This window comes from Struthio camelus, unplaced genomic scaffold (assembly GCF_040807025.1).
Source record: "Struthio camelus isolate bStrCam1 unplaced genomic scaffold, bStrCam1.hap1 HAP1_SCAFFOLD_187, whole genome shotgun sequence".
Classification (NCBI taxonomy): Eukaryota; Metazoa; Chordata; class Aves; order Struthioniformes; family Struthionidae; genus Struthio; species Struthio camelus.
In genome coordinates, this window is record NW_027182706.1 from 1 (window position 1) to 51,164 (window position 51,164).

Consider the following 51,164-nt stretch of genomic DNA (forward strand, 5'->3'; position numbering starts at 1 on the left):
AGGTGGGGCTGGGGGCTCCTGGGGGCGTTTGGGGGGACTTGGGGGGTCCTGAGGGTGGTTTGAGGGTCAATATGGGGCTCCTGGGGTGATTTTGGGGCTCCTGGGGTGGTTTGGGGGGATTTGGGGGGTTCTGAGCATGGTTTTGGGGTCAATATGAGGCTCCTGAGGGTGGTTTAGGGGTCCTGGAGGTGCTTTGGGGGATTTTGGGGTTCCTGGAGGTGCTTTGGGGGGCTCTTGCAGTGGCTGGGGGGGGCTGAGGGGTCTTGGAGATGATTGTGGGGGTCCTTGGGTGATTTTGGGGAGATTTGGGGGGGTCTTGCATTGGTTTGGAGCGTTTTGGGGCCCCTGGGGGTGGTTTTAGGGTCCTTGAGGGGGTGGGAGAGTCCTGGGGATGGTTTGGGGGCTCCTGGGGGTGGTTTTGGGGTCCCTGAGGGGGTTGGAGGGTCCTGGGGGTGGTTTTGAGGGTCATGGGGATGGTTTGGGGGTTCCTGGGGGTGGTTTGGGGGTCCTTGAAGGGGTGGAGGGCTCCTGGGGGCAGTTTGGGGGCTCCTGGGGGTGGTTTTGGGGTCCTTGAGAGGGTTGGGGGCTGCTGGGGGCAGTTAGGGGGTTCCTGGGGGTGGTTTGGGGGAGGTTTGAGTGGTCTGGGGGGGTCTTTGGGGGGAGCCGGCGGTGGTTTGGGGTCAATCCGGGGGATTTGGGGCGGCTGGGAGGCTCGTCGGGGGGGTGCGGGAGCCGTGCGGGGGGGGCAGGGGGTTTTGGGGAGCCCCGCGCCACCCCGCGCCCCCCCCCAGCCGCCCTTCGACGGCGAGGACGAGGACGAGCTCTTCCAGTCCATCATGGAGCAGACGGTCACCTACCCCAAGGCCCTGTCCCGCGAGGCCGTGGCCGTCTGCAAGGGGGTGAGCGGGGCCCCCCCAGCCCCCTGGGGTCCCCCCATCCCTCCCGGGGCCCCCCAAACCCCTGGGGTCCCCCCAGCCCCCTGGGGTCCTCCCATCCCTCCCGGGGCCCCCCAAACCCCTGGGGTCCCCCCCAGCCCCCTGGGGTCCCCCCATCCCTCCCAGGGCCCCCCCCAAACCCCTGGGGTCCCCCCAGCCCCCTGGGGTCCCCCCATCCTTCCCAGGGCCCCCCCAAACCCCTGGGGTCCCCCCCAGCCCCCAGGGCCCCCCAAACCCCTTGGGGTCCCCTGAACCCCCTAGGAGCCCCCATCCCTCCCAAGGCCCCCCCCAAATCCCTTGGAGTCCCCCCAGACCCCCTGGGACCCCCTCCCGGGACCCCCCCAAAGCCCTTGGGGTCCCCCCAAACCCTTTGGGGTCCCCCCAGCCCCCTGGGGTCCCCCCATCCCTCCCGGGGCCCCCCCCAAACCCCTGGGGTCCCCCCATCCCTCCCAGGACCCCCCCAAATCCCTTGGGGTCCCCCTGAACCCCCTGGCAGCCCCCATCCCTCCTGGGGCCCCCCCAGACCCCCAGCACCCCCCAACCCCTGGTGTCCCCCTGCCCTCCCGGGACCCCCAAGACCCCTGGGAGCCCCCCCAGACCCCTGAGACCCCTGGTGTCGCCCCCCGAGACCCCCGGCCCCCCCCGGCCCCCCCCGACCCCCGGGACCCCCGGGACGCCCCGCACCCTGGGACCCCCAGGACCCCCGGGCCCCCCCAGGACCCCCCAGGACCCCCCCCGCCCCCCGGGACCCCCCGACCCCCAGGACCCCCCAGGCCCCCCCACCCCCCGGGACCCCCCGCGCCCCGGGGCCGGCCCCGGGCGGGGGTCTGAGCGGCCCCCCCAGTTCCTGACCAAGCACCCGGGGAAGCGGCTGGGCGCGGGGCCGGCGGGCGAGCAGGAGGTCCGGCAGCACCCCTTCTTCCGGCGGGCCGACTGGGAGCGCCTCGAGCGCCTTGAGGTGCCGCCCCCCTTCACCCCCCGCCCGGTGAGTGCCCCCAACCCCCCAAACCCCTCCTGCACCCCCCAAAGCCCTCCTGCACACCCCAAACCCTCCACACACTCCTAAACCCCTCCTGCACCCCAACCCCCAAACCCCTCTGCACCCCCAACCCCTCCACACACCCCCAAACCCCTCCTGCACCCCCCAAAACCCTCCTGCACCCCCCAAACCCCTCCTGCACCCCCCAACCCCTCCACACACCCCCAAACCCCTCCTGCACCCCCCAAACCCCTCCTGCACCCCCAAAACCCTCCTGCACCCCCCAAAACCCTCCTGCACTCCCAAACCCTCCACACAGCCCCAAACCCTCCTGCACCCCCCAACCCCCCCAAACCCCTCCTGCACCCCCCAAACCCTCCACACACTCCTAAACCCCTCCTGCACCCCAACCCCCCAAAACCCTCCTGCACCCCCAAACCCTCCACACAGCCCCAAACCCTCCTGCACCCCCAAACCCCCCCACACCCCTCCTGCACCCCCAAACCCCTCCTGCACACCCCAAACCCCTCCTGCACCCCCCAACCCCTTCTGCACCCCCCAAACCCTCCACACACTCCTAAACCCCTCCTGCACCCCAACCCCCCAAACCCCTCTGCACCCCCCAAACCCTCCACACAGCCCCAAACCCTCCTGCACCCCCCAACCCCCCAAACCCCTCCTGCATCCCCAAAACCCTCCTGCACCCCCCAACCCCTCCTGCACCCCAAACCCCTCCACACAGCCCCAAACCCTCCTGCACCCCCAACCCCCCAACCCCTCCTGCACCCCCCAAACCCTCCACACACTCCTAAACCCCTTCTGTACCCCCAACCCTCCCAAACCGCTCCTGCACCCCCCAAACCCCTCCTGCACCTCAAACCCCTCCACACACTCCTAAACCCCTCCTGCACCCCCCAACCCCTTCTGCACCCCCCCAAAACCCTCCTGCACCCCTCCTGCACCCCCCAATCCCCTCCTGCACCCCGAACCCCTCCTGCACCCCCCCAAAACCCTCCTGTACCCCTCTGCACCCCCAAACCCTCCTGCACCCCCAAACCCCTCTGCACCCCCCTAAACCCTCCTGCACCCCCAAAACCCCCCAACCCCCCAAACCCCTCTGCAACCCCAAACCCCCTCTGCACCCCCAACCCCTCCTGCTCCCCCAACCCTCCAGCCCCCTCCTGCACCCCCAAACCCCTCTGCACCCCCCTAAACCCTCCTGCACCCCCAAAACCCCCCAACCCCCCAAACCCCTCTGCAACCCCAAACCCCCTCTGCACCCCCAACCCCTCCTGCTCCCCCAACCCTCCAGCCCTCTCCTGCACCCCCCAACCCCTCCTGCACCCCCCAAACCCCTCTGCACCCCCCTAAACCCTCCTGCACCCCCAAAACCCCCCAACCCCCCAAACCCCTCTGCAACCCCAAACCCCCTCTGCACCCCCCAAGCCCCTCTGCACCCCCAAACCCCTCCTGCACCCCCCAAACCCACCAGCCCCCCAAACCCTTCCTGCACCCCCCAAGTCCCTCTGCACCCCCAACCCCCCCGCACACCCTCAACCCCCCGAAGCCCCCCCAAACCGCCCCACGCACCCCCAAACTGCTCTGAGGCCCCTGAACGGCCCCTGTGTCCCCAGAAACCCCCAAAACACCCCCAAAACGGCCCCCGCGCCCCCCATCGCCCCCCCGTTGGGGCCCCCCGGATTTGGGGGGCCGGCACTAACCCCCGTCTTCTCTCTCTCTGTGTCTGTCCGTCCGTCCCTGCCCCCCCCCGGATTTGGGGGACCCCCCGAAAACGGCCTGGCTGCGTCTGGGGGGGGCTGCCGCTTCCGGGGGTCCCGGTTTGGGGGGTCTTTTGGGGGGGTCCTTGTTTGTGGGGGGTCTTTTGGGGGATGTTCGTTTTGGGGGGTCTTTTGGGGGTCCCTGTTTTGGGGGGTGTCCTTTGGGGGGGTCTTTTGGGGGGTCTCTGGGTTGGTTTTGGGGGTGTCTCCTGTTTTGGGGTGTCTGTTTTGGGGGGCTTTATGGGGGCTCTTGTTTTGGGGGGGTGTCTCTGTCATGGGGGTGGGCTGGTTTTGGGGGGGTCTCTTTTGGGGGGCTGTTTGGGGGCGGCCCTTATTTTTGGGGGGGTGTTTTGGGGTCACTATTTTGGGGGTATTTTGGGGGGTCCTTTTTTGGGGGGGTGTTTTGGGGGGTCCCTGTGTGTGCGGGGGGTCCCTTATGGGGGTATCTGTTTTGGGGGTCCCCATCCGGGTGTCTGTCCTGGGGGGGTTGTTTGTTTTTGGGGTGTTCATTTGGGGTCCTTCGGGGGGGTGGATTCGGGGTCTATTGGGGTGTCTGTTCTGGGGGTCTCTGTGTGGGGTCCTTGTTGGGGGGGTCTGTTTTTGGGGTGTCCCTGTTGGCGGTGCCCTTTCGGGTGTCCCCGTCGGGGGGTGTCTGTCTGGGGGTGTCCCTGGTGGGGTGTCCCCATGTCGGGGTGTCCCGATGTCCCCCGTTCGGGGCTGTCCCGCGGCGGGGTGTCCTGTTTGGGGCTGTTCTTGGTGTTGGGGTGTCCGCGGTGTCGTGGTGACCCCGTTTGGGGGATGTCCTGCGTCACGCTGTTCCCTGTTGGGGTGTCCCTGTTCCCGTGGTGTCACGGTCTACCCGTTTCATGGTGTCCCTGTTTCTGGGGTGTTGCGGTGTCCCCATTTGGGGGTGTCCCTGTTCCCCGGGTGTCGCGGTGTCACGGTGTACCTGTTCCATGGTGTCCCCGGTGTCGGGGTGTCCCTGTTACCGGGGTGTCGTGGTGTACCTGTTCCATGGTGTCCCTGGTGTCGGGGTGTGCCTGTTCCCCGGGTGTCATGGTGTCACGCTGTACCCGTTCCATGGTGTCCCCGCTGTCGGGGTGTCCCTGTTCCTGGGGTATCGTGGTGTCCCCATTCGGCGGGGTCCCTGTTCCCGGGGTATCACGGTGTCACGCTGTACCCGTTCCCCGGTGTCCCCGGTGTCGGGGTGTGCCTGTTGCCGGGGTGTCGCGGTGTCACGCTGTACCCGTTCCCCGGTGTCCCCGGTGTCGGGGTGTGCCTGTTGCCGGGGTGTCGCGGTGTCACACTGTACCCGTTCCCCGGTGTCCCCGGTGTCGGGGTGTGCCTGTTGCCGCATGTCCCGTGTCCCCGTTTCGGGGGTATTGTGACGTCCCCGTTGGGGGGGTTGCGGCGGCGCGCCCCTTTCCGGGGGTGTCACGGTGTTGCGATGTCGCCGGGGCGTCGCGGTGTCGGGGCGTCGCGGTGTCGGGGCGTCGCGGTGTCGGGGCGCAGTGCGGCCGGGGGGGGAGAACTTCGACGGCTTCTTCACGCGGGCCCCCCCCGCGCTGACCCCCCCGACCAGCTGGTGCTGGCCGGCCTGGACCAGGGCGACTTCGCGGGGTTCAGCTACGTGAACCCCGACTTCGCCCCCGCCCGCCGCCCCCCGCCCGCCCCCGCCTCCCTCGTCTGAGCCGCGACCCCCCCGATGCACCCCCGAATCGGGACCCCCCCCGACCTGCACCTGCCCGATGCACCCCCGAATCGGGACCCCTCCCCACCTGCACCCCACCCGATGCACCGCCGAATCGGGACCCCCCCCCCCGACCTGCACCTGCCCGATGCACCCCCGAATCGGGACCCCCCCGATCCGCACCCCCGAATCGGGACCCCCCACTCTGCACCCACAAAACAGAGACCCCTCCATGCACCCCCCGATCTGCACCCCCAAATCGGGACTCCCCCGATGCACCCCCGAATCGGGACCCCTCCCCACCTGCACCTGCCCGATGCACCCCCAAATCGGGAACCCCCCGACCTGCACCCCCAAAATGGGGACCCCTCAATGCACCCCCCAATCTGCACCCCCAAATCGGGACCCCCCCCGATCTGCACCCCCAAATCGGGACCCCCCACTCTGCACCCCCAAAACGGAGACCCCTCCATGCACCCCCAATCTGCACCCCCAAATCGGGACCCCCCACTCTGCACCCCCAGTGCACCCCCAAAAACGGAGACTCCCTCCATGCACCTCCAAGCTGGGACCCCCCCACTCTGCACCCCGCCAATGCACCCCCAAACTGGGCCCCCCCCGAAAATGCACCACCCCAAAGCACCCCCAAATCGGGGACCCCCCCGATCTGCACCCCCCAATGCACCCCAAGGACGGGACCCCCCAAAATGCATCCCCCAATGCACCCCCAAAACGAGCCCCCCCACTCTGCACCCCTCAATGCACTCCCAGAACGGGACCCCCCCCCACTATGCACCTCCAATGCACCCCCAAAATGGGGACCCCCTCCATGCACCCCCCCAAAAGGGGGTCCCCCTTAAAACGCACCCTCCCATGCCCCCCCAAAAGGCCTCGCTGCACCTGGCCCCCCCCCAGTCCTGGCGCCCCCCAGTTTTGGGGGAAAAACACCCACTTTTGGGGAGCTGCCCCCAGCTTTGCCCCCTCCCCTCTTGACCCCCCGTTTTGACCCCCCCAAATGCCCCCAATTTTGAGACCCCTCCCAATTTGCCCCCCCCCGGCTGTGACTCCCCGGATGAGCAGGGGGGTGGGGGGGGCCCGGACGCCTGGGTCCCCTCGTGGGTCTGGGGGGGGGACACCCCCCCGGGAGGGGCCCTGGCGTCCTGCCCCCCAACCGCTCCCCCCCCCGGGGAACCCCCCCATCTAGAGCCACGACCCCCTCCCGGCCCCCCAAATCCCTGATTCCTCCCAAAATTGCCCAAATCTGCTGCTTTTCAGTAAAAAAGTGCGTGACCCCCCCGCCAGCCGGCGTGTGCCTGTCTGTGCGGCGCCCGGACGCCTGGGCCCATGGGGGGGGAGGGGGATGCGGCCGGACGCCTGGGCCCCCCCGAAGCCGGGGAGGAGGATGGGAGGAGAGGGAGGGAGGGATGGAGGGAGGAGGGATGGCGGGAGGGAGGGATGGAGGTTGGAGGGATGGAGGAAGGAGAGATGGAGGGAGGAGGTTGGAGGGATGGAGGGATGGAGAGAGGGATGGAGGTTGGAGGGATGGAGGGATGGAGAAAGGAGGGATGGAGGTTGGAGGGATGGGGCTGGAGGGATGGAGGAAGGAGGTTGGAGGGAGGAGGGATGGAGGAGAGGGATGGAGGAAGGAGGGCTGGAGGGATGGAGGTTGGAGGGATGGAGGGAGGGAGGGATGGAGGAAGGAGAGATGGAGGAAGGAGGGATGGAGGGATGGAGGGAGGAGGGATGGAGGGATGGAGGTTGGAGGGATGGAGGGAGGGAGGGATGGAGGTTGGAGGGATGGAGGAAGGAGAGATGGAGGGATGGAGAAAGGAGGGATGGAGGTTGGAGGGCTGGGGGGGATGGGGGCTGGAGGGATGGAGGGAGGAGGTTGGAGGGAGGAGGGATGGGAAGAGGGATGGAGGGAGGAGAGATGGAGGGGAGGAGGGATGGAGGTTGGAGGGCTGGAGGGAGGAGGGATGGGGGCTGGAGAGATGGAGGAAGGAGGTTGGAGGGAGGAGGGATGGAGGGATGGAGGGATGGAGGGACAGAGGATGGAGGGATGGAGGAAGGAGAGATGGAGGTTGGAGGGATGGAGGGATGGAGGATGGAGGTTGGAGGGATGGAGGGATGGAGAGAGGGAGGAGGGATGGAGGGATGGAGGGATGGAGGGAGGGGATGGGGGCTGGAGAGATGGAGGAAGGAGGTTGGAGGGAGGAGGGATGGGGAGAGGGATGGAAGGAGGAGGATGGGGAGAGGGATGGAGGATGGAGGGATGGAGGGGAGGAGGGATGGGGAGAGGGATGGAGGAAGGAGGGATGGAGGGAGGGGATGGGGGCTGGAGAGATGGAGGTTGGAGGGCTGGAGGGAGGGGCTGGAAGAAGCCGGGATGGACGGGTGGAGGAAGGAGGGCTGGAGGGAGGGAGGGGAGGATGGAGGGAAGAGAGGGAGGGCTGGAGGGAAGGAGGGCTGGAGGGAGGAGAGATGGATGAAGGGAGGATGGATGGAGGGCTGGAGGTTGGAGGGCTGGAGGGGGAGGGATGGATGAAGGGAGGATGGATGGAGGGCTGGAGGTTGGAGGGCTGGAGGGGGAGGGATGGAGGGAGGGAGGGATGGAGGAAGGATGGATGGAGGGCTGGAGGTTGGAGGGCTGGAGGAGGGAGGGAGGGAGGAGAGATGGAGGGAAGGAGGGATGGGGGCTGGAGAGATGGAGGACAGAGGGCTGGAGGGCTGGAGGGAGGGAGGGGGAGGGATGGAGGGAGGGGGAGGGCTGGAGGGAGGGAGGGAGGGAGGGGGGCGGACGGAGGGGGAGGCGGGGGCGGACGTCCGGTCCCTTTAAGCGCGGTCGCTCCGTGACATCACGGGGCCGGGGAGGGGGCTGCGCTCCTCCATCCCCCCGGCTGCCTCCTCCGGCCCCCCGGCTCCTCCATCCCCCCGGCTGCCTCCTCCATCCCCCCGGCTCCTCCATCCCCCCCGGCTGCCTCCTCCGGCCCCCCGGCTCCTCCATCCCCCCGGCTGCCTCCTCCGGCCCCCCGGCTCCTCCATCCCCCCGGCTGCCTCCTCCGGCCCCCCGGCTCCTCCATCCCCCCGGCTGCCTCCTCCGGCCCCCCCGGCTCCTCCATCTCCCCAGTCCCCCCGGCTGCCTCCGGCCCTCCATCTCCCCGGCCCCCTCAGCTCCTCCATCTCCCCAGTCCCCCCGGCTCCTCCATCCCCCCGGCTGCCTCCATCCCTCCATCTCTCCGCCGCCGCCTCCCTCCTGGTGCGGCGCTCGTCCGCCCCGCGGCCCCCTCCGGCCTCCATCCCTCCCTCCATCCCTCCGGCCTCCCTCCATCCTCCCTCCATCTCCATCCCTCCATCCCTCCCTCCATCCTCCCTCCATCCTCCCTCCATCTCCATCCCTCCCTCCATCCCTCCGGCCTCCCTCCATCCTCCCTCCGTCCGTCCGTCCGTCCGTCCGTCCCCGTTTCCATCCCCCATCCCGGCCCCGCCGCCCCCCCCCCATGGCGAGTCGGGTCCCGGGCGCCCCGGGGACACCGCAGCGGGGACACGCGTGACGGTGAGCGGTGGGACACGCGTGTGCGGGGGGGACGCGCGTGTGCGGGGGGAGGGGACGCGTGTGCGAGGGGAGGGGACACGCGTGTGCGGGGGGAGGGGACGCGTGTGCGAGGGGAGGGGACACGCGTGTGCGGGGGGAGGGGACACGCGTGTGCGAGGGGAGGGGACGCGCGTGTGCGGGGGGAGGGGACACTCGTGTGCGGGGGGAGGGGACGCGTGTGCGAGGGGAGGGGACACGCGTGTGCGAGGGGAGGGGACACGTGTGTGCGGGGGGAGGGGACACTCGTGTGCGGGGGGAGGGGACGCGCGTGTGCAGGGGGAGGGGACACTCGTGTGCGAGGGGAGGGGACACGCGTGTGCGGGGGGAGGGGACGCGCGTGTGCGAGGGGAGGGGACACGCGTGTGCGTGGGGAGGGGACACGCGTGTGCAGGGGGAGGGGACACTCGTGTGCGGGGGGAGGGGACGCGCGTGTGCAGGGGGAGGGGACACTCGTGTGCGGGGGGAGGGGACGCGCGTGTGCGAGGGGAGGGGACGCGCGTGTGCGAGGGGAGGGGACGCGTGTGCAGGGGGAGGGGACGCGCGTGTGCGAGGGGAGGGGACGCGTGTGCAGGGGGAGGGGACGCGCGTGTGCGGGGGGAGGGGACGCGCGTGATGGTGAACGGTGGTACACGCGTGTGCAGGGAGGACACGTGGGAGGGAGGGAACACACGTGTGCGGGGAGGACACGCGTGTGGGGGGAGGAGTCACGCGTGACAGTGGGCAGCAGCACATGCATGTGCGAGGGCAGCGACCCCCCCCCCAGGCAGGGCACACGCGTGTGCAGGGTGAGAACCCCCTCATCCACGTGTGCAAGGGCCACGCGTGTGCGGGACGGGCAGAGCGTGTGCACGAGGGCCAGGACACGCGTGTGCGTGTGCAGCACCGGCTGCAGAGCCGCGAGAGCACACGCGTGTCCCCGGGCGAGGAGCCGTGTCCAGGCGTGCAGACGCCTCCGGGCGTGGAGCCGTGCGGGCGCGTGCACACGTGCCGACACGCGTGTGCGGGCGCAGGCAGGAGGAGCGGCTGCAGCAGCCGGGCGCTGACGCTGCTCAGCAGCGCGTTGGGGGCGTGCGGGCGCGTGCACACGTGCCGACACGCGTGTGCGGGCGCAGGCAGGAGGAGCGGCTGCAGCAGCCGGGCGCTGACGCTGCTCAGCAGCGTGTTCGGGGCGTGCGGGCGCGTGCACACGTGCCGACACGCGTGTGCGGGCGCAGGCCGGAGGAGCGGCTGCAGCAGCCGGGCGCTGACGCTGCTCAGCAGCGCGTTGGGGGCGTGCGGGCGCGTGCACACGTGCCGACACGCGTGTGCGGGCGCAGGCCGGAGGAGCGGCTGCAGCAGCCGGGCGCTGACGCTGCTCAGCAGCGCGTTGGGGGCGTGCGGGCACGTGCACACGTGCCGACACGCGTGTGCGGGCGCAGGCAGGAGGAGCGGCTGCAGCAGCCGGGCGCTGACGCTGCTCAGCAGCGCGTTGGGGCGTGCGGGCACGTGCACACGTGCCGACACGCGTGTGCGGGCGCAGGCAGGAGGAGCGGCTGCAGCAGCCGGGCGCTGACGCTGCTCAGCAGCGCGTTGGGGGCGTGCGGGCACGTGCACACGTGCCGACACGCGTGTGCGGGCGCAGGCAGGATGAGCGGCTGCAGCAGCCGGGCGCTGACGCTGCTCAGCAGCGTGTTCGGGGCGTGCGGGCGCGTGCACACGTGCCGACACGCGTGTGCGGGCGCAGGCAGGAGGAGCGGCTGCAGCAGCCGGGCGCTGACGCTGCTCAGCAGCGCGTTGGGGGCGTGCGGGCGCGTGCACACGTGCCGACACGCGTGTGCGGGCGCAGGCCGGAGGAGCGGCTGCAGCAGCCGGGCGCTGACGCTGCTCAGCAGCGTGTTCGGGGCGTGCGGGCGCGTGCACACGTGCCGACACGCGTGTGCGGGCGCAGGCAGGAGGAGCGGCTGCAGCAGCCGGGCGCTGACGCTGCTCAGCAGCGCGTTGGGGGCGTGCGGGCGCGTGCACACGTGCCGACACGCGTGTGCGGGCGCAGGCAGGAGGAGCGGCTGCAGCAGCCGGGCGCTGACGCTGCTCAGCAGCGTGTTCGGGGCGTGCGGGCGCGTGCACACGTGCCGACACGCGTGTGCGGGCGCAGGCAGGATGAGCGGCTGCAGCAGCCGGGCGCTGACGCTGCTCAGCAGCGCGTTGGGGGCGTGCGGGCGCGTGCACACGTGCCGACACGCGTGTGCGGGCGCAGGCCGGAGGAGCGGCTGCAGCAGCTGGGCGCTGACGCTGCTCAGCAGCGTGTTCGGGGCGTGCGGGCGCGTGCACACGTGCCGACACGCGTGTGCGGGCGCAGGCAGGATGAGCGGCTGCAGCAGCCGGGCGCTGACGCTGCTCAGCAGCGTGTTCGGGGCGTGCGGGCGCGTGCACACGTGCCGACACGCGTGTGCGGGCGCAGGCAGGATGAGCGGCTGCAGCAGCCGGGCGCTGACGCTGCTCAGCAGCGCGTTGGGGCGTGCGGGCGCGTGCACACGTGCCGACACGCGTGTGCGGGCGCAGGCAGGAGGAGCGGCTGCAGCAGCCGGGCGCTGACGCTGCTCAGCAGCGCGTTGGGGGCGTGCGGGCGCGTGCACACGTGCCGACACGCGTGTGCGGGCGCAGGCAGGATGAGCGGCTGCAGCAGCCGGGCGCTGACGCTGCTCAGCAGCGTGTTCGGGGCGTGCGGGCGCGTGCACACGTGCCGACACGCGTGTGCGGGCGCAGGCAGGATGAGCGGCTGCAGCAGCCGGGCGCTGACGCTGCTCAGCAGCGCGTTGGGGGCGTGCGGGCGCGTGCACACGTGCCGACACGTGTGTGCGGGCGCAGGCAGGAGGAGCGGCTGCAGCAGCCGGGCGCTGACGCTGCTCAGCAGCGTGTTGGGGGCGTGCGGGCGCGTGCACACGTGCCGACACGCGTGTGCGGGCGCAGGCAGGATGAGCGGCTGCAGCAGCCGGGCGCTGACGCTGCTCAGCAGCGTGTTGGGGGCCGTGCGGGCGCGTGCACACGTGCCGACACGCGTGTGCGGGCGCAGGCAGGATGAGCGGCTGCAGCAGCCGGGCGCTGACGCTGCTCAGCAGTGTGTTCGGGGCGTGTGGGCGCGTGCACACGTGCCGACACGCGTGTGCGGGCGCAGGCAGGATGAGCGGCTGCAGCAGCCGGGCGCTGACGCTGCTCAGCAGCGTGTTGGGGGCGTGCGGGCGCGTGCACACGTGCCGACACGCGTGTGCGGGCGCAGGCAGGATGAGCGGCTGCAGCAGCCGGGCGCTGACGCTGCTCAGCAGCGCGTTGGGGGCGTGCGGGCGCGTGCACACGTGCCGACACGCGTGTGCGGGCGCAGGCAGGAGGAGCGGCTGCAGCAGCCGGGCGCTGACGCTGCTCAGCAGCGCGTTGGGGGCGTGCGGGCGCGTGCACACGTGCCGACACGCGTGTGCGGGCGCAGGCAGGATGAGCGGCTGCAGCAGCCGGGCGCTGACGCTGCTCAGCAGCGTGTTCGGGGCGTGCGGGCGCGTGCACACGTGCCGACACGCGTGTGCGGGCGCAGGCAGGATGAGCGGCTGCAGCAGCCGGGCGCTGACGCTGCTCAGCAGCGCGTTGGGGGCGTGCGGGCGCGTGCACACGTGCCGACACGCGTGTGCGGGCGCAGGCAGGAGGAGCGGCTGCAGCAGCCGGGCGCTGACGCTGCTCAGCAGCGCGTTGGGGGCGTGCGGGCGCGTGCACACGTGCCGACACGCGTGTGCGGGCGCAGGCAGGATGAGCGGCTGCAGCAGCCGGGCGCTGACGCTGCTCAGCAGCGTGTTCGGGGCGTGCGGGCGCGTGCACACGTGCCGACACGCGTGTGCGGGCGCAGGCAGGATGAGCGGCTGCAGCAGCCGGGCGCTGACGCTGCTCAGCAGCGTGTTGGGGGCGTGTGGGCGCGTGCACACGTGCCGACACGCGTGTGCGGGCGCAGGCAGGATGAGCGGCTGCAGCAGCCGGGCGCTGACGCTGCTCAGCAGCGTGTTCGGGGCGTGTGGGCTGCTCCTGGTCGGCGTCGCCGTCAGCACCGACCACTGGCTCTACCTGGAGGAAGGCGTCGTGCTGCCCCACAACCAGAGCACGCAGCTGCGCATGGGCCTCCACGCCGGCCTCTGGCGCGTCTGCTTCTTCGCCGGTACCGGCTCCCGCCGCCGCGCACACGCCAACGCGCTCCTCTGCACGCTCCCTGCATGCTTGTTGCGCGCTCGCTGCCTGCTTCCCTGCACGCCGTGCAAGCCCCGTGCACACGCCACGCACGTGCCGTGCACACGCCGTGCACCTTCCTATGCGTGCGCCATGCCCACGCCATGCCCACGCCATGCACACGCCATGCACGTGCCGTGCACACGCCGTGCACACCTTATGCATGCACCGTGCACACGCCATGCACATGCTATGCACATCCTCTGCCCATACCGTGCACACACCATGCACACACCATGCACACGCCGTGCACATCCTATGCATGCATGCACCATGCACACGCCATGCACATACCATGCCCACACCGTGCACATCCTATGCATGCATGCACCATGCACACGCCATGCACATACCATGCACACGCCGTGCACATCCTATGCATGCACGCACCATGCCCACGCCATGCACATACCATGCACACGCCGTGCACACGCCGTGCACATCCTATGCATGCATGCACCATGCACACGCCATGCACACACCATGCCCACACAGTGCACACGCCATGCACACGCCATGCACACACCATGCCCACGCCGTGCACATCCTATGCATGCACGCACCATGCACACGCCATGCACACACCATGCCCACACAGTGCACACGCCATGCACACGCCATGCACACACCATGCCCACGCCGTGCACATCCTATGCATGCACGCACCATGCACACGCCATGCACATACCATGCACACACCATGCACACGCCGTGCACATCCTATGCATGCACGCACCATGCACACGCCATGCACACACCATGCCCACACCGTGCACACGCCACGCACATGCCATGCCCACGCCGTGCACATCCTATGCATGCATGCACCATGCACACGCCATGCACATGCTATGCACATCCTCTGCCCACACCGTGCACACGCCATGCACATGCCATGCACACACCATGCCCACGCCGTGCACATCCTATGTGTGCATGCACCATGCACACGCCATGCACATACCATGTACATGCCATGTACATCCTATGCCCATGCCATGCAAGCACCATGCACACGCCATGCACATGCCACGCACACACCATGCACATCCTATGCCCACGCCATGCAAGCACCATGCACACGCCATGCACACAGCATACACATACCATGCACATGCCATACACACGCCATGCATATACCATGCACACGCCATGCACATGCCACGCACACACCATGCACATCCTATGCCCACGCCATGCAAGCACCATGCACATGCCATGCACACAGCATACACATACCATGCACATGCCATACACACGCCATGCATATACCATGCACACGCCATGCACATGCACGCACACGCCCTGCTTCTGCTCCCACGTGTTTCCCAATGCTTTTCTACATGCTTTTTGCATGTTCACTGCATGGTCTGCACACACCAAGCACACACCACACGCATGGCACACACACGCCATGCACACGCCATGCACACGCCATACACATGCCATGCACACGCCACACATGCTTCCCGCATGCTTCCCACACACGTCACACGCGTGCGCGCCCCGACGGTGCCACGGGGGGATGGGGTGACACGGGACGGGGGTTACGGGTGCTGGGGCACGGGGTGACCCGGGCTGTGCGGCTGCAGGGGTGACGGGGTGCACGGGTGACGCTTGTCCTGGGTGTGTGGGTGACCCCGGGAAACGGTGTGCGGGTGACGGGTGCGCTGGGTGTTGGGCACACAGGTGACCCGGGGCGTGGGAGTGATGGGTGACAGGGCACACGGGTGACGCAGGTGACGGGTGACACAGACTGCGGGTGACATGGGCTGCCAGGTCCTGGGTGACACGGGTGACATGGGGTGTGCAGGTGATGGGTGTTGGGGCACATGGGTGATACAGGTGCCGGGTGACATGGGGTGCCGGGTGACATGTGTGATGGGGTGCTGGGTGACACAGGTGCTGGGTGACACAGGGGACATGGATACCAGGTGACATGGGTACTGGGTGACATGAGCGCTGGGTGACACAGTTGCGGGTGACATGGGGTGCCAGGGTGACACGAGTGAGCCGGGGGTGGTTGACAGGGGTGTTGGGGTAACACAGGTGCTGGGTGACGTGGGTGCTGGGTGACCTGGGTGCCGGGGTGACACGCATGACCCAGGTGTGGGTGCTGGGGTAATATGGGTGGTGGGTGACACAGGTGTCAGGTGACACGGGTGCCGGGTGTTGCGTGTGCTGGGTGTCATGGGTATGGGTCACTCAGGTGCCGTGGGTACCGGGTGACGTGGGTGATGTGGGTGCCACGAGTGCAGGTGATACGGGTGTGGATGTCACGGGTGATGTGGGTGTGTGTGCCGCGGGTGTCACGGGTGTGGGTGCCGTGGGTGCCGCGGGTGACATGGGTGTGGGTGCTGTGGGTGTGGGTACCCTGGGTGACACGGGGTGAGTGCATGCGATGCGGGTGCGGGTGACACGGGTGTGGGTGGCACAGGTGACACGGGTGCCGGTGATGTGGGTGTGGGTGAAGTGGGTGACGGGGGGGTGCGGGTGACATGGGGTGGGTGCAGGTGATGCGGATGTGGATGATGCGGGTGTGGGTGCCGCGGGTGACATGGGTGCGGGTGCTGCCGGTGACAGGAGTGCGGGTAATGTGGGTGACAGGGCTGCAGGTGACATGGGTGAGGGTGACAGGGGTGCGGGGTGACATGGGTGTGGGTGCTGCAGGTGACGGGGTGCAGGTGACATGGGTGTGGGTGATGCGGGTGACGGGTGTGGGTGACACGGGGTGGGTGCAGGTGACGTGGGTGAGGGTGCCACGGGTGCCATGGGTGACAGGGGTGCAGGTGACATGGGTGACATGGATGTGGGTGACATGGGTGTGGGTGCCGTGGGTGACATGGGTGCAGGTGACAGGGGTGCGGGTGACACGGGGTGGGTGCAGGTGCCGCGGGTGCGGGTGCCGTGGGTGCTGCGAGTGACAGGGGTGTGGGTGACATGGGTGCAGGTGACGCGGGTGACACGGGTGTGGGTGACACGGGTGCAGGTGACATGGCTGTGGGGGAAACGGGTGTGAGTGATGTGGGTGACAGGGGTGTGGGTGACATGGGTGTGGGTGACGCGGGGTGACAGGGGTGCGGGTGCCGTGGGTGCCGCGGGTGCGGGTGAAAAGGGTGTGGGTGCTGCAGGTGTGGGTGACACAGGGGTGGGTGCCACGGGGTGCGGGTGCCATGGGTGCGGGTGCCGCGGGGTGGGTGCGGGTGACATAGGTGTGGGTGACACGGGTTGGGTGCGGGTGACACAGGGGCGGGTGCCACGGGGTGCCATGGGTGCGGGTGCCGCGGGTGCGGGTGCCGCGGGGTGGGTGCGGGTGACATAGGTGCGGGTGACATAGGTGCGGGTGACGCAGGTGCGGGTGCCGCGGGTGCAGGTGCCGCGGGTGCGGGTGCCGCGGGGTGGGTGCGGGTGCCGCGGGTGCGGGTGCCGCGGGTGCGGGTGCCGCGGGGTGGGTGCGGGTGCCGCGGGGTGGGTGCGGGTGCCACGGGTGCGGGTGCCGCGGGTGCGGGTGACGCGGGTGCCGCGGCGCAGGGCGGGAGAAGGGCCGCTGCGTCGCCTCCGAGTATTTCCTGGAGCCCGAAATCAACCTGGTGACGGAGAACACCGAGAACATCCTCAGTGCGTGCGGCTGTAGGGCCGGCGGCTGTAGCGCCGGCGGCTGTAGGGCCGGGGAGGTTGTGCGGTCTCGAGTGGGGGGGGGCTATAGGGGCCAGGGGGGTCCATAGGGGCTGCGGGGTGGTAGGGTCTTGGGGGGGGTCTATAGGGGTTGTGGGGGCTATGGGGGCCATGGGGGGCTCTCTGGGGGGGTCTATAGGGGCTGGGGGTCTTTGGGGGGTCCATGGGGGTCTATGGGGGGGTGCATGGGGGGTCTATGGGGGGATGTCTGGGGGGGTCCTTGGGGGGCGCATAGGGGGAATCCGTGGGTGGGGTGCAGGGAGGGGGGGCATGGAGGGGGTCTTGGGGGGGCCGGGGGGGGTCCATGAGGATGTCTATGGGGGTGGGGTCTATGGGGGGGTCCCGGGGGGGGGTCCATGAGGATATCTATGGGGGGGTCTATGGGGGGGTCCCGGGGGGGGTCCATGAGGATGTCTATGGGGGGGGTCTATGGGGTGGGGGTCTGGGGGGGTCCATGAGGATGTCTATGGGGGTGGGGGGGGTCTATGGGGGGGGTCCCGGGGGGGGTCCATGAGGATGTCTATGGGGGTGGGGGGTCTATGGGGTGGGGGTCTGGGGGGGGTCCATGAGGATGTCTATTGGGGGGGGTCTATGGGGGGTCCCGGGGGGGTCCATGAGGATGTCTATGGGGTGGGGGGGTCTATGGGGGGGTCCCGGGGGGGTCCATGAGGATGTCTATGGGGGTGGGGGGGGTCTATGGGGGGTCCCGGGGGGGTCCATGAGGATGTCTATGGGGGTGGGGTCTATGGAGGGGTCCCGGGGGGGTCCATGAGGATGTCTATGGGGGTGGGGGGGGTCTATGGGGGGTCCCGGGGGGGGTCCATGAGGATGTCTATGGGGGGGGTCTATGGGGGGGGTCCCGGGGGGGGTCCATGAGGATGTCTATGGGGGGGGTCTATGGGGGGGTCCTGGGGGGGTCCATGAGGATGTCTATGGGGTGGGGGGGTCTATGGGGGGGTCCCGGGGGGGTCCATGAGGATGTCTATGGGGGGGGTCTATGGGGGGTCCCGGGGGGGTCCATGAGGATGTCTATGGGGGTGGGGGGGGTCTATGGGGGGTCCCGGGGGGGTCCATGAGGATGTCTATGGGGGTGGGGGGGGTCTATGGGGGGTCCTGGGGGGGTCCATGAGGATATCTATGGGGGGTCTATGGGGGGGGTCCCGGGGGGGGTCCATGAGGATGTCTATGGGGGGGTCTATGGGGGGGGTCCTGGGGGTTGTCCATGAGGATGTCTATGGGGGGGTCTGTGGGGGGGTCCTGGGGGGGGTCGGCCGGGGCTGAGCCCCCCCTGCCCCCCCCAGAGACGGTGCGCACGGCGACCCCCTTCCCCATGGTCAGCCTCTTCCTCGTCTTCACGGCCTTCGTCATCAGCAACGTGGGCCACATCCGGCCCCAGCGCACCCTCCTGGCCTTCGTCGCCGGCATCTTCTTCATCCTCTCGGGTGAGGGACCCCCCAGACCCCCCGGGACCCCCCCGGGACCCCCCGGGACCCCCAACCCCCCCCGCACCCACATCCGGCCCCAGCGCACCCTCCTGGCCTTCGTCGCCGGCATCTTCTTCATCCTCTCGGGTGAGGGACCCCCCAGACCCCCCCAGACCCCCCCGGGACCCCCCGGACCCCCAACCCCCCCCGCACCCACATCCGGCCCCAGCGCACCCTCCTGGCCTTCGTCGCCGGCATCTTCTTCATCCTCTCGGGTGAGGGACCCCCCAGACCCCCCGGGACCCCCCCGGGACCCCCGGGACCCCCAACCCCCCCCGCACCCACATCCGGCCCCAGCGCACCCGCCTGGCCTTCGTCGCCGGCATCTTCTTCATCCTCTCGGGTGAGGGACCCCCCAGACCCCCCGGGACCCCCCCGGGACCCCCCCGGGACCCCCAACCCCCCCCGCACCCACATCCGGCCCCAGCGCACCCTCCTGGCCTTCGTCGCCGGCATCTTCTTCATCCTCTCGGGTGAGGGACCCCCCAGACCCCCCGGGACCCCCGGGACCCCCCGGGACCCCCAACCCCCCCCGCACCCACATCCGGCCCCAGCGCACCCTCCTGGCCTTCGTCGCCGGCATCTTCTTCATCCTCTCGGGTGAGGGACCCCCAGACCCCCCCAGACCCCCCCAGACCCCCCCGGGACCCCCAAGCCCCCCGCACCCACATCCGGCCCCAGCGCACCCTCCTGGCCTTCGTCGCCGGCATCTTCTTCATCCTCTCGGGTGAGGGACCCCACAGACCCCCCGGGACCCCCCCGGGACCCCCCCGGGACCCCCAACCCCCCCCGCACCCACATCCGGCCCCAGCGCACCCTCCTGGCCTTCGTCGCCGGCATCTTCTTCATCCTCTCGGGTGAGGGACCCCACAGACCCCCCGGGACCCCCCGGGACCCCCCGGGACCCCCAACCCCCCCCGCACCCACATCCGGCCCCAGCGCACCCTCCTGGCCTTCGTCGCCGGCATCTTCTTCATCCTCTCGGGTGAGGGACCCCCCAGACCCCCCAGACCCCCCCAGACCCCCCGGGACCCCCACCCCCCCCGCACCCACATCCGGCCCCAGCGCACCCTCCTGGCCTTCGTCGCCGGCATCTTCTTCATCCTCTCGGGTGAGGGACCCCCCAGACCCCCCAGACCCCCCCAGACCCCCCGGGACCCCCAACCCCCCCCGCACCCACATCCGGCCCCAGCGCACCCTCCTGGCCTTCGTCGCCGGCATCTTCTTCATCCTCTCGGGTGAGGGACCCCACAGACCCCCCGGGACCCCCCCGGGACCCCCCGGGACCCCCAACCCCCCCCGCACCCACATCCGGCCCCAGCGCACCCTCCTGGCCTTCGTCGCCGGCATCTTCTTCATCCTCTCGGGTGAGGGACCCCCCAGACCCCCCCTAGACCCTCCCCAGACCCCCCCAGGTCCCCTGACACCCCCCAGGACCCCCCCAGGACACCCCCCCAGCCCCCCAGCCCCCCCGGAACCCCCCCAGGACCCCCCTAGACCCCCCCTAGACCCCCCCAGGTCCCCTGACACCCCTCAGGACCCCCCCAAGAACACCCCCCAGCCCCCCCAGCCCCCCAGGACCCCCCCAGGACACCCCCCAGCCCCCCGCAGGCCCTCCCAGGACCCCCCAGAACACCCCCCAGCCCCCCCAGCCCCCCCAGGACCCCCCCAGGACACCCCCCAGCCCCCCGCAGGCCCTCCCAGGACCCCCCCAGAACACCCCCCAGCCCCCCCAGCCCCCCCAGGACCCCCCCAGGACACCCCCCAGCCCCCCCCAGGCCCTCCCAGGACCCCCCAGAACACCCCCCAGCCCCCCCAGCCCCCCCAGGACCCCCCCAGGACACCCCCCAGCCCCCCCAGGCCCTCCCAGGCCCCCCCCAGACCCTCCCCAGACCCCCCAGGTCCCCCCCCCTCCCCTGACACCCCCCAGAACCCCCCCAAGAACACCCCCCAGCCCCCCCAGCCCCCCAGGACCCCCCCAGGCCCCCCCTAGACCCCCCCCAGACCCTCCCGGGTCCCCTGACACCCCCCAGGACACCCCGAGACCCCCCCAGGACGCCCCCAGGATCCCCCTAGATCCCCCCAGGTCCCCCCAGGTCCCCTGACACCCCTCAGGACCCCCCAAGAACAACCCCCAGCCCCCCCAGCCCCCCCAGGACCCCCTCAGGACACCCCCCAGCCCCCCCAGGCCCTCCCAGGCCCTCCCCTAGACCCTCCCCAGACCCCCCCAGGTCCCCTGACACCCCCCAGGACCCCCCCAAGGACACCCCCCAGCCCCCCCAGCCCCCCCAGGCCCCCCCTAGACCCCCCCCCCCCAGACCCTCCCGGGTCCCCTGACACCCCCCAGGACACCCCAAGACCCCCCCAGGATGCCCCCAGGATCCCCCTAGACCCCCCCAGGTCCCCCCAGGTTCCCTGACACCCCTCAGGACCCCCCCAGGCCACCCCCACCCCCCCAGCCCCCCCAGGACCCCCCCAGGACACCCCCCAGCCCCCCCAGGCCCTCCCCTAGACCCTCCCCAGACCCCCCCAGGTCCCCCGACACCCCCTCAGGACCCCCCCAGGCCACCCCCCAGCCCCCCCAGCCCCCCCAGGCCCCCTCTAGACCCCCCCCAGACCCTCCCGGGTCCCCTGACAACCCCCAGGACCCCCCTAGACCCCCCCAGGCCCTCCCAGGCCCTCCCCGGCCCTCCCCTAGACCCTCCCCAGACCCCCCCCAGGTTCCCTGACACCCCCCAGGACCCCCCCAAGGCCACCCCCCAGCCCCCCCAGCCCCCCAGGACCCCCCCAGGACACCCCCCAGCCCCCCCAGGCCCTCCCCTAGACCCTCCCCAGACCCCCCCAGGTCCCCCGACACCCGCCCAGGCCACCCCCCAGCCCCCCCAGCCCCCCCCCAGCCCCCCGGCGGGTGCTGACGGGGGGCCGCAGGGCTGTCGCTGGTGGTGGGGCTGGTGCTCTACATCTCCAGCATCAACGACGAGGTGATGAACCGGCCCGGCGGCTCCGAGCAGTACTTCCAGTACCGCTACGGCTGGTCCTTCGCCTTCGCCGCCTCCTCCTTCCTGCTCAAAGAGGTGCCGCCCCCCCGGAACCCCCCGCGCGCCCCCTCGCACGGCCGCGCACGCTGCTCGCACGGGCAGCGGGCCGCCGCTGCTGCACCGGGAGCCGGCGGGCATCGCACGGGCGTTGCACGGGCATCGCGTGGGGGTTGCACGGGGGTTACACAGGGATTGCACGGGCGTTGCGCGGGGCTTGCACGGGGATCACGTGGGGATTGCGTGGGGTTACACGGGGATTGCACGGGCGTTGCACGGGGATCGCGTGGGGATTGCACAGGGGTTACACGGGGATTGCACGGGCGTTGCGCGGGGCTTGCACGGGCATCGCGTGGGGATTGCGTGGGGTTACACGGGGATTGCACGGGCGTTGCACGGGGATCGCGTGGGGATTGCACAGGGGTTACACGGGGATTGCACGGGCGTTGCGCGGGGCTTGCATGGGCATCGCGTGGGGATTGCGTGGGGTTACACGGGGATTGCACGGGCGTTGCACGGGGGGTTACACGGGGATCACGTGGGGATTGCGTGGGGTTACACGGGGATTGCACGGGCATTGCGCGGGGGTTACACGGGGATCACGTGGGGATTGCGTGGGGTTACACGGGGATTGCACGGGTGTTGCACGGGGATCGCGTGGGGATTGCACAGGGGTTACACGGGGATTGCACGGGCGTTGCACGGTGGTTACACGGGGATCACGTGGGGATTGTGTGGGGTTACACGGGGATTGCACGGGCGTTGCACGGGGGGTTACACGGGGATCACGTGGGGATTGTGTGGGGTTACACGGGGATTGCACGGGCGTTGCACGGGGGGTTACACGGGGATCACGTGGGGATTGTGTGGGGTTACACGGGGATTGCACGGGCGTTGCACGGGGGGTTACACGGGGATCACGTGGGGATTGTGTGGGGTTACACGGGGATTGCACGGGCGTTGCACGGGGGGTTACACGGGGATCACATGGGGATTGCACAGGGGTTACACGGGGATTGCACGGGCGTTGCACAGGGGGTTACACTGGGATCACGTGGGGATTGCACAGGGGTTACACGGGGATTGCACGGGCGTTGCACAGGGGGTTACACGGGGATCACGTGGGGATTGCACAGGGGTTACACGGGGATTGCACGGGCGTTGCACGGGGGTTACACGGGGATCACGTGGGGATTGCACAGGGGTTACACGGGGATTGCACGGGCGTTGCACGGTGGTTACACGGGGATCACGTGGGGATTGCACAGGGATTACACGGGGATTGCACGGGCGTTGCACGGGGGTTACACGGGGATCACGTGGGGATTGCACAGGGGTTGCACGGGGATTGCACGGGTGTTGCACGGGGGGTTACACGGGGATCGTGTTGGGATTGCGTGGGGATTGCACGGGGGTTACATGGAGGTTACACGGGGATTGCGTGGGGATCATGTGGGGATTGCACGGGGATTGCACGGGGATCACGTGAGGATTGTGTGGGGATTGCGCAGGGATTGCGCAGGGGTTGCACAGGGATCGCGTGGGGATTGCACAGGGGTTACACGGGGATCACGTGGAGATTGCACGGGGTTCGCGTGGGGATTGCACGGGGATTGCACAGGGGTTACATGGGGGTTGCAGGGGGATCGCGTGGGGATTGCACAGGGATTGCAAAGGGATCGCGTGGGCATTGCACAGGGATTGCATGGGGATTGCACGGGGATTGCACAGGTATTGCACAGGGATCATGCAGGGATTGCACGGGGATTGCACGAGGATTGCACAGGGATTGCACGAGGATTGCACGGGGATTGTGAGGGGATTGCATGGGGTTTGCCGCTGTGGTGCACCCTGGTGCACGGCCCCGCACCGTGCTGCACCGTGCTGTGCTGTGCCCTGGTGCACTGTGCTGCAGCATGCGGCGGTGCAGCGTGCCGCGGTGCACTGTGCTGTGTTGCACCACGTTGCACCACGCTGCGTTGCGCTGCGTTGCGCTGTGCCGCACTGTGCTGTTGCGCTGCCTTGCACCGCGTTGCACCGTGCTGGGTTGCACCATGTTGCACCGCGCCGCGCCGCGCTGCACTGTGCCACGTTGCACAGTGCCGTGCTGCACCGTGCTGCTCCGTGCCATGCTGCACCGCGCCGTGCTGCACCGCTCCGCACCGTGCCATGTTGCACCATGATGCACCATGTTTCACCGTGCCGCACCATGCCGCGTCGTGCCGTGCCGTGTTGCACCGTGTTGCACTGCGCCGCACCGTGCCATGTTGCACCACGCCGCACCGTGCCGTGCTGTGTTGCACCGTGCTGCGCCATGTTGCACCATGTTGCACTGCGCCGCATCATGCCACATTGCACCGTGCCGCACCGTGCCATGCCGTGTTGCACCGTGTTGCACTGTGCCATGCTGCGTTGCACCGTGTTGCACCGTGCTGTGCCGTGTTGCACCGTGTTGCACCGTGCCGTGCCGTATTGCAGTGTTGAACCGTGCTGCACTGTATTGCACCATGCTGCACCATGTTGCACCGCGCCATGCCGTGCTGTGTTGCACCGCGCCGTGCCATGTTGCACTGCACCGCGCCGGTGTTGCACCGCACCGTGCTGCGCCGTGTTGCACCGCACCACGCCGTGCCATGTTGCACCGCGCCGTGCCGTGTTGCACTGCACCACACCGCGCCGTGTTGCACCGTGCTGTGCCATGTTGCACCGCGCCGTACCGTGCCGCGCCATGTTGCACCGTGTTGCACTGCACCGCACCATGCTGTATTGCACCGTGTTGCACCGCGCTGTGTTACACCGTGTTGCACCGCACTGCACCGTGCTGTATTGCACCGTGTTGCACCGTGCCGTGTTGCACCGTGCCGTGTTGCACCGTGTTGCACTGCACCGCACCATGCTGTATTGCACCGTGTTGCACCGCGCTGTGTTACACCGTGTTGCACCGCACCGCACCATGCTGTATTGCACCGTGTTGCACTGCACCGCGCCGTGTTGCACCACGCCGGTGTTGCGCCGTGTTGCACTGCACTGCCTTGTGCGCGCGCCGTGTTGCGCCGCGCCGTGTTGCGCCGCGCCGTGTTGCGCCGCGCCGTGTTAAAGCACTGCACCGCGCCGTGTTGCACCGTGCCGTGTTGCACCGTGTTGCACTGCACCACGCCGTGTTGCACCGTGCCGTGTTGCGCCGTGTTGCACCGCGCCGTGTTGCGCCGCGCTGTGTTGCACCGTGTTGCACTGCACCGCGCCGTGTTGCACCGCGCCGTGTTGCGCTGTGTTGCACCGCGCCGTGTTGCGCCGCGCCGTGTTGCACCGCACCGTGTTGCGCCGCGCCGTGTTGCACCGCGCTGTGTTTGCACCGTGCCGTGTTGCACTGCACCGCGCCGTGTTGCACCGCACCGTGTTGCACCACGCCGTGTTGCACCACACCGTGTTGCGCCGCGCCGTGTTGCACCGCGCCGGGGCGGGCGGCGCGCCGGGGCGCTGTCACCCCATGGGCGCCGTGGCGCTGTCGTCCCGCAGGGCGCGGGGGTGATGTCCGTGTACCTGTTCACGCAGCGCTACGCCCAGGAGGAGGGCTGCCGGGCGCCGGCGGCCCTGCTGCGCCCCCGGCTCAGCGCCTGCTCCGGCCTCTCGGGCCGCCTGCTGCCGCCCGCCCGCCCGGCCCCGCAGCCCCTCCGAGGCCTCGTCGCAGGGCTCCGCCGGCGGTGGCCTCGGCGGTGGCCTCGGCGGTGGCCCCGGCGGTGGCCCCGGCCGGCCCCGCCGCCCCCCGCTCCTCTACCTGCCCCGCGGCCACCTCTCCACCTCGCCCTGCTAGCCGGGCACGCCGGGGGGACAGCGGGCGCCTTGGGGACAGCGGGCACCTTGGGGACAGCGGGCACCTTGGGGACACCCGGGGCCTTGGGGACACCTGGGAGCTTGGGGACACCTGGGGCTTTGGGGACACCCGGGACCTTGGGGACACCTGGGAGCTTGGGGACACCCGGGACCTTGGGGACACTGGGGGCTTTGGGGACACCAGGGGCTCTGGGGACACCTGGGACCTTGGGGACACTTGGGGCTGCAGGGACACTTGGGGCTCTGGGGACACTTGGGACCTTGGGGACACCACCAGCTCTGGGGACACCAGGAGCTCTGGGGACACCAGGGGCTCTGGGGACACTGGCAGCTCTGGGGACACCTGGGACCTTGGGGACACTTGGGGCTGCAGGGACACTTGGGGCTCTGGGGACACCTGGGACCTTGGGGACAGCAGGGGCTCTGGGGACACCCAGGACCTTGGGGACACCAGGGGCTCCTGGGACACCTGGGGCTTTGGGGACATCTGGGACCTTGGGGACACTGACAGCTCTGGGGCCATCAGGGGTTCTGGAGACACTGGGAGCTTGGGGACACCGGGGGCTCTGGGGACACCAGGGGCTGTGGGGACACCACGGACATCAGGGGCTGCAGGGGCCATGGGGACACCTGGGACATTGGGGACCCCAGCGGTGGCAGGGGCCATGGGGACCCCAGGGGTGGCCGGGACCCCAGGGGCTCTGGGGATATCGGTGACACCAGGGGGTGGCGGGAGCCATGGCAACACCAAGGACACCAGGGGCTGTGGGGACACCTGGGACCTTGGGGACAACCAGGGGTGGCAGGGGCCCCCAGGGGCTCTGGGGACACCAGGGGCTGCAGGGACCTTGGGGACACAAAGGACATTGGGAGCTGTGGGGACACCTTGGGGACCCCGGGGAGCGCAGGGACGCTGTGGGTGGCAGCACCCATGGGGACATCGGGGGCTGTGGGGACATGAAGGACCTTGGGGGCGCTGGGGGCCGTGGGGACGGTGGAGGCCACCGGGGACGGCAGAGATGGGGCCGGGACGCCGGGGGGGACACATGGGGACACTGGGGACACCACGGCCCCATCCCCGTCCCCTTCACGGTGCCATCTCGGTCACTACGGAAATGGCTCTGGACAGGAAGTGGCTCGGCGGCCATCTTGTCCCACCAACCATGGCCAGTGAAGCTCCACGGCCATCTTGTCCCACCAGCCGTGGTCAACAGTGGGCCGGAAGTGGCTCGGCGGCCATCTTGTCCCACCAACCATGGCCAGTGAAGCTCCACGGCCATCTTGTCCCACCAACCGTGGCCAACAGTGGGCCGGAAGTGGCTCGGCGGCCATCTTGTCCTGCCACCATGGCCGGTGAGGCTTCATGGGCGTCTTCTCCTGTCAGCCGCAGCCAAGAGGGGACAAGGCTTAGCTTGGCAGCCGTCTTGTTCCTCCAACCATGGCCGATGATGGACAAGACATAACTCAGCGGCCATCTTCTGCCAGCCACAGCGAAAAATGGACAGGCCTGAGCTCAGCGGCCATCTTGTCCTGCCAACCATGGCCAATAATAGATAGGGCTTAGCTTGGCAGCCATCTTATCCCGCCAACCATGGCCAACAGTAGACAAGACATGCTTTCTTCTACCAACCACGGCCAAGAATGGACAAGACTGTGCTTGGTGGCCATCTTGTCCCACCAACCTCGGCCAGTGATGGACAAGGTGTGGCTTGGTGGCCATCTTCTCCTGCCAGCCATGGCCGCCGATGGCCAAGACGTGGCTCGGCAGCCGTCTTCTGCCAACCACGGTGAACAATGGACAGGACTGAGCTCGGCGGCCATCTTGTGCCACCAACCATGGCCAATAATAGACCAGATGTGCCTTGGTGGCCATCTTCTCCTACCAACTGTGGCCAATGATGGACAAGACATGGCTCGCTGGGCATCTTCTCCCGCCAACCACAGCCAATGATGGACAGGATGTGGCTCGGCGGCCATTTTGTTCCCCAACCATGACCAACGATGGACAAGATGTGGCTCGGCGGCCATTTTGTCCCCCAACTATGACCAATGATGGACAAGATGTGGCATGGCGGCCATCTTCAGCCAACCACAGCCAGCGATGGACAAGACACAGCTCGGCGGCCATCTTGGTCGTGTCCCCAGTTGCCCTTCCTCCTTCTCCTCCACGTTCCTCCTCCGTCTCCCCGGGATGGACCCCCCCCACCGGGGTCTCCGCTGCCTGAGAGCCCCTTCGGCTTTAGTGACACCCCCCCCAATCCTCAAATTTGGGATGGGGTGGGGGTCTCCCCTGACCTTTGACCCCTGCCCCCTGCCCCCGCGTGGCTGGTCCACGGTGGGGTCGGACCCTCCCACCGCCACCAGCTCCCGTTAGCACAAGTCTTGGGCGGGGGGAGGGAGGGGGGTCCCGGACGCCTGGGTCCTCATGGGGGGGGGAGGTGGGGAGCCTAGAGATTAGAGGGGGCTTGGGGGGGCACCCCAGCTCTTAAAGGGCCAGCAGGGCACCAAAGCCCACCCCCCCCAAAGCCTCTCGGGGCCAGGTGGGGCAGTGGGGGGGGGCCCACCCCCCCGGTTGGGGGGATTTCTATGGCAATAAACGGCTTCAATATGTAGCTTCCCCCCCCCAAAATATAAGGGGGGGGCCGGGGGGGGTTAGACACTCCCATCCTGGGGGGCAGCATGGGGGTCCCCAGCAATGGTGCCCCCCCCCGCTGGGATAACCCCAGATTTGGGGTCCACTCCCCAGATTTGGGCCCCCCCAAGTTTGGGTCCCCCCCCGCTGTACGATATGTAAATAGGGGATCGGCGCGACCTCAATAAAGATTTCAAATTACCCCCCCTCGTGTGAACCCTCCTGAGACCCCCCCCCAAAATATTCCCTCCCCCCTCCGGGGTCCCCCCCCCTCACTGTGACCCCCCCCAGGACCTCCTGGGGTCAGTGGGGGGCCGTGGAGGGGCTCTAGGGGGCAATAAGGGGGTGATGGGGGCAATAGGGGACTGGGGGGGCAATAGGGGGCCGTGGGGGGGTGACGGGGGCAATAGGGGACTGGGGGGGCAATAGGGGGCCGTGGGGGGGGTGACGGGGGCAATAGGGGACTGGGGGGGCAATAGGGGGCCGTGGGGGGGTGATGGGGGCAATAGGGGACTGGGGGGGCAATGGGGGCCGTGGGGGGGGTGACGGGGGCAATAGGGGACTGGGGGGGCAATAGGGGGCCGTGGGGAGGTGGAGGGGGCGGGACTCCAGAGCAGCCCCGCCCACCCCCAATTCCAGCCCTGCCCAGGGGGCGGGGCCAGCTGGTTGCCGCAATACCGGCCCCGCATCCCTGTCGCCACGGCAACCCTGGGGTACACGCGTGCCCGCGCACACGTCTTCGCCCCGTGCAAACGCATACTTGTGCGCACGCCTCCCCGTGCACACATCTCCCCATGCACATGCCTTCCTTGTGCACATGCGTGCTCGTGCACACGCCTCCCCGTGCACACGCGGGCTCGTGTACATGCCATCCTTGTGCACACGCGTGCTCGTGCACACGCCTCCCCGCGCACACATCTCCCCATGCACACGCGTGCTCGTGCACATGCTTTCCTCTTGCACGCGTGTGCTCATGCACACAGCTCCCTGTGCACACGCGGGACCCGTGCAGACCCCCTGCCCGTGCACACGTGTGCTCGTGCACACCCCCTCCCCGTGCGCACCCCCTCCCCATGCACACCCCTCCTCGTGCACACCCCTCCTCGTGCACACGTGTACTCGTGCACACCCCCTCCCTGTGCACACCCCTCCTCGTGCACACGCGTGCTCGTGCACACCCCCTCCCCATGCACACCCCCTCCCCGTGCACACCCCTCCTCGTGCACACCCCTCCCCGTGCACACGCGTGCTCGTGCACACCCCCTCCCCGTGCACACCCCCTCCCCGTGCACATGCGTGCTCGTGCACACCCCCTCCCCGTGCACACCCCTCCCCGTGCACACCCCTCCTCGTGCACACCCCTCCCCGTGCACACGCGTGCTCGTGCACACCCCCTCCCCGTGCACACCCCTCCCCGTGCACACCCCTCCTCGTGCACACCCCTCCCCGTGCACACCCCCTCCCCGTGCACACGCGTGCTCGTGCACACCCCCTCCCCGTGCACACCCCTCCCCGTGCACACCCCCTCCTCGTGCACACCCCCTCCCCGTGCACACCCCTCCCCGTGCACACCCCCTCCCCGTGCACACCCCTCCTCGTGCACACCCCTCCTCGTGCACACGCGTGCTCGTGCACACCCCCTCCCCATGCACACCCCTCCCCGTGCACACCCCTCCTCGTGCACACCCCCTCCCCGTGCACACCCCCTCCCCGTGCACACGCGTGCTCGTGCACACCCCCTCCCCGTGCACACCCCTCCCCGTGCACACCCCTCCTCGTGCACACCCCTCCTCGTGCACACCCCCTCCCCGTGCACACGTGTGCTCGTGCACACCCCCTCCCCGTGCACACCCCCTCCCCGTGCACACCCCTCCTCGTGCACACCCCTCCTCGTGCACACCCCCTCCCCGTGCACACGCGTGCTCGTGCACACCCCCTCCCCGTGCACACCCCTCCCCGTGCACACGCGTGCTCGTGCACACCCCCTCCCCGTGCACACCCCCTCCCCGTGCACACCCCCTCCTCGTGCACACCCCCTCCTCGTGCACACCCCCTCCCCGTGCACACCCCTCCCCGTGCACACCCCCTCCTCGTGCACACCCCCTCCTCGTGCACACCCCCTCCCCGTGCACACCCCTCCCCGCGCACACCCCTCCCCGTGCACACCCCCTCCTCGTGCACACCCCCTCCCCGTGCACACCCCCTCCTCGTGCACACCCCCTCCCCGTGCACACCCCTCCCCGCGCACACCCCTCCCCGTGCACACCCCCTCCTCGTGCACACCCCCTCCCCGTGCACACCCCTCCCCGCGCACACCCCTCCCCGTGCACACCCCCTCCTCGTGCACACCCCCTCCCCGTGCACACCCCCTCCTCGTGCACACCCCCTCCTCGTGCACACCCCCTCCCCGTGCACACGCGTGCCCCGTGCACACGCCCCCCCCCGGCTCCTTAGCCCCGCCCCCGCTGACGTCACACCCCCCCGCGAATCTTCCAGGCGCTCCCGCTCCGCCCGCCGGTCCCCCCCACCCCCCCCCCCCGCTCCCGGTAGCCCCGCCCCCTCGATAGCTCCGCCCCCTCTGTAGCACCGCCCCCCGCACCGCCCCCGCCCGCTGCAGCCGCACCGGCACCGGCACCCCCGGGCCCCCCCCCCCGGTACTGACCCCCCCAATAGTGGGACCCCCCCCTCCGATACCGACCCCCCCCATAGCGGGACCAGCCCCCCGGGACCGACCCCCCCCCATACCGGCCCCCCCCCCCCCCCCCGGTACAACCGGCCCCTGCGGACCCGGCTCCGTCCCCCCCCCGGCACCGGCCCCCCCCCCGGCGTGTGGTGAGGTAAAAGGGGGGGGTCGGGGCGGTTGGGGGGGGTTGAGGGGGTCCTGGGGGGTGAGGGGCGGTTGGGGGGGCCCTGGGGGGGGTGAAGGGGGGTTTGGGGGGCCGGTGGGGGGCCCTGAGGGTGTTTGGGGGGCTTTTGGGGGGCCCTGGGGGGGTTTGGAGGGGTGTTGGGGGGCGGTGAGGGTCCCTGGGGGGCCCTGGGGGGGTGAAGGGGGGGTTGGGGGGCTTTTGGGGGGCCCTGGGGGGGTTTGGAGGGGTGTTGGGGGGCGGTGAGGGTCCCTGGGGGGCCCTGGCGGGGTGAAGGGGGAGTTGGGGGGCTTTTGGGGGGCCCTGGGGGGGTTTGGAGGGGTGTTGGGGGGCGGTGAGGGTCCCTGGGGGGCCCTGAGGGGGGTGGGGGGTGTTGGGGGTGTTTTGGGGGGCGGTGAGGGGCCCTGGGGGAGGTTGGGGGGGCCCTGGGGGGGTTGGGGGGGGTTGAGGGGGCAGTGAGGGGCCCTGGGGGGGTTTTGGGGGACCCGGGGGGGGTTGGGGGGACGGTGAGGAGCCCTGGGGGGGTTGGGGGGCAGTGAGGGGCCCTTGGGGGGTGTTGGGGGGATTTGGGGGTCAGTGAGGTGTCCTGGGGGGGTGTTGGGGGGATTTGGGGGGCAGTGAGGTGTCCTGGGGGGGGTGTGGGGCAGTGAGGGGGTTGTGGGGGTGTTGGGGGGCAGTGAGGGGCCCTTGGGGGGTGTTGGGGGGATTTGGGGGTCAGTGAGGTGTCCTGGGGGGGTGTTGGGGGGATTTGGGGGGCAGTGAGGTGTCCTGGGGGGGGTGTGGGGCAGTGAGGGGGTTGTGGGGGTGTTGGGGGGCAGTGAGGGGCCCTTGGGGGGGTTTGGCGGGGATTTGGGGGGCAATGAGGTGTCCTGGGGGGGTGTTGGGGGGATTTGGGGGGCAGTGAGGTGTCCTGGGGGGGGTGTGGGGCAGTGAGGGGGTTGTGGGGGTGTTGGGGGGCAGTGAGGGGCCCTTGGGGGGGTTTGGAGGGGATTTGGGGGGCAGTGAGGTGTCCTGGGGGGGTTGTGGGGGTTGTGGGGGTGTTGGGGGGCAGTGACAGGCCCTGGGGGGGTGTTGGGGGGATTTGGGGGGCAATGAGGTGTCCTGGGGGGGGGTTGAGGGGATTTGGGGGGCAATGAGGTGTCCTGGGGGGGGGTTGAGGGGCAATGAGGGGCCCTAAGGGGGTTTGGGGGGATATTAGGGGGGCTGAGGGGGGGATTGGGGGGCAGTGAGGGGTCTTTGGGGGGTATTGGGGGTATTGGAGGAGTTGGGGGGCAGTGAGGGGCCCCGGGGGGGGTTTAAGGGCGATGAGGGCCCCTAAGGGGGTTTGGGGGGATATTAGGGGTCTGGGGGGGGATTGGGGGGAATGGGGGGCAATGAGGGGTCCTGGGGGGGTATTGGGGGTATTGGAGGAGTTGGGGGGCAGTGAGGGGTCCCGGGGGGGGTTGAGTGTATATTGGGGGTGGTGGGGGGCCCTGGGGGGGTTGAGGGGCAGTGAGGGGCCCCGGGGGGGTTTAGGAGGGTATTGAGGGGGTTGGGGGGGGCTTTGGGGGGTATTGGGGGGGAGTAAAGGTCCCCGATGGGGTTTGGGGGCCTTTGGGGCCCTGGGGGTGTTGAGGAGCTCTGGGGGGGGTTGGGGGGCTTCTGAGAGGATTTTGGGGGTCTCGGGGGCCCGGCATGCATTTGGGGGGGGCTTTGAGGGGGTGTCAGGGGCCTTTCGGTGCGGTTGGGGGGCACTGGGGTGTTTTGGGTCCCTTGGGGAGGATTTGGGGGACCTCTGAGGGGGTGTTGAGGGGTCCTGGGGGGGTTGAGAGACTCGGGGGGCTTTGGGGGGGTGTTGGGGGCCTTTTGGGGGTCTGGAGGACTCAAGGGGGCTTGATGGGGGAGGTTGGGGGGCTGGAGGGTTTTGGGGGGCTCCTAGGGGGGTGTTAGAGGCTGGGGGGGCTTTAGGGGGACTTGAAGGTGTTTGGGGTGCAGGGGGGGCTTTGGGGGGCCCCTGGGGTATTTGGGGGACTTGGGGGGGCTCAGGGGTGCAATTGGGGGGCCGTGGGGAGGCGTTAGAGAACTGGGGGGGCAAATGGGGCCCGTGAGGGTTTGGGAGGGTTTTGGGGGAACTTAGAGGTCTCTGAGGACTTCTGGGGGGGCTTTGGGGGGCACAGAGGGGCCAGGGGGCATTTGGGGGGCCCCTGGGGGAAGTTGGGGGGCAGTGAGGGGTGATGGGGGCTTCTGGGGGGCACTGGATGGTATGGGGGGGCGATGAGAGAACAGGGGGGTCCCTGGGGGCTTTGGGGGCACCCTGGTATATTTTGGGGGGCCCTGGGAGAGTTTTGAGGGGACTCTGGGGGGCATTGGGGGGCACCAAGGGGGGTTATGGGGCATTTGGGGGTCCTAGGGGGGATGCTGGGGAGGGTCCGGGAGGTGATGAGGGGTGATGGGGACTGGGGGGGGGCCTGAGGGGTGGGTCGGGGGGGGCTGCTGTGGGGGCGTCAAGGGGATTTGGGGGGCCTGGGGGGGGGTTGGGTGCTGTGGGGGAGGTTGAGGGGGGGCTTTCCTGGCTGGGGGAGGGGCGGGATTCCCCCCACCCCCCAACCAAAGGGGGAAGGGCCCAGGCGTCCGGGTGGGAGAGGCCTCCCCCAGCGCGGTGCGAGGGTGGAGGGGGGGCGCACCCTCGTGCGAGGCTCAGCACCCTCGTGCGATGCCCTGGCTGCCCTCGTGCGAGGCTCAGCACCCTCGTGCAATGCCCTGGCTGCCCTCGTGCGAGGCCCTGCATCCTCGTGCGAGGCCCTGGCTGCCCTCGTGCAAGGCTCAGCACCCTCGTGCAATGCCCTGGCCGCCCTCGTGCGAGGCCCTGCACCCTCGTGCGAGGCCCTGGCCACCCTCGTGCGCAGCCGGCCGCCCTCGTGCGAGGCCCAGCACCCTCGTGCAAGGCCCTGCACCCTCGTGCGAGCCGGCCGCCCTCGTGCTCTCCCCGCAGCCCCGCGCCGTCACGGAGGAGCCGCCCGCCCGTGCGCGCGTGCCCGGGCCCCGGCCGCGGCCCCCTCCATGGACTCGGCCCCCGGCCCGGCCGCCCGCCGCCCCCCGGGGTCCTGAGCCGCGGGCGGGGGCGGGGCAGCCCCGGACGCCTGGGCCCCTCGCCCGGCCTCGACAGGGCCCCGGGGCGCAGCGGTGAGAACAGAGGGGGCCCGGACGCCTGGGTCCCTTCCTTCCTGACATCGGGAGGGCAGTGGGGCTCGGATGCCTGGGTCCCCTCCCTGCGACCTTGTAGGTGCCCGGACGCCTGGGCCCCCTCCCCGTGACCCCATAGGTGCCCGGACGCCTGGGTCCCCTCCCCGTGACCCCATAGGTGCCCGGACACCTGGGCCCCCTCCCCTGACCCTGTAGGTGCCCGGTCGCCTGGGCCCCCTCCCCTGACCCCATAGGTACCCGGACGCCTGGGCCCCCTCCCCGTGACCTTGTGGGTGCCCGGACGCCTGGGCCCCCTCCCCGTGACCTTGTGGGTGCCCGGACGCCTGGGCCCCCTCCCTGCGACCTTGTAGGTGCCCGGACGCCTGGGCCCCCTCCCCTGACCCCATAGGTGTTTGAACACCTGGGCCCCCTCCCCTGACCCCATAGGTGCCCGGACACCTGGGCCCCCTCCCCTGACCCTGTAGGTGCCCGGACACCTGGGCCCCCTCCCCTGACCCTGTAGGTGCCCGGTCGCCTGGGCCCCCTCCCCGTGACCTTGTGGGTGCCCGGACGCCTGGGCCCCCTCCCCGTGACCTTGTGGGTGCCTGAACACCTGGGCCCCCTCCCCGTGACCTTGTAGGTGCCCGGTCGCCTGGGCCCCCTCCCCGACCCCATAGGTGCCCGGACGCCTGGGCCCCCTCCCCGTGACCCCATAGGTGCCCGGACGCCTGGGCCCCCTCCCCTGACCCCATAGGTGCCCGGACGCCTGGGCCCCCTCCCCGTGACCCCGTAGGTGCCCGGACGCCTGGGCCCCCTCCCCGTGACCCCGTAGGTGCCCGGACGCCTGGGCCCCCTCCCCGTGACCCCGTAGGTGCCCGGTCACGCGCCGAGCGCCGCGGCGGGTGAGGCGGCGGAGGCGGGGGGGGGGGGAAGCAGCGCGAGCGAGGCGGCCGCCGGACGCCTGGGCCCCGCGGCGGCAGCGGTTTGGGGTGGGGGCGGGGGGGGCGCGCGGGGCGCCCCGGGGCGGCCGGCAGGCTGGAGTCGCTCAAGCGCTGGAACGGCGAGCGGGTGGCCTGGTGCGAGCGGGGGGTGCAGGTGCTGCTCACCACCGTGGGCGCCTTCGCCGCCTTCGGCCTCATGACCATCGCCATCGGCACCGACTACTGGCTCTACGCCCGCGCCTTCATCTGCAACACCAGCAACGCCTCGGGCGAGGAGGCGGCCCACCGGGACCGCCGCGACCCCGGCGGCCTCACCCACTCCGGCCTCTGGCGCATCTGCTGCCTCGAAGGTGATTTGGGGCGGGGGGGGGGGGGGGGGCTTGTCCCCTCCCGGTGACACTGTCCGGGGGAGCTGGTGGTGTCCCCGTCCCCTGTGACACTGTTGGGGGAGCTCACAGCATCCCTGTTCCCCTGTGACACTGTTGGGGGAGCTCACAGCATCCCTGTGACACTGTCTGGGGGAGCTGGCGGCGTCCCTGTGGCACTGATGGGGGAGCTGGCAGTGTCCCTGTTCCCCTGTGACACTGTTGGGGGAGCTCACAGCATCCCTGTTCCCCTGTGACACTGTTGGGGGAGCTCACAGCATCCCTGTGACATTGTCTGGGGGAGCTCACAGCATCCCTGTTCCCCTGTGACACTGTTGGGGGAGCTCACAGCATCCCCGTCCCCTGTGACACTGTTGGGGGAGCTCACAGCATCCCTGTGACATTGTCTGGGGGAGCTGGCGGCGTCCCCTGTGACACTGTTGGGGGAGCTCACAGCATCCCTGTTCCCCTGTGACACTGTTGGGGGAGCTCACAGCATCCCGGTGACATTGTCTGGGGGAGCTGGTGGTGTCCCCGTCCCCTGTGACACTGTTGGGGGAGCTCACAGCATCCCTGTTCCCCTGTGACACTGTTGGGGGAGCTCACAGCATCCCTGTGACATTGTCTGGGGGAGCTCACAGCATCCCTGTTCCCCTGTGACACTGTTGGGGGAGCTCACAGCATCCCCGTCCCCTGTGACACTGTTGGGGGAGCTCACAGCATCCCTGTGACATTGTCTGGGGGAGCTCACAGCATCCCTGTCCCCTGTGACACTGTTGGGGGAGCTCACAGCATCCCTGTTCCCCTGTGACACTGTTGGGGGAGCTCACAGCATCCCTGTGACACCGTCTGGGGGAGCTGGCGGTGTCCCCGTCCCCCATGTGACACTGTTGGGGGAGCTCACAGCATCCCTGTGACATTGTCTGGGGGAGCTCACAGCATCCCTGTCCCCTGTGACACTGTTGGGGGAGCTCACAGCATCCCTGTTCCCCTGTGACACTGTCTGGGGGAGCTGGCGGCGTCCCCGCATCACCGGGCCATGTCTCTCGGCAGGCCTCAAGCGCGGCATCTGCGTGAAGATCAACCATTTCCCCGAGGACATGGAGTACGACCACGACAGCGCCGAGTACCTGCTCCGTGAGTCGCCCCGGCAACCGCCTGGCGTCGCCCCGGCAATGCCCTGGCAACCGTCGTGGCGTCGCCCTGGCAACTGCCCTGGCAGCCGCCCCGGCAATGCCCTGGCAACCGTCGTGGCGTCACCCTGGCAACTGCCCTGGCAACCGCCCCGGCAATGCCCTGGCAACAACCCCGGCATCATCCCGGCAACTGCCCTCGTGATGCCCTGGTGTTACCACGGCAACCACCCCAGAGACCGCCCTGGCGTCGCCCTGGTGTTACCACGGCAACCACCCCAGCAACCGCCCTGGCGTCGCCCTGGTGTTACCACGGCGACCACCCCAGCGACCGCCCTGGCATTGCCCTGGCATCGCCCCAGCAACCGTCTTGGCATTGCCGTGGCGTTGCCCTGGCAACCGCCCCGGCGTTGCCCTGGTGTCCCCCTGGCAACCGCCCTGGCAACCATCCTGGCGTTTCCCTGGCCGTGTCCCGCCCACGGCAACTGTTTTTGGCCACGCCCCCCCAGCAGCTGGGTTCCCATGGAAACCCCCTCCCATAGCAACCGGGAGCACTTGGGTCTCCTAGCAACGGGGATGCCGCAGCAACTCCCCTCCCTTAGCGACGGGGCTGTCGGGGGGGGGGGGGGTTGGTGTTCTGCCTTCTGATTGGCCGCTGGCCTCAGAGCAGTCAGCTGCCCTGTGTTCTGATTGGCTGGTGGTACCGAGAGTCTCTTGACCTGGCGACGCTGCGCTCTGATTGGCTGCTCCCCCCCCCCATCCAGATTCTCCCTTCTGATTGGTCACCGGTCTCAGAACAGCAGGGGCCTCCATGTTCTGATTGGTTCCTGACCTCTGATTGGCTTCTTCTCATTGGTTCTCAGCCTCAAGGACCCTTTCATCTGATTGGCCAGCGGGCAGGCTGACAGATTCCCCCCCCCCCCCGGGCTGGTGGGCCCTGATTGGCCGCAGCTCGGGGGACTCCCATTGGCTGTTGGGCTGATGGATCCCCCTGGGACTGGTGGGCTGTGATTGGCTGCGGCTCTGGGGAGCTCCCATTGGCCGCCGGCCGACGGATCCGCTCCACGGGGGTGGCGCAGGCCCTGATTGGCCGCGTGGCCCCGGCCGGGCTCCCATTGGCCGCCGGCTGACGGATCCACACCGCGGGGGGGTGGCGCAGGCCCTGATTGGCCGCGCGGCCCCGGCCGGGCTCCCATTGGCCGCCAGCTGACGGATCCGCTCCGCGGGGGGGTGGCGCGGGCCCTGATTGGCCGCGCGGCCCCGGCCGGGCTCCCATTGGCCGCCGGCTGACGGATCCGCTCCGCGGGGGTGGCGCAGGCCCTGATTGGCCGCGCGGCCCCGGCCGGGCTCCCATTGGCCGCCGGCTGACGGATCCGCTCCGCGGGGGGGTGGCGCGGGCCCTGATTGGCCGCGCGGCCCCGGCCGGGCTCCCATTGGCCGCCGGCTGACGGATCCGCTCCGCAGGGGTCGTCCGGGCCTCCAGCATCTTCCCCATCCTCAGCGCCATCCTGCTGCTCCTCGGCGGCTTCTGCGTCGCCGCCAGCCGCGTCTACAAGTCCAAGCGCAACATTATCCTGGGCGCCGGCATCCTCTTCGTGGCCGCCGGTGAGCGGGATCCCGGCGGGATCCACTGGAGCGGGGCGGGGGGGGACGTGGGGGTCCCCCCAGCCCACGGGGGTCCTTTTTGGGGGGGGGGACAGCATGGGGGGGTGGTCACCTGAACCCCAGGGGGAGACACGGGGATCCCCCGATCCGGGGAGGTTCCCACGGTGACACGGGGATCCCCCGATCCCAGGAGGATCCCAAGGTGACACGGGGATCCCCCGATCCGGGGAGGTTCCCAAGGTGATGCAGGGATCCCTTGATCCCAGGAGGATCCGGGGGGGCACGGGGATCCCCTGATCCCAGGAGGATCCGGGGGGGGCACGGGGATCCCCCGATCCCAGGAGGATCCAGGGGGGCACAGGGATCCCCTGATCCAGGGTGGATCCCAAGGTGATGCAGGGATCCCTGATCCCAGGAGGATCCGGGGGGGGCACGGGGATCCCCTGATCCCAGGAGTATCCCAAGGTGACGCAGGGATCCCTGATCCCAGGAGGATCTGGGGGGGCACAGGGGTCCCTGATCCCAGGAGGATCCCAAGGTGACACGGGGATCCCCCGATCCCAGGAGGATCCCACGGGGATCCCTGATCCCAGGAGGATCCGGGGGGGCACAGGGGTCCCTGATCCCAGGAGGATCCCAAGGTGACACGGGGATCCCCCGATCCCAGGAGGATCCCACGGGGATCCCCGATCCCGGGAGGATCCGGGGGGGCACAAGGATCCCCCGATCCCAGGAGGATCCCACGGGGATCCCCGATCCCGGGAGGATCCGGGGGGGCACAGGGATCCCCGATCCCAGGAGGATGTGGGGGGGGATGTGGGAATCTGTCCCTCAATAGGCTCTGTCCCCCCCCGCCACCCCCGTGTCCCCCGTGTCCCCTGCCCGTCCCGTGTCTCTGTCCATCCCTGTCCACGTCCCCTGCCCGTGTGCCCTGTCCCATCTGTCCCTGTCCACGTCCCCTGCCCGTGTGCCCTGTCCCATCTGTCCCTGTCCTGTGTCCCCTGTCCGTGTCCCCGTGTCCCTCCCCCTGTCCCCTGTCTGTCCTGTGTCCCCTGTCCGTGTCCCCGTGTCCCTCCCCCTGTCCCCATCTGTCCCTGTCCTGTGTCCCCTGTCCCTGTCCCATCTGTCCCTGTCCTGTGTCCCCTGTCCCCGTCCCCGTGTCCCTCCCCCTGTCCCATCTGTCCCTGCCCTGTGTCCCCTGTCCCCGTCCCCGTGTCCCTCCCCCTGTCCCCATCTGTCCCTGTCCTGTGTCCCCTGTCCCTGTCCCATCTGTCCCTGCCCTGTGTCCCCTGTCCCCGTCCCCGTGTCCCTCCCCCTGTCCCATCTGTCCCTGCCCTGTGTCCCCTGTCCCCGTCCCCGTGTCCCTTCCCCTGTCCCCTGTCTGTCCCTGTCCTGTGTCCCCTGTCCGTGTCCCCGTGTCCCTCCCCCTGTCCCCTGTCTGTCCTTGACCTGCGTCCCCTGCCCTTGTCCCCTGCCCTTGTCCCCTGCCCATCCCTGTCCTGTGTCCCCTGCTTGTCCCCATCCCTGTCCCCTGTCCATCCCTGTCCCGTGTCCCCGTCTGTGTCCCCTGCCCATGTCCCCGTCTGTCCTTGTCCTGTGTCCCCATCCCTGTCCCCTGTCCATCCCTGTCCCCTGTCCATCCCTGTCCCGTGTCCCCTGTCCCGTGTCCCCTGTCCCGTGTCCCCCGTGTCCCCTGTCCATCCCTGTCCCGTGTCCCCCATGTCCCCTGTCCATCCCTGTCCCCTGTCCATCCCTGTCCTGTGTCCCGTGTCCCCCGTGTCCCCTGTCCATCCCTGTCCATCCCTGTCCCGTGTCCCCCGTGTCCCCTCTCCATCCCTGTCCATCCCTGTCCCGTGTCCACCCCGTCCCCTGTCCATCCCTGTCCTGTGTCCCCTGTCCATCCCTGTCCCCTGTCCATCCCTGTCCCCTGTCCCGTCCATCCCTGTCCCGTGTCCCCTGTCCATCTCTGTCCATCCCTGTGCCATGTCCCCTATCCATCCCTGTCCCGTGTCTCCCGTGTCCCTTGTCCATCCCTGTCCATCCCTGTCCCCTGTCCATCCCTGTCCATCCCTGTCCCCTGTCCATCCCTGTCCATCCCTGTCCCGTGTCCCCTATCCATCCCTGTCCCGTGTCTCCCGTGTCCCTTGTCCATCCCTGTCCATCCCTGTCCCGTGTCCCCTGTCCATCCCTGTCCTGTGTCCCCTGTGTCCCTTGTCCATCCCTGTCCATCCCCGTCCATCCCTGTCCCGTGTCCCCCGTGTCCCTCGTGTCCCCCGTCCATCCCTGTCCCGTGTCTCCCGTGTCCCTTGTCCATCCCTGTCCATCCCTGTCCCCTGTCCATCCCTGTCCATCCCTGTCCCGTGTCCCCTGTCCATCCCTGTCCTGTGTCCCCTGTGTCCCTTGTCCATCCCTATCCATCCCCGTCCATCCCTGTCCCGTGTCCCCCGTGTCCCTCGTCCATCCCTGTCCCCCGTGTCCCCCGTGTCCCCCCCGTCCCCGCAGGGCTGAGCAACATCATCGGGGTGATCGTGTACATCTCGGCCAACGCGGGCGACCCGGGCACCAAGCGGGACGAGGACAAGAAGAGCCACTACTCCTACGGCTGGTCCTTCTACTTCGGCGGCCTCTCCTTCATCCTGGCCGAGGTCATCGGCGTCCTGGCCGTCAACATCTACATCGAGAAGAGCCGCGAGGCCCACGGCAAGAGCCGGCCGCCGGCGCTGGGGACGGCGGGGGGGGCGGCGGCGGCGGCGGCGGGGGGGGGAGCGGCCCCGCGCGGCCCCCCCGGCCCCCGGCTGCGCGCCCGGCGCCGCTCGCGCTCCGGCTCGCGCTCCAGCGAACCGGGTCGCTCGCGGGACGCCTCGCCGCCGGCCAAGGGGGGGCCGGGGGGGGGGGTGGCGGCCGCCGCCGCCGCCGTCCCCCCCCCCCAGCTGCCGGCCGACATCTCCATGTACACGCTGTCGCGGGAGGCGGCGGCGGGGGGGGGCGGCGGCGGGGGGGGCGGCGGCGGCGGCGGTGGTGGGGGGGGGGCTTACGGCGAGGGCGGCCCCCCCGGCACCCCCGGCCCCCCCTTCCTGCAGCTGCACAACGCTTTCGGCAAGGAGCCCGGCGGCCCCGACGGCGCCTCCGCCACCGGCACCCTCAACCGCAAGACCACCCCCGTCTAGGCGGCCCTGCCCCCCCCGCCTCCCCCTCCTCTGCCTCCTCCTCCTCTTCCTCGCCCCCCTCCGCCTCCCCCTGCCTCCCCCTCCTCTTCCTCCTCCTCCTCTTCCTCGCCCCCCTGCCTCCCCCTGCCTCCCCCTGCCTCCCCCTCCTCTTCCTCACCCCCCTCTGCCTCCCCCTCCTCTTCCTCCTCCTCCTCTTCCTCACCCCCCTGCCTCCCCCTGCCTCCCCCTGCCTCCCCCTCCTCTTCCTCGCCCCCCTCTGCCTCCCCCTCCTCTTCCTCCTCCTCCTCTTCCTCGCCCCCCTCCGCCTCCCCCTGCCTCCTCCTCCTCTTCCTCCTCCTCCTCTTCCTCGCCCCCCTCCGCCTCCCCCTGCCCCCCTCTGGCTCCCCCTGCCCTCCTCTTCCTCGCCCCCCCCGCCTCCCCCTGCCTCCCCCTCCTCTTCCTCCTCCTCCTCTTCCTCGCCCCCCCCGCCTCCCCCTGCCTCCCCCTGCCTCCTCCTCCTCTTCCTCGCCCCCCTCCGCCTCCCCCTGCCCCCCTCTGGCTCCCCCTGCCCTCCTCTTCCTCGCCCTCCTCTTCCTCGCCCTCCTCTTCCTCGCCCCCCTCTGCCTCCCCCTGCCCTCCTCTTCCTCCTCCTCCTCTTCCTCGCCCTCCTCTTCCTCACCCCCCTCTGCCTGCCCCTGCCCTCCTCTTCCTCCTCCTCCTCTTCCTCGCCCCCCTGCCTCCCCCTGCCCCCCTCTGGCTCCCCCTGCCCTCCTCTGCCTCCTCCTCCTCTTCCTCGCCCTCCTCTGCCTCACCCCCCTCTGCCTCCCCCTGCCCTCCTCTTCCTCCTCCTCCTCTTCCTCACCTTCCTCTTCCCCCCCTGCACCCACTCTTCCTCGCCCTCCTCTTCCTCCTCCTCCTCTGCCTCCCCCTGCCCTCCTGCCTCCCCCTGCCCTCCTCTACCTCGCCCTCCTCTGCCTCCTCCTCCTCTTCCTCACCTTCCTCTTCCTCCCCTGCACCCACTCTTCCTCCTCCTCCTCTTCCTCCTCCTCCTCTTCCTCCTCCTCCTCTTCCTCCTCTTCCTCACCTTCCTCTTCCTCACCTTCCTCTTCCTCACCTTCCTCTTCCTCACCTTCCTCTTCCTCACCCTCCTCTTCCTCCCCTGCACCCACTCTTCCTCCTCCTCCTCTTCCTCACCCTCCTCTGCCTCCCCCCCGCCCTTCCTCGCCTTCCTCGCCTTCCTCTTCCTCGCCTTCCTCTTCCTCAGCCTCCTCTGCCTCCCCCCACTGCCCTTCCTCACCCTCCTCTTCCTCCCCTGCACCACTCTTCCTCCTCCTCCTCTTCCTCGCCCTCCTCCTCCTCGTCCTCCTGTTCCTCCCCTGCACCCGCCTTTCCCTGCCCTCCTGCTCCTCCTCCTCCTCTCCTGCCCTTCCTCCCCCTCCTCTTCCTCCCCCCCACACCTGCTCTTCCTCCTCCTCCCACTCGCCCACCCTTCCTCACCGTCCTCCTCCTCCTCCTCTCCTGTCCTTCCTCCTCCTCCTCCTCCCCCTCCTCCTCTCCTGTCCTTCCTCCTCCTCCTCCTCCTCCTCCTCCTCGTCTTCCTCCCCCTCCTCCTCTCCTGTCCTTCCTCCTCCTCCTCCTCCCCCTCCTCCTCTCCTGTCCTTCCTCCTCCCCCTCCTCCTCCTCCTCCTCTCCTGTCCTTCCTCCTCCTCCTCCTCCCCCTCCTCCTCTCCTGTCCTTCCTCCTCCTCCTCCTCCTCCTCCTCCTCTCCTGTCCTTCCTCCCCGCTCCTCCTCCTCCTCCTCCTCCTCCTTCTCCTCCTCTCCTGTCCTTCCTCCCCGCTCCTCCTCCTCCTCGCCCCCCCCTTCCCGCGGGCGGGAAGGCCTCCAGGCCGGGCCGGGGGCTTGGGGTCCCCCGCGGGGACTGGGGCGTCTTCCGGAAACGGGGGGGGGGGTGTCGGGGCTCCCCCTGCTTTTACAGCCCCCCCCGGATCCATCAAGGGCTAATCTCTGTGCCAGCTCCCAGCCCCCCCACCCCCGGGGCCCCGGAAACCGCCGTCTCTTGTGGGGGGGGCCCTGAAACCGCCAGCTCTCTGGGGGGGGCTCCCCCAAGACCGCTGTCTCTTGAGGGGGGAGCCCGAAACCACCAGCTCTTTGGGGGCTCCCCTAAAACTGCTGTCTCGTTGGGGGGGTTCCAGAAACTGCCGTCTCTTTGGGAGCTCCCCCAAAACCGATGTCTCTATGGGGGGAGCCCTGAAACCATCATCTCTTTTGGGAGGCCCCGAAACCACCATCTCTTTGGAGGTACTTCCCAAAACTACTGTTTGGGCCTCCCCAAAACGGCTATCTCTTTGAGGGGGTCTCGAAACCGCTGTCTCTGTGGGAGCCCCCGCAAAAACCATCATCTCTTTGGGGGAGCCCCCAAACTGCTACTTTCTTTGGAGGGGTCCTGAAACTGCTGTCTCTTTTGGGGGAGCCCCGAAACTGCTTCTTTCTTTGGGTGCCCTGCCAAACGTCTGTCTCCTTTGGGGGAGCCCCAAAACCGCTTCTTTCTTTGGGGGAGCCCTGAAACCGCCATCTCTTTGGGCCTCCCCCCCGAAAACTGCTGTCTCTTTAGGGGAGCCCCAAATCTGCTTCTTTACTTGGGAGGATCCCCCAAAACCGCTGTGTCTTTGGGGGAGCCCTGAAACCGCTGTCTCTTTGGGGCCTCCCTGAAACCGCTTCTTTCTCCGGTGGGGGGGTCCCTCGTGACCGCCCCTTGCACAGCCCGGGGGGCCCCCGTGCCTTAGGGGGGGCCCGGCCAGGGGCTTGGTTGTGGGGGGGGGGGTGGACCCATGGGACCCCCCCCCTCCCCGGGATCCCCCGGCGGCACCCAGTCCCCCGGGCAGGATCGCACCAGTATCGCCCAGTTCCTTCCGCAGTGCCAAACCAGTGGCGCCCAGTTCGCCCAGTGCCGCAGGGGGTGGTTGGGGGGAGGGGCTGGGATCGTTGGGAGCCCCTTCCCCCCCCCTCCAGGACGTGCAGCGCCGGGCGCCCCGCAGGCCCCGCCCCTCTGTACAGCCCCGCCCCTCGGCCAGGCCCCGCCCCCTGCCGGGCGCCGGGCGCGGCCGGGCTCCGCCCCCTTGCATGGATTTTTACTGGGTTTCGCTCTTTAAAATAAAATAAAACCTCTGGAAACGGCCGAGGGGGCACGAGGGGACGTGGGGGGACACGGGGGGGACACGGGGGGACACGGGGGGACACGGGGGGGACATGGGGGTCACGGGGGGGACATGGGGGTCTCGGAGGGGCACGAGGGGACGTGGGGGGACACGGGGGGGACACGGGGGTCACGGGGGGGACATGGGGGTCTCAGAGGGGCACGAGGGGACGTGGGGGGACATGGGGAGACACGGGGGTCACGGGTGGACACGGGGGCAACGGGGGGGACATGGGGGTCTCGGAGGGGCACGAGGGGACGTGGGGGGACATAAGGGGGACACGGGGGGACACGGGGGTCACGGGGGGGACATGGGGGTCACGGAGGGGACATGGGGGTCTCGGAGGGGCTCGAGGGGACACGGGGGGACATGAGGGGACACGGGGCGACATGAGGGGACACGGAGGGGCACGAGGGGACGGGGGACACGGGGGGACATGGGGGTCACGGGGGGACATGGGGGTCTCGGAGGGGCACGAGGGGACACGGGGGGACATGAGGGGACACGGGGGGACATGGGGGTCACGGAGGGGCACAAGGGGACACGGGGGGACATGAGGGGACACGGGGGGACATGGGGGTCACGGAGGGGCATGAGGGGACACGGGGGGACATGGGGGTCTCGGAGGGGCACGAGGGGACACGGGAGGGACACGAGGAGACAAGAAGGGACATGGGGACACGGGGGGACGTGGGGGGCACAGGGGGACCCAGGTGCTGCAGGTCGCCGTGGGGCCGGGGCCGTGGGTCGCCGTGGGGCTGGTTGCTGTGGGGCTGGGTGCTGTGTATCGCCGTGGGGCCGGGTGCTGCGGGTCACCGTGGGGCCGAGGCCGTGGGTCGCCGTGGGGCTGGTTGCTGTGGGGCTGGGTGCTGTGTATCGCCGTGGGGCCGGGTGCTGCGGGTCACCGTGGGGCCGAGGCCGTGGGTCGCCGTGGGGCTGGGGGCTGTGGGGCCGAGGCCGTGGGTTGCCGTGGGGCTGGGGGCTGTGGGGCCAGGTGCTGCGGGTCACTGTGGGGCCAGGGCCGGGGCGGTGGGTCGCAGCCCCACGCCCTCCCCGGAGTCGCCCTGCTCCTGCTGCGGGAGCCCCACGGGCGAGGCGAGCGCGGCCCCACGGCGCCCCACGGCCCTGCCTGGCCCCCGCCGTGGGGCCGGGCCGTTGCCATGGCTGCCGCGGCCCTTAGCAACGGCCGCAGCCCCCCCCGCCCCTTTGGGCCAAGCCGCTCTGCTACTGGCCCTTCACCCCGCCTGTCAGGGTAGGAGGCGGGGTTACGTGGCTCCCGGCTTTCTATTGGTTGTTCTCGGTGCCACTGTGCTCCGAGGACGGGCTCAGGGGCGGTACCGATCGCTGATTGGCCCGTCACCCCAGCCGGGGCAGTTCCGCCTGCCCATCCGAGCGTGCGGGGGGAGGGAGCGGAGGGCTACGTCGGCGGCGTGCGCGCTGATTGGCCGCCCGGGCCGCCCCTCAGGAGCGCTGCCGGCTGAGGCCGCTCATTGGCCGCGGCGCTGCGTCAAGGGGCGTGGCCTGCGCTGAGCGCAAGCTCCTATTGGCTGTGGGAGGGAGGGGGTGGGACGAGGCGCCGCGCGCCGCGCTGGGCCGGGCGCCGCCGCAGCCGGAGGGCGGAGGAGACGAGAGAGGAGCGGACGGAGCAGCCCCCCGCGCGGGCCGCGGCGGTCGCCATGGAGGACGGTGTCTATGGTAGGGCGCGGGGAGGAGGGGGGGGAGGTGGGGGCGCGGGCGGTTCCATTCGCGGGGCGCGTGGGGGGGCGGGCGGGGCCAGCGCGGCCCATAAAAGGGCAGGGGCGGGGCCGAACCATTTCCCCTGCCGGGGGGGGAGGAGGGAGTGCTGCAAGCCCCGCCCCTTGGCGAGCTTAGCCCCGCCCCGAGGACGACTGGGAGGAGCCTAAAGGAGGGGGGCGGGGCCTCGAAGGAGGGGAGCTGAGAGGGGGGTCGGGGGCGTGGCTTTAGGGCAAGGGGGCGTGGCTTTAGGGCAAGGGGCGTGGCTTTAGGGCAAGGGGGCGTGGCTCCAAGTGCAGGGTGTGGTCCAGAGGGTGGGGGTGTGTCTGGCGAGGGGGTGGGGCTCAAGAGGAGGGGCGTGGCCAGTTGGGGGCTCTAGGGGGCGTGGCTATGGATAAGGGGCGTGGCTATGGATAAGGGGCGTGGCCACACGGGAGGGGGCGTGGCCACATGGGAGAAGGGCTCAGAGAAGGGGCTGTGGCTCCCAGGTGGTGGTGGTGGGGGGGGTTTGACAGGGGGCGGGGCTGTGGGGGAGGGGGCGTGGCCTCCCCCACGTGGCCCCGCCCCCAGTGCCCCCGGACCTGAGCGCGGAGGAGCGGCGGGAGCTGGAGAACATCCGGCGGCGGAAGCAGGAGCTGCTGGTGGAGATCCAGCGGCTGCGCGACGAGCTCAGCGAGGCCATGAGCGAGGTCGAGGGGCTCGAGGCCAACGAGGGCAGGTGGGCGCCCCCCCCGGGGCCCCCCAAATACCCCCCAGCACCTCTTGGGGCCCCTAAATGCCCCCCTAGGGCCCCTAAATGCCCCCCAGGACCCACCACTACGTTCTGGAGCCTCCAAATATCTCCTAGAGCCCCCAAATATCCCTCAAGACCCCCCCCAGGGCCCCCCAAGTACCCCCCAAATACCCCCCATGGCCCCCAAATACCCTCCAGGACCCCCCAGGGCCCCCAAATACCCCCCTAGGGCCCCCAAATACCTCCCGGGACCCACCACTACGCTCTGGGGCCTGCAAATACCCCCTAGAGCCCCCAAATACCCCCTCAACACCCCCCCCAGGGCCCCCAAAGGCCACCCAGGACCCCCCCAGGGCCCCCAAATACCCCCTCAAGACCCCCTGGGACCCCCAATACGCTCTGAGGCCTCCAAATACCCCCTAGAGCCCCCAAATATCCCCTCAAGACCCCCCCGGGGCCCCCAAATAGCCCCCCCAGGACCCACCAATAAGCTCTGGGGCCTCCAAATACTCCCTCAAGACCCTCCCAGTCCCCCTAAATACCCCCCTAGGACTCCCCAGGGCCCACCAATACCCCCTAGGACCTCCCAAATACCCCCCAGGGCCCCCAGATACTCCCCTAAGACCCCCCAGTACGCCCTAGGGCCCTCCAGTACCCTCTGGGGCCCCTCAAGTACCCCCCAGAGCCCGCAAATACCCCCCCCAGGACCCCCTGGGGCCCACCAATACCCCCCGGAGCCCCCAAATACCCCCTCAGGCCCCCCTGGGGCCCACCAATACCCCCCGGAGCCCCCAAATACCCCCTCAGGCCCCCCTGGGGCCCACCAATACCCCCCGGAGCCCCCAAATACCCCCCAGGATTGCCCCTGCTGTCCCCCAGGACTTGGCGACTCCCCCCAAGCCCTCCTACAACCCCCAAATATTCCTCTGGGGCCCCCCAGTACCCCCTATGGCCTCCCAAATACCCCTTGGGGCCGTCTCAGCTGTCCTGCAGGGCCTAGGGACCCCCCAAAGCCCCCTCAGGGACCCCAAATACCCCCCAGGGCCCGGGGGCCCCCCCCGATCCTGGTGTTCCCCCCCCCCAGTAAAACCTTGCAGAGGAACCGCAAGATGGGGATGGGCCGCAAGAAGTTCAACATGGACCCCAAAAAGGTAGGGGGGCTGCCCGGACGCCTGGGCCCCTCGGAGGGGTGGAGTGTGTGTGTGGGGGGGCCGCCCGGACGCCTGGGCCCCTCGGAGGGGTGGAGTGTGTGTGTGTGTGTGTGGGGGGGCTGCCCAGACGCCTGGGCCCCTCGGAGGAGTGGAGTTGGGGGAGATGCCCAGACGCCTGGGCCCCTCGGAGGGGTGGAGTGGGGGGGGGGCTGCCCGGACGCCTGGGGCCCCTCGGAGGGGTGGAGTTGGGGGGGGGGGGCTGCCCGGACGCCTGGGCCCCTCGGAGGGGTGGAGTGTTGGGGGGGGGCTGCCCGGACGCCTGGGCCCCTCGGAGGGGTGGAGTGGGGGGGGGGCTGCCCGGACGCCTGGGCCCCTCGGAGGGGTGGAGTTGGGGGGGGGGGCTGCCCGGATGCCTGGGCCCCTCGGAGGGGTGGAGTTGGGGGGGGGGCTGCCCGGACGCCTGGGCCCCTCTGAGGCGGCGCCCGCAGGGCATCCAGTTCCTGGTGGAGCAGGAGCTGCTGCGGCCCACGGCCGAGGACATCGCCCGCTTCCTCTACAAGGGCGAAGGCCTCAACAAGACGGCCATCGGCGACTACCTGGGCGAGCGGTGGGGGCGGGGCCTGGGCCGGGGGGCGGGGCCTGGGCCGGGGGGCGGGGCCTGGGCCGGCAGGGCGGGGCTTGGGAGCAGCGGGGTGGGCACTTGGTGCATGGTGGGAGGGGCTATGGAAGGGGTGGGCGGGGCCTGAGGTGAAGGGGCGGGGCCTGGGGTGAAGGGGTGGGGCTTGGGGGTGGGCGGGGCCTGGTGGGTGCAGCAGGAGTGTGGGGGGGTGTTGGGTGATTGACACGTCAGCGGGTGCTGATGTAAGGGAGTGGGTGGGGCTTGGGGTGGGGGGCGGGGCCTGGGAGGTGATAGGGTGGGGTGTGATTGACAGGTCTAGAAGGGTTGCATTGGGGAGTGGGCGGGGCTTGAGGAGTGGGGGCGGGGCTTGCATTGGGGGCGGGGTGCTTGATGATTGACAAGTCAGGCATCATATTGGGAGAGTGGGTGGAGCTTTAGGGGGTTGGGGGCGGGGCCTGGATGGAGGAGGTGGGGCATGGAGAGGGGGCGGGGCCTGGGGCAGTGGTGGGCGGGGCCTGGAGGCAGCAGGGCGGGTGCTGGGTGACTGACAGCTCTAGGGGTGTATTGGGGGGAGGGGGCGGGGCTGGCGGGCGTGAGGGGCGGGGCGTGGGTGGGGGGCGGGGCCCGGGCGGGTGATTGACGGGCCGGGGCCCGGCAGGGAGGAGTTCAACATCGGGGGTGCTGCACGCCTTCGTGGACCTGCACGAGTTCACCGACCTCAACCTGGTGCAGGCGCTGCGGTGAGCCGCCGGCGGGGGGGTCGGGGGGTCTGGGGGGGTGTCTGGGGGTCTGGGGGGGTCCTGGGGGGGGTATCTGGGGGGTCCTGGGGGGGAATCTAGGAGCCTGGGGGGGGTATCTGAGGGTCTGGGGGCTCCTGGGGGGTATCGGGGGTCCTGGGGGGGTATCTGGGGTCTGGGGGGTCCTGGGGGGGTGTCTGGGGGTCTGGGGGGGTCCTGGGGGGGGTATCTGGGGGTGTCTGGGGGGGTCCTGGGAGGGTATCTGGGGGGTCCTGGGAGGTATCTGAGGTCTGGGGGCTCCTGGGGGGGTATCGGGGGTCTGGGGGTCCCTGGGGGGGTATCTGAGGGTCTGGGGGGAATCTGAGGGTCTGGGGGGGTTCTGGGGGGGGTGTCTGGGGTCTGGGGGGGGTCTGGGGGGTCCTGGGGGGGTGCTGGTCTGGGGGGTCCTGGGGGGGAATCTGAGGGTCTGGGGCTCCTGGGGGGGTATCTGGGTCTGGGGGGGTGCCTAGGGGTCTTGGGGGGTTATCTAGGGGTCTGGGGGGTCCTGGGGGGTATTTGGGGGGGGTTCTAGGGGGTTTGGGGGCTCCGGGGGGGGGTTGGGGTGCGTGGGGTGTCCCGGGGGGTTGGGGAGCCGGCGGGGTGTCCCGGGGGGGTTTTGGGGTGCCGTGGGTGTCCCGGGGGGGGTTGGTGGGAGCCGTGGGCGTCCGGGGGGGGGTTTGGGGTGCCGTGGGCGTCCCGGGGGGGTTGGGGGCTGCGGGGGGGTTTTGGGGAGCCGTGGGTGTCCCGGGGCGGGGGTTGGGGGTGCCGTGGGCGTCCCGGGGGGTTGGGGGCTGCGGGGGGGTTTGGGGAGCCGTGGGTGTCCCCGGGGGGGGGGTGGGGGTGCCGTGGGTGTCCCGGGGGGTTGGGGTGCTGTGGGTGTCCCAGGGGGGGTTTGGGGGTGCCGTGGGTGTCCCGGGGGGGTTATGGGGGTGCCGTGGGTGTCCCGGGGGGGGTTGGGGAGCCGCGACGCCCCCGTGCCCCCCCCAGCAGTTCCTGTGGAGCTTCCGGCTGCCGGGGGAGGCGCAGAAGATCGACCGCATGATGGAGGCCTTCGCCCAGCGCTACTGCCTGTGCAACCCCGGCGTCTTCCAGTGCACCGGTGCGCGGGGGGCCGGGGGGGCCGGGGGGGGGGCCGGGGGGGGGGGCCGCGGGGGGCCGGGGGGGGGGGGCCGGGGGGCGCCGCGCCGCGGGGTGGCGGTTGGTGGCTGCTGCGGGGACAGCTGTGGCGTTGCAGGGTGACGCGGAGACGGGTGACATAGGGTGACGCAGCGGGTGTTGTAGGGTGACGCGGGGTGACGCAGCAGGCGTTGCAGGGGGCCGCGGAGATGGGTGACATAGGGTGACGCAGCAGGCGTTGCAGGGGGCCGCGGGGTGACGCAGCAGGTGTTGCAGGGTGACGCGGAGACGGGTGACATAGGGTGACGCAGCAGGTGTTGCAGGGTGCCGCGGAGACAGGTAACATAGGGTGACGCAGCAGGTGTTGTAGGTTGACGCAGAGACAGGTGACATAGCATGATGCAGCAGGTGTTGCAGGGTGATGCGGGGTGCCGCAGCAGGTGTTGCAGGGTGACACAGAGTCGGGTGACATAGGGTGACGCAGCAGGCGTTGCAGGGTGACGCGGGGTGATGCAGCAGGCGTTGCAGGGTGCCGCGGAGACGGGTGACATAGGGTGACACAGGGTGCCGCAGCAGGCGTTGCAGGGTGACGCGGGGTGACGCAGCAGGTGTTGCAGGGTGACGCGGGGTGACGCCGTAGGTGTTGCAGGGTGCCGCGGGGTGCCGCAGCAGGCGTTGCAGGGTGCCGCGGAGACGGGTGACATAGGGTGCCGCAGCAGGCGTTGCAGGGTGACGCGGAGACGGGTGACATAGGGTG

At 70.1% G+C, this 51,164-nt stretch overlaps 2 protein-coding genes, 1 long non-coding RNA gene and 1 pseudogene across 3 annotated transcripts; all 4 read left to right on the plus strand.

Annotated features, from left to right (window-relative positions):
- The first annotated feature begins 794 nt into the window (after nucleotides 1–794).
- On the plus strand, nucleotides 795–5,262 carry LOC138065240 (uncharacterized). Its single transcript, XR_011138317.1, has 3 exons — nucleotides 795–899; nucleotides 1,780–1,920; nucleotides 5,205–5,262. It is a non-coding gene; the product is annotated as an uncharacterized lncRNA (long non-coding RNA).
- Nucleotides 5,263–8,570: 3,308 nt separating this feature from the next.
- LOC138065239 (voltage-dependent calcium channel gamma-7 subunit-like) lies at nucleotides 8,571–25,340 on the plus strand. The gene is given in 7 exon segments (XM_068929454.1): nucleotides 8,571–8,935; nucleotides 12,942–13,142; nucleotides 16,742–16,828; nucleotides 18,187–18,327; nucleotides 21,298–21,443; nucleotides 24,921–25,054; nucleotides 25,056–25,340. Coding segments are annotated over 6 exon segments (864 nt in total). The 5' UTR covers nucleotides 8,571–8,935; nucleotides 12,942–12,946; the 3' UTR covers nucleotides 25,216–25,340.
- Nucleotides 25,341–34,922: 9,582 nt separating this feature from the next.
- CACNG8 (calcium voltage-gated channel auxiliary subunit gamma 8) lies at nucleotides 34,923–41,104 on the plus strand. Its single transcript, XM_068929453.1, has 4 exons — nucleotides 34,923–35,184; nucleotides 36,253–36,336; nucleotides 37,797–37,937; nucleotides 40,440–41,104. Exons 1-4 carry the CDS (start codon nucleotides 35,031–35,033, stop codon nucleotides 41,102–41,104), a joined length of 1,044 nt encoding a protein of 347 aa, XP_068785554.1. The 5' UTR covers nucleotides 34,923–35,030.
- A 4,402-nt stretch (nucleotides 41,105–45,506) lies between these two features.
- LOC138065238 (cytohesin-2-like) lies at nucleotides 45,507–49,259 on the plus strand (annotated as a pseudogene).
- The last annotated feature ends 1,905 nt before the right edge of the window (nucleotides 49,260–51,164 follow it).

Excerpts from the sequence above, each read along its gene's own strand:
- CACNG8 (XM_068929453.1), top strand. The coding sequence starts at position 35,031 with ATGACCATCGCCATCGGCACCGACTACTGGCTCTACGCCCGCGCCTTC. Across the intron at positions 35,185-36,252 it reads GCGCATCTGCTGCCTCGAAG|GCCTCAAGCGCGGCATCTGC; the intron begins GTGATTTGGGGC and ends GTCTCTCGGCAG. Across the intron at positions 36,337-37,796 it reads CAGCGCCGAGTACCTGCTCC|GGGTCGTCCGGGCCTCCAGC; the intron begins GTGAGTCGCCCC and ends TCCGCTCCGCAG.